The sequence below is a fragment of the Eucalyptus grandis genome, chromosome 1 (assembly GCF_016545825.1).
Source record: "Eucalyptus grandis isolate ANBG69807.140 chromosome 1, ASM1654582v1, whole genome shotgun sequence".
Classification (NCBI taxonomy): Eukaryota; Viridiplantae; Streptophyta; class Magnoliopsida; order Myrtales; family Myrtaceae; genus Eucalyptus; species Eucalyptus grandis.
In genome coordinates this window covers 50,625,689-50,697,777 of record NC_052612.1, presented here as the reverse complement: position 1 = coordinate 50,697,777, position 72,089 = coordinate 50,625,689, and the positions used below count along the sequence as shown (strand labels likewise).

Sequence of the window (72,089 nt, the reverse complement as noted above, 5' to 3'; positions counted from 1 at the left end):
AATGGCAAGAACCGAAGAGAAGGAAGAAGAGGGGGAAAAAAGAAAGAAGAACAAAAGAAAAATTTGGGTAAAAAATTAAACTACCAAGAAATGGAGGATTTAATCGAACTCTTTCGGCACTATCTGTTGTGAAGAGGATTGGGACCTGTGTAGACACGTCTCTTTTCTTCTCCGAACGCTTGATCGCCACCATCTCTTTTCTGTGCATCTCCTCTCGAACTGCCGTGGAAGCGAGCTTTACTGTTCAGCCTGTTGGAGGATGATGACTCGCCTCTTACTCTGGAGAAGGACCTTCCGTGTCTGTCCGCATAGCATCGAGCCTCCAAGTGCAAAAGCATCAGCAAGAGAAGGGACAAGCAAGCGAGCTTCCTTTTCCCTCCGACCACTTGTAGCTTCCTGCCCACAAGCCAGTCCATCGCATCAGAACTTCTCTAAATCTTCCTCTCACTCGCTCTCTTTCTCTCTCCAACAAGAAGTAGAAGTTTTGAAGATGTCTTGGAGACAGTGGGATTCCTTTTCTTCTTTTATATAACGGGGGACTATTTGTCTTTCTGCGTGAGTGTGTTTTTTGGAAGCCTAGGAGTTTGAAGAAGAGAGCAGGGTTGGAGTTTAATGTAAGGGTTGGAAGTCAAAGTGCATTGGAGTTGGAGCTATCTTATTTTCCTTTGACAATAGAAAAACTAAAAAAGGAAAGAATAGATTATTCATTGGTAACCTAGTTTTCCGCTATTCATGCACACACAAACATAAACTTTTGAATGCTCTATGTTTGGAAGCCTTCCTGTCATTTGCTGCCGAAAGGACCTTTTTGTAAGTCCTCCGTAATTTCTTGGTTTACCTAATAATATAGGGTTTGGCATGGAAGACCCATTGCCGATAAGAAACGCAAGAAGGGTCCTGCCTAGCCTAACATCAAATCCTTGGTTATGCCTTTTCAACCTATTCCCTGCTAATTGCCTTTAAAATTTCCAACTAGGTGCATCTGCGGAGGTCGAGCCCTACAATCCATCAAAACACTATGTAGTTCCATGGATTTTTCTTTGTCACCTTTCCGATTACAAGCACCTATTGTTTCTATGGTGAGCAACTTCACTTTAGGTAGGTAGAACGCAAGCCAAAACTTGGCAAATGGCCAAACAATGAGATCATCTAACTTGAAAGTGCAGAGAACCAAACTTGTGCCATGACCTAATCCACACGTATGAGAGAGAGAGAGAGAGAGAGAGAGAGAGAGAGAGAGAGAGAGATTATTCGAAGTTCCTGAGTCAACAAAGCTAGCCGTCTCTGGGGGTTTTCATAGTCCTACTTGACCTCCTTTCAAGATCCAAGCACAAGATTTTCCTTGCTTTGGGAAATAAGTGCTCACTCAATCTACCGAGACTTAAAACTTTTACTTCCTAGTTGGTTGGCACATCCCTCCAGCCGTTATGGGACTTACTTTGTCTTGATGCTCCTACGTTTAAGAACGTTTTGATTCAATAACACTTCTTTGACACCCCCCACCCCAAAAAAAAAAAAAAAAAAATCTACCAAGAGCTTGGAGAACCTAACAGCCAAACATCTAACCTTTTCCCTCGCCTCCAGTAAATAGCATTTACCGGATGACTCTTGAGACCAAAGCACCTAATTATACTTCATTACAAACATATTGTGGATAATCGTATAGTGAGAACTCTCTTTAGATAATAGTTGACATAAACCAATAAACTGAAAAGGTACCCAATTAACAAAATATGTTTCAACGTGGTGCTGGGGTCAAATATTTTGATTTCATACTCGAAGTGAAATTACAGTTCTTAGTCAGAATACCATTCAACCGATCATGTAATCAACACTAAAGGAAAATTACAAGGTGAATCTTGAAATCGCACTTTTAATCCTCCGTCATAGCTTAAGATGAACTTTCATATTCGGACATGAACTATTATTAACACATTCTATAAAGGTCAATATTTGTAATAAGGTGATGTTGTACCTTGTTTCTATTGGTCGTACACTAGCAGTCCATCATACCAATCAAATCCAAATTTGGCTAAATTTTTGGGGTCCAATTTTTGTTTTCCATCGGCGTTGGGACATCAACAAATGCTATTGGAAGACAATAAATTAACATATTGTAACTTATAAGCTTTATTATTACACGATGTTGATGCCATGGCTCTCAAATAAAAATAAGAAACTTAGCTTGTCGATAGTTCAATTTAGTCTCGTTCACGAGAGGAATAGACACACACCACTCTTCATGGATACACATTTCGTTGAAAAATGGAGCAAAAAGAAGGAAATAAACCGGACAAAGAGGTGGGCCAACAAGATTATAGTGTGAATGAAGTGGTCGCTTTCTAACACGAAATGATGGTGTTTTTTACCTTTTCTTTATTTTTTTGCCAACTACTTTGCATTTTGTGAAAGTCAGAGACATATTGATGAATTTTGTGCTCCCTGACAAAACATAAAAGTAGCTAAAGTAATTTCTGACCTCATTCATCAATTTAGTGTTCTTTTTTGTCAGCCTCAAATAAATTACTTATTAGCAACCCCTCGAGCCAATGTGGAATCATTGTTCAATTTACACTATACAAGACCTATTTTGAGCCGATGGGTCTAGCTGCTGCCACGTTTCGTATTAGCTTCAAAAGTGTAATCAAGATATATAATTGTTGTAGTAACGTGTTGACTGTGACTCGACTTCATTTTTAAGCTGGAGCCTAATTTATAGTTTGATTTGTGAAACTTTCTAGAATGGCTATAATTGAGAATTCTTGCAATTGAAGTGAAAGGTATGGTCTGACATTTTCTAATGAAAAATCGTAGAGAAATTCAGTAACCCATTTTTCGTATATTGTAATCTGTAAGATGTGAATTTATCGAGGGGTTAGGGTATTAAACAAAGCTCTTAATTGCACAATTAAGGGAGAATGGTCAAAGCAATGGCGTAGGTGAACAAGAAAAAAAAGGATCGATCGAATCCTTGTCATGGGAGATATCGCCATGATTGCTTTGAATGAATTATTGGTACAAAGAAAACATTGCCTTGCAAGCTACTAGGGCTGCAACCCTCATCATTTTTCCTTCTCCCTCACCTTTATTTCTTCCCACGCCCACACACACGGTCAAACTCCTGCCTCTTTCATCATTGGAATATAGATGTCCACATGACATACTTGTAGGACTTCGTAGCTAATTGCTACATTATATTGGGGACTGCTAATCTGATGAGTTAATTATGTCATCAATTCCGATTATATATTACGCACTAGAATGAGCTACTTAAAATAGGAGTTTTGTCGAGATTAGAGTGGAAGATACAGAGAAAATTGTATGGTGGTGGGATGGCTTGGCAAAGATAATAAGATTAATTAATGCAATAATACAAGGTTGAAAAAGGTTGATTTGAGGTATGCCCCCAGATGATGTGATAGGAATTTTATTGGTCAACCGTTGTGGGGGAGTCGAAATTATTTGGTTCATGAGGGCGGTCTAATCAGCACTTTGTCCAGGCAAAGCTGTCTCTCGATAATTTGGATGTTGCTTGTCAACTATAGTGTTCTCGATAAAGAAATGAGAACTGCATAAAAAAGAAGAGGGGCATACAATCGTGGTCCGGCGGTGTGCTTATTTAAAGGAAAGAGATTGATGGGATGAAAGATGATAAATAGTAGAAAGATGTTGCAATTGCTCAATCATAGAGGAAATTGTTGAAAAAATCCCTGGCTTATTGTATGTCAGTTAATTCAATTATAAAATTTTCAATTGAGCCGATTTAGTATTAAACTTTTGATAATTTGTTAATTTAGTCATTCTATTTTTGATCGGGAATTGTTGACATGGTGATTTAGTTAGTTTTGTATGTCATATGTGATATTACCGACATTGATGTGAATAATTTTTGTAATTTTTGGTTTTTTCTTCTTTTTCCTTTTCTTTCCTTTTCTTTTTCCTTCTACTAGCCATCGGCAGGGCTCGTTGACCTCAACCAAGGGGCCTCGCTAGAGGTCGGTGAGAGCTACCCTCACCGGTGGTTGGCGACTTAAATACGGCCATCATTAAGGCCCAACGATGGCTAGGGGAGGACAAAAAGAAAAAAGAAAAAGAAAAGAAAGGACAAAAGAGGAAAAAACTCAAAATGCTAAAAAAGAAATACTAAAATTTTTTTTACGTCGGCGCCACTTCTGTCATGTAAGGTAATCGCATTAATTCAATCATTACATCAATAGTTTCTGGTTAAAATTAATTGAAATGGCTAAATTAACAAATCATCAAAAATTTAAGGAAAAATTGACATAATCCAAAAATTTAAGGTTGGATTAGTCACTGTATGATAGATTTATGAATTTTTGAATAACTTTAACATAATTCAAGCGTTTCTCCCGGTAAAGCTCTCTCGACTGTTCTTCCCTTAATTTCCCACGATTTAGGCTTAAAGTAAAACCTAGTAAATCGAGCCTTCCTAGTCTGCAGTCCGTGCCTCGGATCAGGAAACCGGGTTTCCTAGGATTGTAGAAGCTCCGTTGTTACCCAAAAAAAAAAAAAAAAAAAAATCCCTTGGCCAAACTCGAAGTGGTGTTGCGTTCTAGTTTACAGCATAGATTTAGATTGAGCTAAGAAGCCTGGAAACGGTTCTAATTTACTGCCAATACTTTTTAAAACTCTTAATATAATTGACTCTAACGGGCTTTTATTATCAAAATAACATTACATGGAGTTTTTCTTGTAGTCGAGCCGCTTAAATGACTTTATTTTTCAGGCAAAAAGATGTGACACCTGAATGATTGTTTGAATAGTTTGGATACCAACACTGTCCTTTTCTCGAATTTTTCGGATCAAGTTTATATGGCTACAGTTGAAGGCGGTTTCTGTATTCATAGACTCTGCAAATGAATATGGTTTGTGTTGAGACGCATCTCCTACACTATCAGTGAAAACACCATTTTGTGTCATCTTGCTGCAGTTTTCATCCACTGCCCACTTTCCTCCGCACATGAAATAACCCTCCACTTTTCTTTTTGAGGACTCTCAATAATTATTATTTTTAAGTCGATTACTTATGTACGATTCTCATGAAGTAGTGTAGCTCTCATTTATATCCTTTCTAATTTTATTTTATTATAACAATATAAGATATTAGAACTTTTCGATTTGACTAATCTCCGGAAATACATACAAAGTGTCTCATCCACTTACATCAGGATACACATCACCCATCCATGGGGCCGCCACTAGTATGATAAACAAGAATGATGTGCTATGAACACGGAATTCGTCATTAACCGGTCCACCGACCTTAAGAGAGTCACTCCAATCTAATTTCTGGTGTTATCTCTTGTAGGCACTGGGATAGGGGAGCAAGTCAAGTTTAATGGTCTTCAATAAATGTAAAAGTGATATGCCCAAGTCAACTTTTGGCCATTCTGCAATGCCCAAGTCATAAAATCACTTCTTGACCTTAGTTGAATGTTTCACATTGGCAGAGGACATTAAGAAAAAACACAATCCGCAATTTTAATATTATTAAGAGTATTAAGTGTTGACAATGTCATGCAATTTGACAAATTTCCCACAAATCTTTCAATGTGCCCACATGTCTTGGTCATGTTTGGCACAGAGGGGAGACCTTTCACCAAGCACAGGTTGCTGTCAAAGGTACCGGAGCGGGTAGAGAGCATCATTGACCAAGACCTGATAATGCCATGAAGTAAACTTAAAAGAACTGCCGAGCGCATGAAGCAAATAGTGGAGTACAGTGAACAATGAAGGCAAGAACCAATCGTTTTCAGCCACGACCATGGTTTGATCTGCATAAGTGCAAACAGTACTTCCATTGTCTGGATTGGGGGATGAATCGAAAGGTCGCTTGTTCGCTGCGATAACAGGCTAAACGTGTCACAATCTCACTGCGCAGCAAGAGTATCGGTTGTGAATTCTTCAACTCAAAGATGCGGAGCTTCTGGTTATCCGGTTCGTACGTTTGGTGCGAAGCTGGGTCGAGCGAGTGAAGCGCGGTCATCGTGTCTTCTGCAGGAAGATGGTTGCCATTCTGCTATCAATCTACCAAAGTGCGCCAAGAAAATTCTCTGGCATGGGGCGAAAATTTATCAGCACGTGTTTTATTTGTTAGTTAATTGCCTTCCGCCAGTTGTGTTTGCCTGTCCAGTTTGGTTCTCAATTTGGGATCTTTCGGTGTGATTTGAGTATGGCCTTTAGACCCTCGATCCGCCAAGGGATTCAAGCTGTCCTTCCCTCTATGTACAGCAATCAACCGAACTAATGAGATTAGGGATCGTGAGATTTGACATCAGGAGGACTTTGTAAATGTTTCACCAGTCAGTTTACTCCTACTGATTTTGATGGGTGGTGGGTGATCGAGTGGGACTAAAGACTTTACGGTGTTGGCTCCCTCATGACCTTCATATCCCTGATCATTCTTCGGATTCGGTTGTACATCATTGGACATATCCTCGTCGCCAACAACTTGGTCTTCAGCGGCGCCTTCATCGGGGATGCGCCATCCCTCGAATCTCGTGGGGTAGCGAACATGTTGATCGACACCCTGATGATTCGTCGAGCATCATCCTTCATTTGGCGATGTTGCATTCTTCAATTCGACCGGTTGCTGAGTGTCATTTTTCGTTTGGTGAATACCTTCCTTCAGATCGACCAAGAGTGCCCCGAATTTCACTTTTGACTTCACTGATGATTTCCTTATTCATTAACTCAACTTGAGAACTGATTGCTTTCTACAAAATCAGAACTAAATCAATAGGCAACGCCCAATTTACACATAACATACATAGCGTTTGACAAAGTATAGACATACCGATAATGATGTGTTGTCGTCCTCCATGGTAAAACGGGCGCGGAATCGCTTTCTTGGGGCCTCATTAATGAACCACATAGAAGATGAAAAGCATTGTTACGAGATAATGTTCTAATTCTTCGTTTCTGTATTATACAATTTTAAGTAGTTCTTATCTCTTGATAATCAAACTATACCACTGTGACATATTTACATTGAACTATTTTTTTTATACTAAAAACCCCAAATTATGTCCGTTGTAACACATTTACCCTAAACCTTTTTGTTTTGTGACATCAAAACCCCTAAATTTATACCCATGTGACATATTTACTCTTCACTATGTTTCTGTAAAAAATCACTATTAAAAGTCTTATGTGATTGCTAACTATGTTTTTGTAAAAAATCACTATCAAAAGTCTTATGTGATTGCTAACTTGGATGATGGACTTCATACAGCGTTGACATGGCACCGACGTGGACTAAGTTAAGGAAAACAATGCTATTTTTTATTTGACATAACTGAAATATTAGAGAACATCTTTCGCTTGGGTTCCGTCTATCTTTCCCCCTTAATCCACATTCTAAACTCTCCATACTCGAGTTCTCCCTACTTGAGCTCCATGCTCTGTCTCTCTCACTTGGTCCACGATCAAAGCTTCGTTGCTCCATGCTCAAATGCTTTATTTAAAGCTCCATTTGTCCACACAAACAAAAATGTTTTCGTCTCTCACAATTATTCGATTGAACTCGATTTGGGGCTTTAAGGTAAGTGTTTCTCTCTCTCAAGGAAGCTTGATTTGTTCAAAGTTTGTTTACTAGTCTAATGAGCTCAACCCCTGACTGAAGCGTGAGAGCTTTGCGTCTCTCTCTTGATTGCTCCTCAAGAACTCCACAGGAATGTGAAAATACTTATAACATAATTGACACAATTAAAAAAATAAATAAATGAATTGGTAAAAAGGTAATAGATTTAGAATTTTTTTGACAATTTTTTCCTTATTTTTTTTCCTATTTATTAAGTGAAATTTCAGAATTTTAAAGTGAATAATAAATTATTAGATTGAAAAGACTACCGGTTGCACTTAAATGGTTACGATTACTTGTACTTCAATCCGATGGTCCAAATTTTGTGTAATGTGGAAATTGTAAGAGTTTTATTATTTATGAAAGTCGACTCGGGAAATGGTTGTGACATGTGAATGTTGCCTTTGGTAGTCTATTTGTCGGAAATGAGGTTGTGTGCCTTTTTTTTTTTTTTTTTTTATATCAGTATGTCTTGTATTCTTTTTTGGGTATTCAGCCCAAATTGAGTTTTGTTATGGAATTGAAATATGCGGTAACCTAACTTGAGAAAAAAAAATGGAGATTTGATGTTGGTGGTGGAAGGCTTGGGCAATTAGGTATCGACGATTTCAACGGGTTTGATCTTAGTTATTTCATGAAATGAATAAATTTTTTTAAATGAAAATTTAGTTTTCAACGCACATTAACAAAAGGGAACCTTACCAAAAAAAAAATTAATATTTCCTTACCAAAAAAAAAAAAAGAAATGAAATAAAAAAGAAATTAAATTATCACTCTAATTTTTTTTATCGTAATGATGTAGGATATCGAACCTTTTTATTTGACTAATCTCCACAGATAAATACAAACTATCTTATCAACATTTATTAGACAACACGCCACCCATAGAGTGATCAACGTGGCCACTGCTAGCACGTTAAATGCGAATGATGTGCTCTGAGAATTTGTCTTATCTAAACCAGACAATTAGCCAGTCAATAGATCTTTTAGGGGTTCACTCTAATCTAATTTCTAAGGTTACCCCTTATGGGCACTGGGATAAGGGAGCAAGCCAAATCTAATGGTCTTCAATAAATGTAAAAGTGATATGCCCAAGTCAACTTTTTGCCATTCTGCAATTCCCAAGTCATACAATCACTTCTTGACCTTGATTGAATGTTTCACATTGGAAGAGGACATTTAAAAAAAAAACACAATCTGCAATTATTAAGAGTACTTAGTCATAACAATGCTATGCAATTTGACAAATTTCCCACAAATCTTTCAGTGTGCCCACATGTCTTAGTCATGTTTGGCGCAAAGGGGAGACCTTGCTGTCAAAGATACCAGAACGGGTAGAAAGCATCGTTGACCAAAGACCTGATAATGCCATGAGGTAAACCTAAAGAACTGCAAAGTGCATGAAGCAAATAGTGCAGAGAATAGTGAAGGCAAGAACCAATCGTGTCCAGCCACGACCATTGTTCGATCTTCATAAGTGCAACAGTAGCGCCATTGTCCTGGTTGGGGATGCACGGAAAGGTCGCTTGTTCGCTGCGATAACAGGCTAAACGTGTCGCCATCTCACTGCATAGCAAGAGTATCGCTGGTGAATTTTTTCAACTCAAAGATGCTGAGCTTCAGCTTATCTGGTTCGTAAGTTTGGTGCGTAGCTGGGTCGAGCGAGTGAAATGCGGTCATCTCGTCTTCTGCAGAAAGACAGTTGCCATTCTGTCGTGGGGCAAAAATTTCTTAGCACATGTTTTACTTGTTAGTTCATTGCCTTGCAACGGTTCTGTTTGCCTGTCCAGTTTGGTTCTCAATTTGGGATCTTTCGGTGTGATTAGAGTATGGTACGATCAGCCGAAGGATCGAGCTGTCTATCCCTTCATGTAAAACAACCCAGTGATCTAATGAGATTAGGGGATCGTGAGATTTGACATCAGCAGGACTTTGTAGACGTTTCATCTGTCAGTTTGCTCCCCTTGACTACGATGGGTGGTGGGTGATCGAGTGGGACTAAAGACTCGTTGGATTGTGGCTTCTGATGACTTTCATATACCTGCTCATTCATCGGATTCGGTGGTACATCATCGGACATATCCTCGTTGCCAACAACTTGGTCATAGTCGGCGTCGGCCTCGTCATCTTCACCATCATTACTGCATCTTATGGGGGCGCGCCATCTCTCGAAACCTTGTACGGTAGCAAAAATGTTGATCGACTCCTTGATGATTCATCGAACATCATCCTTTATTTGGAAATGTTTCATTCTTCAGTTCGACCAGTTGCTGAATGTAATTTATCATTTGGTGAATATCTTCCTTCGGATCGACCAAGAGTGCCCGAATTTCACTTTTCACTTCACTGATAATTTTCTTATTCATAGATTTAACTTGAGAACTGATTGCTCTCTGAAATCCGAACTAAGGATCAGTTCATTTCACGAAAAATGAGCCATTTCCGAAAAATATTTTTCCGGAAGTCATTTTCTAGGAAAATAACAATATTTTCTTGTGTTCGGCTAAAATCTGAAAATGTTTCGGAAAATATTTTCTGGTGTTCGGTAAGGAAAATATTTTCAAAGATTTCACCACTTAGGCATGCATTACCTACCGACTTATAAATCTATCAAATATGAACTTATTTTTAAATCTTGACAAACTTAATCTTTGTTACCTCATTATCGTCAAATGTTCATCTACTCTAAAAAATATTCGTATGGATTTTCAAAAGAAGCAAAAAGAGGAAAGAAGCAAAGTATGTACAGCTCTCATGAGAATTTTTTAGTTGAGTGACTTGTTCTCCTCCTGCATCTTTTGTGTTCTAATAAAATAAAATAAAAAGCGAAGCATGTAGAGTAATTTGCTTAAGCAATGTACAATTGTAGAGTAGAATTAAAAAAAAAAGGATAAGCAAGAGTGCGGGCGCGACCTTGAGATCAACGGGCTCGGGTTCGCACTGGCAACGGCTAACAACTAGCCAAGAAAGAAGAAGATGGGAAACGAAGAAAATAAAAAGAAAAGAAAAAGAAAAGGAAATTAAAAATAATTCAAATTAAAAAGAAAAAGTAAATTAAAAAGTAATTCAAACAAAAAAGAAAAGAAGAAAAGAAAGGGGAGGAAGAAGCGAGGATTTGTAGAGGTGTGAGATAAAAGAGATCTAGTAAGGAAAATGTTTTCTACTTTTCAAAAGTGAAAAACATTTTTCCTTAATTTAGAATACTTTTTTCCTTTCATGGAAATATTTTTCCCAAGGAATTCATTTTTCGTGAAAAGAACGCCGAAAAATCCGAAAAATATTTTTCCGGAAATTATTTTATACGAAAAGAACGGAGCCTAAATTGATAGGCAACGCCCAATTAGTTACACATATGATACATAATATTTGAGAAAGTACAGGCAGACTGATTATGATGAATTGTCGCCCTCCATGGTAAAAAGGGTGCAGAATCACTATCTTGGTGCATCGTTAATGAACTATAGAAGACGAAAAGAATTATTATGAGATAATGGTCTAATTCTTTGTTTCTGTACTACACATTTTTAAGTAGTTCTCACCTCTTGATAATCAAATTAAGCCATTGTGAGATATTTACCTTGAATTATTTTTGTGACACTGAAAACCCTAAATTATACTTGTTGTAACACATTTAACCCAAACATTTTCATTTTAGGACACCAAAAACCCTAAAAACTTATACCCATATGACACATTTATTCTTCATTATGTTTCCATTAGAAATCACCGTTAAAAGTCTTACATGATTGCTAACTTGGACAACGGACTTCAAACAACGTTGACATGATGCTAACGTAAACTAAGTGAAGGAAATCAATGCTATTTTTATTTGACGTGGCTGAAATATTAGAGAACGCCATTCGCTTGGGTTCCGTCTATCTTTGCCCCTTTCTCTACGTTCCAAACTCTCCATACTTGAGTTCTCTCTTTGCTTAAGCTCCATGTTCTGTCTCTCTCACTTGGTCCACGATGAAAGGTTCATTGCTTCATAGTTCATGCTCAAATGCTTTATTTGAAGCTCCATTTGTCCACACGAACGACATTATTTTCATCTCTCACGATTATTCCAATGACCTCGATTTGGGGCTTCAGGGTTAGTATCCCACTTGACTCTCTCTCTCTCTCTCACATATTGAAGCTCAATTTGTTCAAAGCTTGTTTACTAGTTTTTCTTTTTTCTTTTTGGGGTGGGGGAGGGGGTGTTCAGAAGCTCATTACTAGTGTAAGGAGCTCAACTCATGACTGAAGTGCTACTGCTCTGTCTCTCCTCAGTGCTCTTCAAATACTCCATAAAAACGTGAAAATATTTAGAATTTAATTGACACAATTAAAAGTTACAATTGAATTGACAAAAATACAATAAATTTACAACTTTCTCAACAACTTTTCCCTTCTTTTTTCCCAATTTGTTCAGTGAAATTTCAGAATTTTAAAGTGAATAAAAATTATTAGATTGAAAGAAGGACTATCAATTGCACTTGAATGGTTACAATTAGGGTGATCATGGTCCAAATGGGCAGTTTCCATCTTGGAACTAGGAACCGCCAACTAAGGAGTGGTTCCAAAAAATTAGAACTACGAACCACCTGTTGTTCCATGGATCCATTCGCAGACCTGACCGCCGATCCAGTCCGATTCTCAGTTGTCCATGAAACCAATCCCTAGTCCCTACAAAATTGCATTCATTAATTAATATCATGATGAACCTAGCTTTTATGTAGAGCACTAAAACTTGTTCGGCCTTAAATTTGAGTTGAATTGCTAGCTATTAATTTTGATTAAGGATTGAAACTATAGGGCATAACTAGTCAACAATATTCATTAGCTTAATTTCTCCAAAGATCATAGTGTGGTCCTCTTTGGAAACATGTGGAGAATTAGACTCTACGCTAGAATTCCTAACCTCCACATAAGTCAAAACATTAATCATTAATCCATCTTTTCCAATGTCAACATAATTTAATCTAGGATGACTAAAAAGAGACCTAATTATGCTCTTAAAATAAATCATTGGCTTTTAATTTTGTATCATGATGACAAAGTGCTATAACATTTATGGACATCTCCAATTGATTTCCTGAATCCTCTTCATTTGTTTATTTTCTTTTGACTGAGAAAACAAGTAAATTGATTATTAGAATGAAAAAAAGAGAGTAAAGGAGTTAATCCTATTACACACCCGAAAGACAAAATTGGTCAATAATGTCCAATACTATAAATATATATGTACATATATTGGTTGAAAAACTACAAAATGATGAAGCAATTGAGTTTGAATTTTTCTTTTTAATTTATATATACACTTTGGTTTGAACCGGGTGGACAGTTCACTTTGGAATCGGAAACTAGACCGGTACTTTGGTTTTGGTGAATTGAAACTGAGAACCGCTAGTTTCAGGTCAATCCACTCCGATTCTGGGTGGTCTAGAATGTTCTCAGTTCCTTTGCACATCTCTAATTACGATTTCTTGTACTTCAATTCGATGGTCCAAACTTTGTGTAACGTGGAAATTGTAAGAGTTTGTCTATTTATGAATGTCGATTTGGGAGATGGTTGTGCTTTGTGAATGTCGCCTTGGTAGTCTATTTGTCGAAAATGAAATTATTGTGCACTTTTTTCTTTTTTTGAGTATGTCTGATATTCTGTTTTAAGTATTCAGCCCAAAATTGAGTTTTGATACCAATACCCAAAATAGAGTTCTGATATCCGAATTGAAATATGTGGTAACCTTACCTAAGAAAAAAAAATGGAGATTTGACGTTAGTAGCGGAAGGCTTGATTCATTAGGCATCAAGTGAGTTCGACAGTTTGATCTTTAGTTATCTCATGAAATGAATAAAAATTTTTAAGTGAAAATTTAGGTGTCAACACACGTTAACAAAAAAAAAAAAATGAAATAATAAAGAAATTAAATTATCACTTTAATTCTTTTATCATAACGATGTAGGATATCCAAGCTTTTCGGTTTGACTAATCTCTGCAAATAAATACAAATCGTCTCATCAACATATATTAGGCAACATTGCCACTTATAGAGTGATCCATGTGCCCTTTGCTAGCATGTTAAACGGGATGATGTCCTCTGAACACGGAATTCATCGTATCTAGACCAAACAATTAGCCGGTTAACCGATCTTATATGGGCACTGGGATGGGGAGCAAGCCAAGTCTAATGGTCTTCAACAAATGTAAAAGTGATATGCCCAAGTCAACTTTTGGCCATTCTGCATTGCCCAAGTCATATAATCAATTCTTGACCTTTGTTGAATTTTTCGCATTGGAAGTGGACATTAAGAAGAAAAACAATCTGCAATTATAAAATATTAAAAGTACTTAGTCATGACAAAATCGTGCAATTTGACAAATTTCCCACAAATCTTTCAGTGTGCCCACATATCCTAATCATGTTTGGCACAGTGGGGAGACCTTTCACCAAGCACAGGTTGCTGTCAAAGATACCAGAACGGGTAGAACGGGCAGAGAGCACCATCGACCAGGACCTGATAATGCCATGAGGTAAACTTAAAGAACTGCAAAGTGCACCAAGCAAAGAGTAGGGCAACAGTAGGGCCATTGTCCTGGTCGGGGATGCACGGAAAGGTTGCTTGTTCGCTGCGATAACAGGCTAAACGTGTCGCGATCTCACTGCACAGCATCGGTTGTGAATTCTTCAACTCAAAGATGCTGAACTTCTGCTTATTCGGTTTGTACATTTGGTACGAAGGTGAGTCCAGCGAATGTAGTGCGCTCGTCTAGTCTTCTGCAGAAAGATGTTTGCCATTCTGCTATCAATCTACCACAGTGCGCCGAGTGAATTTTGTGGCGTGGGGCGACGGCACAGATTTTACTAGTTAGTTCATTGACTTCCCAACAGTTCTGTTTGCCTGTCCAGTTCGATTCTCAATTTGGGATCTTTAGGTGTGATTTGGGGATGGCTTTTAAACCCTCGATCCGCCAATGGATTCGAGCTGTCTATCCCTTCATGTACAGCAACCAACCGATCTAATGAGATTAGAAGTTCGTGAGATTTGACATCAGGAGAACTTGTGAATCTTTCATCTGTCAATTTACTCCCATCGAATACGATGGGTGGTGGGTGATCGAGTGGGACTAAAGACTCTTCAGGTTTTGGCTCCCTGATGACCTTCATATCCCTGATCATTTTTCGGATCTGGTTGGACATCATCAGACATATCCTCATCGCCAAAAGCTTGGTCTTAGTCGGTATCTTATGGGGGTGTGCCACCTCTTGAACCTTGTACAATAGTAAACATGTCGATCGACACCCTGAGGATTCATCGAACATCAACCGTCATTTGCTGATGTTTCATTCTTCAGTTCAACCGGTTGCTGAATGTCATTATTCATTTGGTGAGTACCTTCCTTCAGATCGAGCAAGACTCACTTCACTGATGATTTCCTCCTTCGTGGATTCCAACTAACTCTAGAACTGATTACTCTCAACAAATTTACAACTAAATTGATAGCCAAAGCCCAATTAGCTACACATAAGGTACATAACATCTGAGAAAGTATAGGCATACCAATAATGATGTGTTGACATCCTTCACGGTAAAAGGAGTGCAAATCACTCCCTTGGCACCTCGTTAATGACCTATAGAAGATGAAAGAATTGTCCTGAGATAATATTCTAATTCTTGGTTTCAAATTTACTGTACTCTCACCTCACGATAATTGAACCATGCCAATTATGATACATTTATTTTAAACTTTTTTTGTGGTGCTAAAGACTTAGAATTTTGCCAATCATGACACATTTATCTCAGATTTTTTTTTTTTTTTTTTATGATACAAAAACCTTAAATTTATATTTTTAACACATTTAGGACCTGTTTGGTCACTATGGGCCTGTTTGTTTGCAACTTGTTTTTGTTCCTAGGAACAAAAATTTCGTTTTTTGTTCCTGGGAACAAAAAGGAATGCAAATACGTTTGTGTGCGTTTTGTTCCAAAACTATTTTTTTGTTCCTTAAAACACATCCGAACAGAAACAAAAAAAAAAAAGTTGTTTCTTGTTTTTGAAACAAAATTTTTAACACTTTTCTCTTTTTCTTTTTCTTTTCTTCTTCTTTTTCTTTGGTCAGTTCTTAGGCCTCGGCATGGCCTGCGGCCCGGCCGTCGAGGGCCAACGACCTCGGCTGGCCCCGGCGAGGCCGAGCTCGCCCAGATCTAGCGAGGCCGAGCCTCGCCGGGGGTCGGGCGACGCTTGGCCTCGCCGGATCTCGCGAGCCAAGCTCGCCCCGGCGTCGGCGAGGCTCGGCCTCGCCCAACCATGGCGAGGCCGAGCGTCGCCGGATCTGGCGAGCCTAAGCTCGCCCCGGCCAAGGCGAGGCTGTCGGCCCTCGTCGGGAGTCGCCGGAGGCCGAGACCGGCCAAAAGAAGAAAAAAAAAGAAAAAAAAAAGAAAGGAAAAAAGAAAATAAAAATAAAAATATTAAAAAATTAAAAAGAAACAAAAAAGAATTGTTTAAAACAAATTTACCAAACGCGTGTTTAAATCAAAAATTGTTCCCAGGAATAGAAACATTTTTTTTTTCTTTCGTTCCCTAAAACAATTTTGAACGAAGCGTTACCAAATGCGCCCTATATTATTTTTCTATTTTTTGTTCTTTTGTTCTCATAAAAAAGAATAAATCCATTTGATAATGTCAGCTAAAGAATAGAAATCAAAATAGTAGGCCAAAGAAAAAGAAAGAAAAAGAAGAAGAAGAAGAAGAAAAAAGAGAGAAGAAGAAAAGTGTTTAAAATTTGTTTGAAAACAAGAAACAAGTGTTTTCGTTACAGATGTGTTTCTGGGAAAAACATTTTGGACAAAAACGCACCCAAACGCGTTTATTTGCTACTTTTTTTTCCTTAACAAAAAAACGAAAAGTTGTTTAAAAAAAAAAAAAAAGAAACGAAAACAAACGCCCCTAATTTTACAACTCCTTAGAATAGAAAAGTGGTCAAAGAATGTATTTGAAACAGAAAAAAAAAAAAAAAAAAATCTACTTCTTCGTTTTTTGGAATAAAAATGAAAAAAGTTATTTTTAAATAGAAATTATTTTCAAAACTAAAAGTTATCAAACGCATCATAAACAACCTCAAAAGATATTTCCCAAATTAAGACTAATTATCGGAATTCATAACAATTTTAGGTTTAGATCACCTTATTAGGATCGATAGATGCTGTTACGATGATCTTCCCAAACAAGTATAGGCCTATCGCTGGCTACCTCTTTTGTCATGAAGGCCATCCGATCGCATCGGTGTGCCGTGCTCGAGCTAGCATGGCCATGGACAATTCATACTTTAACTTGGATTGAGGTGTTGGATGTTGATCCAGCTAATTTAAAACAATAAATCAATCAAATTAATCAAAATTAAAATCCAATGATGAAAATGAACATCGAAGTAAAGTTCCAGCACTAATGTTGTTTTTGTTTTTTTATAAATAATGTCCCCTCTAATCTTAACACTCGAGGTTTTTTTTTGAATCGGTAGTCTCTTCTGGATCTTCCAGTCTTCCCTCGCTCTCTTCTTCTTCTTCATTCAACAAGAGGATCGCCGGAGAGCGCGGCACACCCCGCCGTCCAGATCGCCGGCGACCCCGTAGGCCGACGAGCGATTCTCCGGTAGAAAACCCCCTGAATTCCCCCAATCGAATTCGACCCGCAGACGAATTCGTGAACGCGCAGGCTAACGAGCGATTCGCGTGGGCAGGTCTCCGGCGAGGACAAGGCGTCGATCGGCGGCGATGGACCAGGAAGCCGCCCGGACCGCCCGGGAGTCCCTGGATCTCGCGTTCCACATGTCGAACATCCTCGACACCGGCCTCGACCGCCACACCCTCTCCGTCCTCATCGCCCTCTGCGACCTGGGCGTGAACCCCGAGGCGCTCGCGGCGGTCGTCAGGGAGCTCCACCGGGAGCCTTCTGCCGCGGCCGTCCCGATGCCGGGCCCGTATGAGGTTCGTCGCCCGTCTCTTGGCCCAATTCCTCGGGCTGGTTCGGGCACTAGGTCTTAGTATGCAATGCCTCTCTTTCGAAGACTTTCTACTAGTTTGCTCAGTGTCGTGTCTGATGTTTTGTTCAGCTATTGGTCTGTCGAGACCTCTTTGTTCTGAGCTTTTTTCTTTGTTCGAGCACTGCGTCGATGACACATAGAAGATAAACCCACATCGCACCATTCCATATAAGGGGAAAACACTATAATTGCTGACATTGTTGTCCCTTGAGAACTCGCCTGCCATTTCCTGGCTTTTTATCCATCAATGTCCACCTGAAACTGTCATTTTCAATTCATTTAGGAGATATTTTCTAGAGGATTCTCTTGGACAGATTATTGGCGTATTATTGAATGTGTTGCCTGCAGTATTTAGAAATTTCTTTCCGGTTGTGACCGTAGAGTTTTCTGTAAGATGCTTTCCAGCTTTTGTTGTTGTGTGATCTAGCAAGATACAATGGTGATATTCTCAAATTACCTTAGCATGATTAATTATTCAGAAAAATGTGAATAGGTTGTCCTGAATTGCATTACTTCTATAGGTAGCATCTTTGGGTATGCTGAAATTTTAAACTTTAGGGTAGTTGACTCTTTTGAGCCTTTGAAGTTCAGTTTTTCCATACAATTTCTGCCCTGCGAGAAATGGCCAAGTAAATGGTTATCTGCAGGACAAAGTACAAAACACATTTGATGGTAAAATATTGTGGTCAGTGAATTAGTGGAAGGCGAGGTAGACTAAAGAACTGAGGAACTCTTTCACATTTCCTAGTAATTTGATCTGCCTGGTCATCCTAAAGTGACCTAAGTTATGCCTCTCCTTAAAGGGATTTTGACTTTTCATTTGCAAAGATATAATACTTGTAACTCAACAATCCGCTATTGCCCCAATGGTGCCATGATCCCTAGATCTGCATTCTTTTGCTAAAATACTAGGTACTTGACAGTTGATACATATGAAGCATGTTGTGAGCCTTACTTCACACATGCATGATTGGCTTAGACATTGATGTTACATCTCTTTTAGGTAGATTATTAAGTTCTTGTGATTATTTAGAGAGCTGTGGTGTGAGAAAAAGAAAAAGAAAATTTAGACTGGGCGCATCAATAAGATTCCATATTGTCCTTCAGATTTACAGTTTCTGAGCAATGGATACAGTTCTGGATGGATGTCAATTTCTCTTGTGTCCATGCTCTTGATCCCTTTCTAAGCTCCTTGTTGTGGGATGCTGATATTGTTGAACAACTATGTGCCAAATAATGACTTGCATTTTCACTGCTACTTTGCAGACTCAAAAGCAGTGACAAAATGCATGTCTTGCATTGCAGTGACAGTGCGACTGAAGGTTGGGTAAGCCAGTGCTCTTTCTTTCAAGGGCAAATTGGTTGTTCCTGGACAAATCCTAGCTTCCTATATGCAAATAAAGATTTCTGCTCCTCTGTTTCTCTGTTTGAAGAGATTGTCCATCTTGAAGATGTTGCTTAGTGGGTTGTTGGATGCGTGGCTGGTTTTCAATCTGCAGAAGTTTGTACTTGTCTACTTGGAATCTACAGCAAATTCAACGTGACTAGGAGTGAATATGCTTATGTCTACCTAAATTAGTGTAGCTGAACATGTTTGTAGAGATTTTAGATGTGGAATTTTAAGAGTTCTGTGTTAAATTGATGATGTTTGGGTTGTTTCTTCCACAGTGCTGTAAACACTGAATCTTGATAAGGTTAATTCTTTGTTGGAAAGGAAACAATATGAATTGAAATGACATTAGGCACATCAGCTGTTTGGCACTTGCCTCCCGTAATATAAATTGCAGGAGTAGTCACTGCTTTATGGCCTTTATTGCTCTGTTTGTGTTCTTCTGGAATGACTGTTTTGTTGTGATCCATTTCTGAAGATTGAAGTAGGCATGTGATTGCGGTCTGCCATAAACTTTCTTGCACATAGATCCTGCAGCTGACTCTGCTGGAAGTATGATTAGAATCAATTTTAGTGATCATCATATTGGTCAACTGCATCGCTGAAAAACTAGCCCTTTTTAACTCTTCCCTCCGTGGAAGCTTTCCTCTTTCCTTCATTTGGAGCTATTTTCAGGGACTTTTTAAATAGTTAGCGCACTTCATGTGAGCCATATCAGTCAATTTGCATGTAAAACATGTGTTATCATCTAATTTAGATTAGTTAGTATCGTGCTGATTTAAGTAGAGATTTGTTACTTGTGAAATATGATAAAATATTTCGTCATAATTGGTATCCATATCACTCTTTAAACATAAAGACCATTAATTACTTTGTTATACCCGATGAACTATTTCGTAATAATTGGTATCCATACAAAATTGAAGATCTTAAAAAATCATATTTTTTCTAAACATATATGTTCTCATCAATGGAAAACTGATGAGATTCTAAGGAGCATTTAGTTGTACCTGCCATTATGTATGTATATATCTGTAATGCATATTAAACCTATGAATAATATCTTATGTTTGATATCTTGTTAACTATCTATGTTACATTATTGTTGCTATAAATGCAATAAAATTTACAGATAATTTTACGGCTATATGCTCACGAAGTAGGGAAGTTTCTCCAGCAATAAGCAATCCTTTAAAGATGAGTACTGAAGGTTGGCCAATGTGCATAGGGAGTTGGATAGATGTGTAATTCTTGTGTTGTTCGATGATTAATTTGATAGAGAAACTAGACAACTCCCAGACCCAGGCGCCTCTGCTGATGGGCAATCCAAGCATTCTGAGATTCTTCTTACATTGCCATGGAGGGAGTTTGTATGTGTAGAAGTTCTATGGATGAGAAATACCGTCAAAGCATGCAAGCCACCCAGGTCTTCTGGCAATAGTAGAGCAGATGACAATATCACAATTCTAAGAAAACTCGAGTATTTGATGGGTCGATTTTCAGCCCATCGCTGACAGCCTTTAAAAATCAATCTCTCTAGTGATAGGCAACCGGTATAATCTTGTGAGGTTCAAACCTTTCAGTTTCTGTGCACTCTGCTACAGATATGTGATAGAAAGTAGCCGATGAGATGGCATGATAGGCATACTAGTTTGAACCAACTTAAGAAATATGTACTCCTTCATGTGTTTCCAACCTCGCCAGTTATCAGTAATTTGGCTCTGCATGGGGGATTTTTTTTTCTTATTCGGTAGTACAAGGCAATTTTATTTATTTTTGGTCGAAATAGTACAAAGGCAGTTAAAACATAAACAAAGGAGTCCAACAAAGCCGAGGAAAGCAAACTAGCAATCCATAGAGACCACAGTACCATAGGGATTAGAATACGCCACGGGATAGGCGTATTCCAGAATATTTTGGGCACCACATAATTTCTCAGATTATGCTCAGAATCTTTCTCTTCGCTGTAAAATTGAGAGCATACTATGTCCATATTCATTCCTCTATGAGCCGGTATCGATTTAACAGCAATGCTATTATTGATAACAAGCCCCATAAAATGCTTAATTCTAGGGGTGGTATCAGCCTTCTACGCCGGTGTCCAATTTTCATTCCCAACCTGAAAGAGATTCCTGCCTGCTGCAATTCCATGCGTAGAATTCAAACAAAAAGAGCCATTTTCGGAACATTCCGACAAACCTGAAGCTCTTGATTTTCCCTGCTGCAGTTAGGAACATCAGTACTAATTTTCTTCAGGTAATCAGGAATATCAAAGGAAATTCTTGCAAAGTCACAGCCATAATAACTCCTCCTCTTCCCTAGCAAGAGGGCCTTCAATAAGGCTGCGAAGCACATGGAGACCCCTCCAATTCTGATTGCACAGACTGATATTAGACTCTGGAGCCAATTAAAAATCCAATGCCTTCTTGGAAAACTGGATCCCCCAACAGCAGATGAAATATAAGGCGCCCGGCCCCGAAGGACTGCTTGCAAGATTCTCTGTGATAAGCCGGGTGATCATAGGAGACCCACGTTGTAAGCATGGTTCAGAGTTTCTGCAGTAGCAAGTTCATGTCGAGAGAAATGAATCGAGCCCAATTTGACCCTGGTCCCGAAGCTCTGCTTGTACTGAAGAACAAACACCATATCGATTGAGCAAAGCCACACGCCCAGTCTCCTCCATCGTCGCGAATAAGGCCGCCTGTACCTGCCATTCCTGGATTGCCTTTAGAGGCCACAGTTCGTGTTTAAGTTTAAATCATCTCAACAGGAGAGGATCCCCTAAAAGAGAGACGCAGTAGCATCAACAAAATCAACTTTTATGAAAATTCTTATGAGATCGTAAAACATCTCTTGCCGGTTTATTTAGAAAGGTAAATCTATTCGGAAATAAATTCTCGTTCTGCTACTGCCATTAGCAATCTATGGTAATGATTACAATTTTTGATTATGCAAGCATTCGTAATCTCTAAATTAAATTCGTTCGAACCCATATCGCAAGATTAAACCAAAAGAATTTTGGTTCCATTTCAGTCATGTTTAGGGGGTAAGATGATCGATCCAGCATTTTGCGCAATAAGTAATATATATTCGCTTTAAATCTCACCAGAGTTAGTTTAATTGGATTACGTTTTGATACATATGACATATCCAAGACCGTCTCTCATATAACCATTGAAATGATAGATTTAATAACAACAAGGCTATCTATTTTTCACGAGATTGTGAATTTGATTTATGTTGCGAGGGAAATTATCTTGTTTTAGGTTATCTAATTTTGATATTCTAGAGAGTCGACACGCCCGTTCCCCTGCATTCAAAACCATACATCTCAGCCGAAGCGAAACGGCGGCGCGAGCCAGCCGACCCGATCATCAACCGACACACACACACACACTCTCTCTCTCTCTCAAACCTTAAATTTTCAAAAAAAAAAAGGGAAGACCTTTAATCTCAAAGGAGGAGACACCTTCTTCATCTTCACCGCCTCTCTCACTCTCTCTCTCTCTAGCCATGGGGACCTTGCCCGCAACTTTCTGCAGCACCTTTACTGGCAGTTCTGCGAATCAGACGACGAGCCCCCCATCGCTTCTCAAGGCTCCCAGCCTTCTTCTTCCTCCTCCTCTCAAGCGTCCGCCTCCGAAACGTACCTCCTCGGCTTCATCATCGCCAACGTCGTCGGCCTCCGCCACTACTCCGGCACCATCAGCGGCCGCGAGATGGTGGGCCTCGTCCGCGAGCCCCTCAACCCCTACGACGAGAACGCCATCAAGGTCCTCAACACCAGGTCCGTCCAGGTCGGCCACATCGAGCGCGCCGTCGCCGCCGTCCTGGCCCCCTTGATCGACTCCCACGTGATCTCCGTCGAGGGCATCGTGCCCAAGACCAGCAGCGCCGGGAGCAAGTTCAGGATCGCCTGCCAAGTTCACATCTTTGCCAGGGTCGAGGCCTTCGACCTCGTGAAGTCGGCTGTTTCGCGAGGCGGGTTGGTGCTCATTTCGGACGCGGGCGCGTCGTTCGCCCTGTCGGAGGCGGTCGTGGTGAAGGAGAGGAAGGGTGGGAAGGAGGTGAGGAGTGTGGATGAGATTTTAAGCTGGCCGACGAGAATGTCGGGAAGAAGGCGAAGATGGAGGCCCTGGAGCCACCGGGAGAGGTGATTAAGTCTGTACTGTTCCAACATCAGAAGGAGGGTTTGGGTTGGTTGGTTCATAGAGAGAATTCTGGGGAGTTGCCTCCATTTTGGGAGGAGAGAGATGGCGAGTATGTGAACGTATTGACGAACTATCGCACAGATAAGCGGCCGGAACCTCTGCGAGGTGGCATTTTTGCAGATGATATGGGTTTGGGTAAGACTTTGACATTACTTTCTTTGATTGCTTTTGATAAATTTGGTAGTTTTATAGCTGGGGATCGTGTCAATAGTGCTGGTGAACAATGTGGGGATGATGAGGTTCGATCTGAGTCGGCTAAGACAAAGGGTAAGAGAGGTAGAACGAGTAAAGGGGTTTCTCAGTCGCAAAAGAAGCGTAAAACCCAAAAAACTGCTTCAACTAGTAATCGGAAGGCATCATCTTCAAGTCTAGATGAGACGCCTGATGTGCTGAGTACCAAATCGACTTTAGTTGTGTGCCCTCCATCTGTGTTTTCCACTTGGATTACACAGCTAAGCGAGCATACTATTCCTGGGAAGATGAAAGTATATATGTACTATGGAGACAGGACGAGAGATGCTGAGGAGCTTAAGAAATATGACATTGTGTTGACCACCTATACCATATTGGCTACTGAGGAACCTTGGGAAGAATCTCCTGTGAAAAAGATAGAGTGGTGGAGAGTCATTTTGGATGAAGCTCATCTGATTAAGAATGCGAATGCCCAACAAAGCCAAGCGGTCACTAAATTGAAGGCTAAGAGGAGGTGGGTGGTAACTGGAACGCCTATTCAGAATGGTTCATTTGACTTGTTCTCTTTGATGTCATTTTTGCGGTTTGAGCCTTTTTCTATAAAGAGCTATTGGCAAAGTTTGATCCAGCGTCCACTCAGCCAAGGGAATCAGACAGGGCTTTCCCGTCTGCAGGTAATTTTGGTGTCAATTATCTAACAATTTATACATTGAAGAGAAAGATATATGTCCGATTTTGAGGATTAATATTGCAGCATGTCCATTTAGGAGGTTATGTTAAAAATGAAATTTTATAGGCATAGTATTTTATTCAATAACGAGTCATCTGTGCTGCTTAGTTTTTATCTGATCTATTTAAGAAGTCTTAGAATGCTGCTTGAGATTATTAATACATGAGATACCGGTAGGAGCATTATAACAATCACTTTGACTTATAAAACCAGGATAAATGTTTTGATGATGAAATTGCCTCATCAGTTCATATACAGCTTTTATTCTCATGTGCCTAATAGTTGTGACTGTCGATTTCTGTTCTTGTGTGGGCCATGCTCTTTATGTGGTATTTTAATGTATTTTGCTTCAGGTTCTGATGGCCACCATTTCTCTACGAAGGACAAAGGACAAGGGTTTGATTGGATTACCCAAAAAACAATAGAGACTTGTTATGTCGAACTTTCTCGTGAAGAACGTGAACTGTATGACCAGATGGAAAGAAAGGCCAAGAGTGCTGTCCAGGAATGTATCAATGCTGGCAGTTTGATGCGTAATTACACTACTGTGCTTGGTATAATTCTGAGACTTAGACAGATATGCATTAGCATGGCCTTGTGCCCTCCAGATCTGAAGTCGCTTCTTCCATCTGACAATATTGAAGGTATTGTGAAGTCCTAATGGATACTATGTGTTCTTTTATACATGACTTGGTATATTATTTCACCATTGAGGAGAGAATTTTGCGAAGATTGTTTAAGTTAGTTTTGGTGGTTGAGCTGGTGTTGTGCAATTGTTGTCACGGTTGTTATTTGTGGTTTTACCTTTGTAAACATTTGTCATGCAAAACTAGGTTTCAGTTGTTTGAACATTTGTGATTCTTGAATTTCCTCTAGTTTCCCACTTAGCCAAAATTGGGAAGAAAGAAAGAGTTGCTGTCATAATGCTTCTTCTAGTTCACTGTACAATCTGTTCATGAATCAGCATGTGTACTTAAATGTTCTCATGATTTCACTCAAAAGGAAGTTTTGCCTCATTTGGGACATTAATTAGAGCAATGGCTATTATTGTTAGTAATTAAATTTTGAGTAAGACTCTTGGATGGCGAGGATGGGAGTTGGACATGTTTTACTCCTGACCTGTTTATAGCTTGCTTGTGAAGTAGTCAGCCTGATCTAAAACTCTGATCGGCTACATGCATACATGTGACTCAAATATGAAATCAGTTTAGCTCAACAGTATTAATTGGATATCTGCTACATGCCAGTCAACCCACAGAAGCATCGCATGATAATTTTCCTTTCATTTTGGGTTTATTTTATTATTATTATTATTTATTTTTTATTTTTTTATAATAACTTGGAGTTTTAATATGGCACATGTTATCAGCAATCTGCCTGCTACTCAGCTATCTAAATTTGCCTTGGGAGTTTTGACTAAATCTGAGGAAGTGTTTTCTTATGTTGAGTTTGAAGAACACACTTTGAAGACTTTATAGAACTTAAACTTTTGTTATCGATGGATATCTTTAAATTTGTAATTTTGGTTAATTATGCAACTGAATTTTATTTTTTTAAGTAAATAAGGCCGTGGACAGTGTCATGTATTAAGATTGCGTTTCCATTATCTGTCCTCAAAAGTTATGGAGGTCCTTTGTGCTTTTATCTGATGTGCAATGAACAATAGATAACTGTGATCTCAAATGTGGCAGATGTATCTAATAACCCAGAGTTGCTGAAGAAGTTGGTTGCAGTGCTGCAAGATGGTGAAGATTTTGATTGCCCTATATGCATTTCTCCATGTACTGATCTCATAATCACTTGTTGTGCTCACATCTATTGCCGAGCTTGTATTCTCAAGACTCTACAGAATTCGAAAAGGAACTGTCCCCTTTGTCGCCGTCCTTTGACCGAGTCTGACCTATTCTCTGCTCCAACGGAATCATCTGAAAATAGCAAAGTGGAAAATTGTTCTGAATCCATTTCTTCTGCCAAAGTTTCTGCTCTTTTGAAACTCCTCCTTGCAGCAAAGGACCAAAAATTGACTTCAAAATCAGTTGTGTATTCCCAATTTAGAAAAATGCTATTACTCTTGGAAGAGCCACTTAGAGCGGCTGGTTTTAAGATCTTGCGCCTGGACGGTTCAATGAATGCAAAAAGGAGATCACGAGTGATTGAAGAGTTTGGAGCGCATGAGCAATGTACAGCCACCGTGTTGCTTGCCAGCCTCAAGGCTTCTGGTGCTGGTATAAATCTGACAGCTGCATCGACGGTTTATCTGCTAGAACCGTGGTGGAATCCTGCAGTTGAGGAACAAGCCATGGATCGAGTTCACAGGATCGGGCAAAAGGAGGATGTGAAGATTGTAAGGTTGATAGCACGTAACAGTATCGAAGAGAGGATATTGGAGTTACAGGAGAGGAAGAAGAAATTGGCAAGGGAAGCATTTGGGAAGAGGGTTTCAAAAGATCGAAGTGAGATTGGGTTGGACGATTTTCGTGCGCTCATGTCCTTGTGAAGACATGGAGAAGTAGTTGTGCATACTTTTTGTAAGTTTCTCACAAGTAAACTTTTGTTTGCTTACTTTTGGCTATTTTCAATGTTGGTGGGCGAATTTCAGGTGGAATGCTGTAGCCAGCTTCGATTGTCCTGAAAATTTTTGTGTAAATTCTAGTCCAGCCATGTTTATGTACTTAAACTCAGTTTGCCAAAAGCATGAACTGTTTTTTACATGCTTGAGCACGAGATGTTGGAGGACTAATGGCACTTATCATTCCGGGTGCCCAGATGCAACTGCTCTTGTTGCAAATGTTGCCACCAAGTCTATTGTTTTGTTGGATATCGCCTCTGGACTTCAATCTTCTAATTTATATTGTAATTTTAGTTTCATCCGTGCAAAATCTGCGGAGTCATAATAGAAAGGTTTTGTTGGATATTACCTCTGGACTTCAAAGCGGAACTGTAACAAAAAGCTAGAATCTAGTTCAACTCTATTTGTGAAACTAGAGAGAGCTCTGAACTTGTGTTTGTATCTGGGTGAAATCAAATGAGGGGATCTCTATCTATACAAGGATCCTTGATCTCTAACCCAATCTAACGGTAGAGATAGACGATAGAGATCAATGAGAAGTCTCTGGAATACAAGTATATTTCTCATTTTATCCCTGAAAATTACTCTTGATTGCCTTTGTATACATTTCCCATATTGACGTCAAGAATGATCTAGAGTACTCAAGAAAGGTCCTTGGAAGCTTCAAGGTTCACCTGGTTAACTTGGAGAATTCCTTGCAACATTATGCCTCATTTAACGGCTTGAGAGTAGTTCTATTTTTTTGTGGATTAAGTGAAAATCTTTCTTTTCAGAATAGTTCAGTCTTCTAACCTGAGAACCATTACTTCACGAAATCGACTTGCCTTTTCCATTTCCTGGTTCTGTGAAGGGAACAATAAGTGAAGAAAAGTGGACAGAGTTTAAAATGCCGGTTTATCTTGTATCTCCTGAAGAAGTAAAAGGATCAGGTGAGGGAATGACGGAGCTGCCTATAAACTCCACAGAAGGAAATTTTGCAAAAGCCGAAGAGTTAACTTCCCACTGGAGAGCCGTTAGTGAGGGACTCCTGAAGGAGCCATTTCGGAACGAGATATTTGTGATCCTTTTCACTCGCCGACTCGAAAGTATGAAGAGTCATCCATTTTCGAGTTTGTTAAAGGCAGCATCATGTTGCGTTGCTCCAACGGACTGCTAGTTATCGAATTTTACAAGCGGATTGATTTAGGCAGTGAACTTTCTAACCCGATATTCAACAGAGTTCATAATGATTCAATGATTGGTCTATCCATTATTATTGAGAAAAATGTTGGATAATCTTCAAGATGAAAACTCCAAGAACATGGTACAATTTTAGCCGATATCAATCTCGAGGGATTGTAATGAAAGAAGGGCAAGTTGACTCGACAAGGAGAATCAAAACAGAAGACAACAAGTGCATTAAGTAAATTAGAGCAGCAAATAGTTATCTAGAATATCCAAGTTTCTCCCATTGCACTTTTGACATGATCAAAACCCTCCATTCAAGCGCTTCATATGCTGTAAGTTTAACAAGAATCAGGGTTTGAACTTTGGAGCTACATAATCTATTTCATTGCACCGACAAGATATAAGTCATAACGAATTCAATGACATCACGTGAGAACTGATTCAATCTTTTTACTTTTTTTTTTCTTTTTTTCGTTTGAGTACTATTTCAACCTTGGCATCACACCTGCACTTTTGATAGTGATCCATCTGCATAAAAAGAACTTACCAATCTCACGAAACCAAGTCGAAGCCATGCTTCAACGTTAGACTGTCAGAAGCGGGGGGGAGGTAGTGAATCTCGCATTCCCAAGGTAAAGCTCCTTGTTTAATGAACTCCTGATCCAGATTCAGATGTCATTGCCTAGAGGTCTATACACCTTTTAATTTAACCCATTCAACCACTGGAAGCTTACACAAGGAACGGCGATCCCAGGAATAATATTGAATTTACTTATAATCTCCCAAGAGAAAGCTGATTATAATTATGTTATTGCGCCATATCAGAAGGTTACAAGGATAAGAGAGGAAAACAGGGCAGCAAAACAAGAGAAACACGTTGCTCAATCTTAATGAAGGGTGTATTTTATGGCTTGTTCGGTGCTGAGGAACGCAGGTAGCTCAGGAGAGTAGTCGAATAGTTAACCAGCATATCTCTAGGTGGAACGCATTCTTTAATCAGCGGAATTTTGATGAAGTTTTGTGCCCATTCATGAAGGGATGGGAAACTCTCAGCATCAAGAATTTTAATGCCTCCAGTTTCTTCAATGACGCCAAGCCAATGCGGGATCCAACCAACTACAAGATCCAAATAGCCTATCTTGTCTCCCGAAGAACTTCTTCCCTTTGATCTGCTTCTCTAGATACCCAAACGACTCTAATGTACTCTCCACTGCTTTCTCCTTTTCCAACGTATCAGCATGACATGCTGCTCCCCAAGTTCCAAAGACACACTGTTCTCAGTGACATGGGAAAAAAAGAACAAGCAAGCTTGTCATCAAGAAGAATTATTTGATTCGATGGGCATTTATTCTGCTGTAGCCAAAAACATGCATAATATAAAGTCTGTGTTTCTGAAGGATGTGAATTATATATTTGGGTGCCAGAAGAAAATCTAACCGATAAGACATACGAGAAGAGTTACTAAGAGGATTTAATAACATTAACTCTTTGAGTACATGGGTAAGCATCCCTTGGCAAAGCCAGCACTATGGTTGATTTTCTACATCGATTTAATTTAAGGGCTCGTTCTTTTCAATGCAATTTTCTCAGTTGCAGACACGGCATCAGAAAACCTTCTCATGGAGAAAAATTTGTAATATTGCATTTTCCGTTGTCCAGCATATATAAGCAAGAAAACCGATTCCAAAGAGCTCCATCCATATTCCGTATCAATTCTGCCATAGTTTGCCATTCAGGAGCTGGCATTTAGCTTTGATATGTGCTGTGTATCCATAGATGGAATCTGGGGGGTTCAAGAAAAGCAAATATGGCACTCCAACGTCGTGCCTTTACCTTAATATGTTTCTCCTCCATATTCTTGTCTCAGAATATGGAGGAAATAAAGTCACCTTGCCAATTGCCATCAGCAAATTGCAAAAACAACACACGAAAAACAAAAACCAGGGAGAAAGTCAAAAGAGTCACCTTGTCGTCAGCAAACTGAGCCCAGAAACGAGCTTGAGCTCTCTCATAAGCGTCTTGAGGCAACAACGGATAAAGATCACCTCCCTTCCACTTCTCATCAATGTACTCCAGAATCACTTTCGACTCTGCAACCGCGACCCCATCGTCCAACAGCACCGGGACCTTCTTGTGCACCGGGTTCGACTTCAAAAGCAATTCGCTCTTCCCCTTGTCCCAGTCTTCAACAGTGAGCTCGTACTCGAGGCCCTTCAGTTTTAGAGCCCACTCGATTCTCGTGCAGAACAAGCTCGTCGCAGAGACTATGATCTTTAATTTAGCCATGATCGTGCTTTGTTGTTTTAAGCGGTGTGATCGAGTAGGGATCTCTCGTGTATAAATAAATATGAGACGTGTTCTTGAAAACGACAGCCCTATTTAGTCTTATGCTGCTGTAATATTTTAAGTTTGACCAAGTCAAAAAAGAAAAAGAAAAAAGAAAAGAACAATTGAAAAGTCAAAGAAAGGAAGTGGACGTTCAGCAATATAAGGTCGAGATGCACGCCAGAAAGGGGAAAAGAAAGAGAGGAGAGAAAAGAGATAGGGAAAGAAGAAGAAAGAGTAGAAAGAAGAGGGGTATTCACCTGCCTCGCCAAGCCGATTTGACTTCGATTCATGACACTCACGGCACTTGTTCTTCCAAGCGGAGTAGATTTGGAGGTTTAGGTCATAAATTCAGAATTATGTAAGATTTGAGCCATGAAGTTTGATTTTGAGTTGTTGAGCTATGCAATTTCATGAAAATGATGGTTTAAGGTCCTATGGCTGTTTGACATAAGTCGTTTTGGCGCAATGATTTGGTCAAAGTGAGAATTTTAAAATTTTGCATTCAAGTTATGCATTGCAAAATGTTTGAATTATCACTTTGGGTGAGCAGTTTATTAATGCGTAAGGGTCATTTTGTTAGCATTTATGCATACCTAAGCCGTTTCATAGTTGAGGTAGTGTTTTCCTTTATTTTAACATCGATTCTCATTTAATTGCTAGGATTATGAAAGTTGGCTCGTTTCACTTTGTGTTCTTTGGTTTTGGGCATTCTAGGTGAATGGTACTATTTTTTTCTTTGAGTTTGTACAACTCATATTCTTAAAATAATATAGATTATATATATATATATATATATATATATATATTATGAATTACGAAATGACATTGTTATTACGTAAAAAGTCAAATTGAGCATTTACTACTGGACCTTGTGAAAGGTTTGAGAATAGTTTTAAGAAAAATATTGTAGAATGATACAATTTGTGAACTGAGTTCTTTTATTATTTTAAGAAACCTTTATGAAAGGCGTTTCAAAATGTCAATGGTTTATGAAATAGATTTCAAAATGATGTAAAAAATTTCTTGTGAAGTGTATTTTATTTGATAAACTAAGTTGCGAAAGGTTATATGATTTGGTTTATAAAATTGACTTGCGATAAATATTCTAGATTGACTTTGTGAATATTGGTTTATTCAATATTGCTGTGAGTCAATTGAGGGGCTTGTGGGAATGCATATTGGTTTATGATATCATTATGGGCTAAGCGATCAATTTTGTAAATGGAGACCTTGTCAAGGGGAATCTCGATCGCGTTATCACTAAGCCTTGTATCGTAACGATTGTAGGATAGAGCAGTAGATTGGTCAATAATATGTGAATTGATGAGATTAATTTATAGAATAAGCCATAATTAATAGAATAGGCCATTGATAGGTGAGTTGTTGAGATTGATCAATGGACTGGACCATTGATATTATTGTTATAGTATTACTGAGTAAAAAAGTATTTTCGACCTATACAAAGTTTTGTTAGAATGAAACAACTTGTAGTACATATTTTATACCTTGAGTTGGATTATAAGATCTACTACTCACTGAATCATGGTTGCTTGTCCCTCTCTTTTCCAATCTTTTCAAGTTCTTCCATTAGTGGCAATAGTATGAAAGTGCTAATAACGGGGACTTTTGATTATGGTTTGAGACTGTGTCCTTCAAATGAAGAATGGCCATGTTTCTCTCCCATCTCCGCTAGGATTTGGAGTATGACAGCTGCCAAGTTGAAATCTTGGAGCACGTAAAAGGTGCCCGCCATTGACAAGGAACAGTGAAAGGCAAAGCGAAAAGAAGAAACAAAATAGATTTGATTGTTTAACATACACAATTAGACTTCATTAACATAAGTTCATCATAAAATAATAACAAAGTTGACGCATTTCTGCTGAAGTATATGCAGATCCAAGCTACATTGCTTAGTATACAGGTCTATAAGCCTGTTCAGTAACTTTTTTTACTCAGTATTAACCAGTACAAACTTGCACACACAAATGAGGCATCCGTCCACAGATCAAATCAAATTTAAGTCGCATATGCAGCAACCAACAGGAATCTCACTAAGCATAGAAGCAGAATAGACTTATTATGCACCACATCATGAGGTTACAAGTAAAAACATCTCGGAGTCCCTCGTCTTTGCCGTGGTCCTTAATCGAAAAGAAGGATACACTTGGGGTTTCTTAGCTCCCAAGGGAACGCATGGTTTCTTGAAAATGATCTTCAACTTTAGTTTGATAGCTGCCAAGTTTGAATGAAGGGGGGTCGCAGAGAGGCTCTTGGAAGTTGCCGTCATTGACAAGTATAAGGGGAAGGGACAAAAATGTAGTCCATTCAAAGAGATATGGAGACATTTCATTTAGGTGACCGAGACTAATAATATACCAATGCATGGAATAATTTATCAAGAAAAAAGTTACCTTATTGCTACAAATATGATTTTTTTTTTTGACATGCTATGCGATCAACAAAGGTATATTTTTACTTAGACACAATTTATCTCAACTGATCGGATATATATGACAAAGTGATGTTATGCTAGTTTTTATTTGAAAAATATTTTGATCAGAAAACAGGAATGTTTTCTCGATGTATGCATTTCATATAAAAAAATCACATCGAGCAATTAGCGACTAAGAGGAGCGGTGGGCCCTCATCAGCCCGCTTGTTTCAGTAATGCTTACATGTAATACGATCGCACGAATGTATCTTTTTGGCCATATGCGTTCGATTTTTACAAGCGGATTGATTTAAGCAGGTGAACTTTCTAATCCGATATTAAACAGAGTTCATTATGCTCCCGTGATTGGTCTATCCATCATCGTTGAGATAAAGGATGGATAATCTTCAGGATGAAAACTCCAAGAACATGGTACAATTTTAGCCGATGTGGGATTGTAATGAAAGGAGGGAAAGTTGGCTTGACAAGGAGAATCAAAACAAAAGACGACAAGTGCATTCACTTAATTAGAGGAGCAAATAGTTATCTAGAATATCTAAGTATCTCCCTGTTGCACTTTGACGTGATCAAAACCCTCAATTCAAGTGCTTTATATGCTGCAAGTTTAACAATCATCTGGGTTTGATCGTTGGAGCTACATATTCTATGTCATCGCATCAACAATCTGTAATTCATAGCACCATTGTTGATGTATCAAGACTGCACGTGCTGTTTTTCTCTTTTTTGTTTTGTTTAGTCAGTTTGTTAGTGTCCTGTTTTTTAGGAGTTGGTTAGTCAATCTTATCTCCTAGGAGCAGTTAGCTGCACGTATCTTAGATATTCTGATCTGTTGCTGATTTTGTGAATCAAGCAAGCCGTTAGTTGGCAACGTGGGTTTGTGGTTACGTTCTAGTATGTATTTTGAACATGTTTTTCAGTTTTTTTTCCTGAACACGACGCTCTGCTTCTGCTGTAAACTTGTTCTCTGCTTCTGCTGTAAAAGTCCTTTTCTGTTTTTGCTGTCTACGTGTTCTCTGTTCTTTTCAAGAAAAGAAAACAACAATGGTATCAGAGCCTTCTTGATCTTAAGGGGCTGTGAGTGACTTGTGAGATTGATTGAGAGGTGTGTCTGCATCCATAGAAGTTAAAAGCAAGATGGAGGCAGGATCGAGTGGTTTTTCAGCAATGGCTCCACCAGCGTTTGATGGAAAAAATTATCAAGCCTGGGCAGTGAGAATGCGAGCCTATCTAGAGGGTTGTGATTTTTGGGAAGCTGTGGAACAAGATTATGAAATTGCTCCCCTTCCTGACAATCCAACCATCAATCAAATCAAGTTTCACAAGGAGAGGACGACAAGGAAAGCAAAGGCAAAGTCTTGTTTATATGCTGCTGTCTCACCTACCATTTTCAGCAGAATTATGGCTTGTGAATCAGCCAAAGCTATTTGGGACTTCTTCAAAGCTGAGTATCAAGGAGATGAGAGGATCGAAGCATGAAGGGGCTAAATCGATCACGAGAATTCGAGAGACTGCAGATGAAGGAGTCTCGAGACAATTAAGGAGTATTACAGTAAGTTGATAAGCATTGCAAATCAAGCAAGAGTTCTAGGCACCGACCTCTCGATAATAGGCTAGTGCAGAAGATTCTTGTCTCCTTGCCCGAAAGGTTTGAGGCAACCATTGCCTCTTTGGAGAATACCAAGGATTTGTCTCGATCAAGTTGGCAGAATTGCTAAGTGCTTTGCAAGCACAAGAGCGAGAGGAGGTTAATGAGGGTGGAAGGAAGTGTAGAAGGAGCTTTGCCGGCCAAAGAACAGCAGAATGTAGGAGGAAAAGTTAACAAGTGGAAAGGGAAGAAAGGAAATGGCGTAGTGGTTCGGAAGCATTGCAAGAGAGAATAGTGCGAGTAACTCCAAGAACAATTGGGGAAGATATTCCTCATGTCAGCACTGTGGAAAAAAGAATCATCCACACTTTAGGTGCTGGAAGAGGCCAGATGTTAGGTGCAGAAAGTGTCATAAGCTTGGACACATTGAGAAGTTCTGCAAAGAGAAGAGAGATCAGCAGCAGGGTGAGGCACATGCTGCGCAGTTCAGAAGAGGTAGATCAACTGTTTGTTGCCTCTTGTTTCTCCTCTAGTATTCCATGTGATAGTTGGCTTGTTGATAATGGTTGCACAAACCATATGACAAGTGATGAAACGCTGTTTATAAACCTTGACAAGTTGTTGAAGTCAAGAGTGAGGATTGGGAATGGGGAGTACTTAGAAGTGAAAGGTAAAGGGACTGTAGCAATGGAGAGTTGTGCTGGAACTAAGCTGATTTCTGATGTGATGTATGTGCCTAAAATTGATCAGAATTTGCTGAGTGTGGGGCAGTTGGTAGAAAAGGGATTTAAGGTGATATTTGAAGAAGAGAAGTGTTTGATCTTTGACTCCAATGGTCGGGAGTTGTTCAAGATAAAAATGCAACAGAAAAGTTTTTCTTTGAATCCTCTTGAGAAGGAGCAGATGGCATTCAAGTGTCGGGCTAATGATTTAGAATTATGGCACAAGAGGTTGGGGCACTTTCATCATAAAGGCGTGCTGTTCATGCGAGGAATGAAATGGCAACCGGGTTACCAAACCTGGAGGAGTAGATCACAAGGTGCAAAGCTTGTTTGCTAGGCAAGCAGACAAGACTTCCCTTCAAGAAATCCACTTGGAGAGCGACAGAGAAACTGCAGCTGATTCATACGGATCTATGTGGTCCACAAGTGATTCCTTCACTAAATGGCAGTAGGTATTTCATTATTTTCATTGATGATTATACTAGAATGTGCTGGATTTACTTTATGAAGCAAAAGTCGAAGTTGCTGAGGTATTTCTGAAGTTTAAGAAATGGGTTGAGAACCAAAGTGGCTGCAAGATTCAGGTCATTAGATCGATAATGGAAAATAGAATACACTTCACAGAGGTTTGATTCTTTCTATGAAGGGCTGGAATTGAACATCAGCTTCTTGCTCCTTACTTTCCACAACAAAATGGAGTTAGTGAGAGGAAGAATAGAACCATTATGGAGATGACTAGATGTCTGCTGTATGAGAAGAATCTACCAAAAGAGTTTTGGGCGGCGGCAAGCACAACGGTTTTCTACTTTTGAATAGATTACCTACGAGGGTATTGGAGATGAAGACACCCTTTGAAGCCTGGTTTGATGTCAAGCCAATTCTAAGAAATTTGAAGGTGTTTGGCTGTTTGTGTTTTTCTCATATTCCACATGTCAAGAGAGACAAGTTGGGAGAGAAAGCTGAACTGGGATCTTGGTTGGCTACGGTTTAGTATCAAAGCTTACGGGATCTATCAACCACGGACAGGGAAGGTTATCACTAGCAGGGATGTTCAGTTCCTAGAAGATGAGAAATGGGATTGGACAAATGAGCCACAAGGCAAGCACAAAGAGGTCTCATTGGAACCTGACGAACTGGTGGATGATGTTCCAGTTAGAGGTACCGGATCTTTGACTGATATATATCAAAGGTGTAGTGTGGCTGTTTTGGAACCTGCAGGTTATGAGGAAGCTAAAAGCGATCAGAGGTGGATGAATGCAATGAAGGAAGAGTTGGCTATGATAGAAAAGAACCATACATGAGAGATAGTGGAGAGGCCTCAAGATAGGAAGGTGATTGGAGTAAAATGGATTTTCAAGACCAAATTTAATCCCGATGGCTCAGTGAATAAGCATAAGGCCAGGTTGGTGGTGAAGGGATATGCACAGATTTGGGGAGTTGATTTCTCAAAAACCTTTGCTCCTGTGGCAAGACTTGATACAATTAGAATGATTCTTGCTTTGGTAGCTCAACAAGGATGGAAGGTATATAAGTTAGATGTGAAATCTGCATTTTTGAATGGAGTGTTGCAGGAGGAGATTTATGTTGAGCAGCCAGAAGGCTTTGTCACACCAGGCCAGGAGGAGAAAGTTTATTTGCTGAGAAAAGCTCTTTATGGCTTGAGGCAAGCTCCTAGAGCATGGTACAGTAAGATGGATGAGCACTTGTTGGGTCTAGGTTTCAAGAAAAGCCTCAGTGAATCCACTCTATATGTCAAGAAGTTAGTATCTGACTTAGTGGTGGTGTCTCTTTATGTGGATGATATGCTAGTGACAGGGAGTAATAGTGCTCAGATTACGCATTTAAGCAAGAGATGATGAAGATGTTCGAAATGACTGATCTTGGTGAGATGTCATATTTTCTAGGAATGGAAGTTAAGCGGACTCGAATGAAGTTTTTATCTGTCAAAAGAAGTATTTGAAGGAGATCCTAAGGAGATTCAACATGGAGGAGTGCAAGAGTGTGAGTACTCCAATGGGTCATAAGGAAAAGCTTCAAAAGGAGGATGGATCAGCACCTGCAGATGAAAGAGTTTATAGAAGTTTGATTGGTTGTCTTATGTATCTCACTGCAACTAGGCCAGACATCATGTTTCCTGTAAGTGTCTTATCTAGATTTCTCAATTGTGCAAGTGAGTTGCATATGGTAGCTGCAAAGAGGGTATTGAGGTGCTTGAGAGGTACTCTTTCATATGGGATTAAGTTTTATAGAGTTCGGGAGTTTAAGTTGCGGGGGGTATTCGATAGTGATTGGGCGGGATCAATGGATGATATGAGGAGCACTTCAGGTTATTGCTTTACATTTGGGTCGGCATGTTTTTCTTGGTGTTCAAAGAAGCAGGAAATAGTGGCTCAATCAACTGCAGAAGCTGAGTTCATTGCAGCTACTGCAGCTGTGAATCGGGCATTATGGTTGAAGAAGCTAATGGATGATCTGCATATGCAGCAAGAAGAAGATATAGAAGTGTTTGTGGATAATCAAGCTACTTTGGCCATTTCACAAAATCCGGTATTTCATGGAAGAACAAAGCATTTTAAGGTCAAGTTTTACTTCTTGAGAGAAGTGCAAAAGGCTGAAGAGGTGAAACTGGTGTACTGCAATTCAGAAAACCAGATTGCAGATATATTCACGAAGTCATTTCATGTTGGTCGATTTGAACTTCTCAAGGCAAAGCTAGGAGTGTGCAGTACTTGATCCAGGAGGAGAGTGTTGATGTATCAAGACTACACGTGCTGTTTTTCTCTTTTTTGTTTTGTTTAGTCAGTTTGTTAGTGTCCTGTTTTTTTAGGAGTTGGTTAGTCAATCTTATCTCCTAGGAGCAGTTAGCTGCACGTATCTTAGATATTCTGATCTGTTGCTGATTTTGTGAATCAAGCAAGCCGTTAGTTGGCAATGTGGGTTTGTGGTTACGTTCTAGTATGTATTTTGAACATGTTTTTCAGTTTTTTTTCCTGAACACGACGCTCTGCTTCTGCTGTAAACTTGTTCTCTGCTTCTGCTGTAAAAGTCCTTTTCTGTTTTTGCTGTCTACGTGTTTTTTGTTCTTTTCAAGAAAAGAAAACAACAACCATGCGAGAACTGATTCAATCTATTTTTTAAATTCGAATACTATTTCAACCTCGGCATCACACCTGCATTTTTTTATAGTGATACATCTGCACAAAAGGAACTTCCCAATCTCACGAAACCAAGTCGAAGCCATGGCTTCAACTTTAGACTGTCAGAAGCAGGGAGAGGTAGTGAATCTCGCATTCCCAAGGTAATGTCCCTTGCTTAACGAACTCCTGATCCAGATTTAGATGTCATTGCCTAGAGGTCTATACACCTTTTAATTCAAACCCATTCAACCACCGCAAGCTTACACAAGGAACGGTGATCCTAGGAATAATATCGAATTTACTTGTAATCTTCCCAGAGAAAGATGATTGTAAGTATATTATTGCACCATATCAGAAGATTACTAGTACAAGAGAGGAAACCAGGGGAGAAAAACACGAGCAACGCATTCCTCAATCTAAATGAAGGGTTTATTTCAGGGCTTGTTCGGTTCCAAGGAACGCAGGTAGCTCAGGAGACCAATCCAATAGTTAACCAGCATATCTCTAGGTGGAACACATTCCTTAATCAGCGGAATTTCGATGAAGTGTTGGGTATGTGTGAAATATGGGTGGATATGAGTAGACTGTTATGGCAAGGGAATATGGGAAAAGCTTTTTATTATGATAGTTGGTATTACAAAGGAAGGAACATTTCTAGTGTTCTGCTACCTACAATAAACATCCACTAACTCCTATTTATAGGCGTGAATCACCGCCTTTCTCTAACGACTTTGAGTACAAAAACTAATATAAAATTTCAGCTTGCTCCTGCTTGTTGTGGCTAGTCAAAGTCCAAGTTAGACTTTGCTTTCCTTTTCTTCTTTCTTCCGGATCTTCTCGATACTTCTCCTTTATTCTCTATTTTCCTATACTCTGCGGCTCCCCACAACTTTTGTTGACTTTTGTTTACTTTTCTTTTGCCTGAAGTAAATTGTTGTTGCCGACTTGTTCCTTCTCCATTAAACATGAATAGTCTAGTGTGTTCTAGTACTTTCCAAAAATGGATCACATTTTAACATGAAGTTTTGTGCCCACTCATGAAGGGATGGGAACCTTTCAGCATCAAATATCTTCATGCCCCCAGTTTCTTCCATGGCAGTTGGCACCGAGTCAAATATCCTATCTTATCGCCCGCAAAAAATTTCTACCTTCGATCAGTTTCTCAAGATAAGCGAAAGACTCTAATGCAGTCTCCACTGCTTTCTCCTTTTCCAGGGCATCTTCGGCCCAATAAGCTCCAAAAGCGAAAAGGACACACTGTTCACAGTGACATGCATAAGCAAGCATCTCATCAAGAAGAATTATTTGAATCGGATGAGAAATTTTTTCTGCTGTAGCCACAAACGTTCTGATATAAAGTCCTGTATTTCTGAAGGCTGTGAATTATATAGGGTTGCCAGAAGAAAATCTGACCTATAAGACGGACAAGAAGAGTTATTAAGAGGATTTAGTAACATTAACCCTTTCGTTACATGAGTAGGCATCCCTTGGCAAAGCTAGCTCTAAGGTTGATTTTCTACATCGATTGAATTTAAGGTTCGTTCTTTTCAACAGAATTTTCTCAGTTGCGGACACAGTTTCATCAGAAAACCTTTTCATGGAGAAAAATTAGCAAGATAGCATTTTTGGTTGTCCAGCATATATAAGCAAGAAATCCCCATTCGAGAGAGAATCATCCATATTCAATGGAATCGATTCTGCCATTAGTTTTCCATCCATGGGCTGCCATTTAGCTTGGTATTTGTTGTGTATCCATAGATGGAATCTGGGATTCAAGGGAAGCAAACATGCCATTCCAACATCACGCTTTTTACATAATATGGTTCTCCTTCGTATTCTTGTCTCAGAGTCTCTCTCTCTCTCTCTCTCTCTCTCTCTCTCTGATGCATCCAGCGAGCATGAAAACGCACCTCTTCACCCAAAGGATCTTTTCGCATGGTTTTTGTGCTTTTCTAGTAAACATCAAATTGAAGTATCTAACAGAAAGTTGAGCCAATTCAGCAACAAGCTTGAACTAGACTCGAATCATTGGCACGGCAGTTCATTTTCAGCTTACCAATAATCAACTTTGGGGGCAAAAACGTGAACATCCTGCCTCCGATTGCACAATATACTTCGAATTTTCCCTAAAAGCATCTAGTAGAATAATTGCTCCATCAGAACTCGTACTCCTCATAACGTGAACAAAACAACAGAAACAGACGAAAAGACAATAACCGGGGGAAAAGGTCAAAAGAGTCATCTTGTCATCAGCAAACTGAGCCCAGAAACGAGCTTGAGCTCTCTCATAAGGGTATTGAGGCAACAACGGATAAAGATCACCTCCCTTCCACTTCTCATCAATGTACTCCAGAATCACTTTCGACTCTGCAATCACGACTCCATTGTCCAAAAGCACCGGGACCTTCTTGTGCACCGGGTTTGACTTCAAAAGCAATTCGCTCTTCCCCTTGTCCCAGTCTTCCACAGTGAGCTCGTACTCAAGGCCCTTCAGTTTTAGAGCCCACTCGATTCTCGTGCAGAACAAGCTCGTTGCAGAGACTATGATCTTTAACTTAGCCATGATCGTGCTTTGCTGTTTTGAGCAGTGTAATCGAGTTGGGATCTCTGGTACATAAATAAATTTGAGACGTGTTCTTGAAAACAACTGCCATGTTTAGTCTAATGCTGCCAAGTTGGAATCTTGGAGCACATCAATGGCGCGGCCATTGACGAGGAACAGTGAAACGCAAGGCCAAGAAGGAGAAACAAAATAGATTTGATTGTTTAATATACACAATTAGACTTCATTAACATAAATTCATCATGAAACTATAACAAAGTGGACGCATTTCTGCTGAAGTGTACGTAGATCCGAACTACATTGCTTGATATACACGTCTAAAAGCCTGTTCAGTGGCTTTTTTATTTAGTATTAACTAGTAAAAATTTGTAGGAAAAATATGGCTTCAAATTAGATTGAACAATCAAGTTAGAATTTGAGGCGTAATATCAATTTCTTTAAAGATTTACTTACTCCTACAATGTTGCTAATAATTATTGACAAATATCATCCTGGATACAACAAAGTCTTGAGTGAGAATACTAATAACAATTCTAGTATTTCTCTAGGGTCTCTTTAAGAAACAATTGAAATAATGCTATAATTTTAGAAATAAGACTCGAAAAGACTTATTTTACATTCATGCCAAGAACGACATACATATCTCGGTTTTAATTAATATAGGCAACCATTCAGAAAAGATTGCAAAGTAAATAAAAGTATCCTTTTGGGAAAATTTGCAAAGTGAGCAAAGGTATTTTTTTTTTTTTCACAAAAAGTTGCAAACCGAACAAGTATATTTTCAAATGTTATATGGAAAAAATGCATAAAATTCGAAATAATAAAATAATATAAAATAAAATTCCGAATTTCATAGTATCTTATTGAATGAATAAATATAACATTTGGACTAATAAATTTTAACAAGATAACCGTACAAAATAAAATAAAAATTAAATAATAAATAGGGGATTAGTGCCAATTAAATCACGACCATGCAAGCGTGCTAAGTACACCTAATAATCGCACACCTACACACGAATATTGTGGGATCTAGCCCACATCCCAATCTTTTCTTTGAACAAATTAGAAAAGGCTCACGGTTATAAGATGGCTCATCTCCTTCCAACTTTCCTATGTGGAATAAGGAAAAGCACATTTTGTTTTTTTTTTGGTAAAGGGTAAAAATATAATAGATCAAGAACTGGTGAGCTACACACCTATAAAGCAACAGACCCTGGCACCAAGGCTTGCACTCAAAAGACAATCAGCCAAGCGAGTGGAAGGGTGCCGGGGAAGGGGGGAGGAGCTGCATAGAGAGGAACGAAAGAAACAACAGCTAGACGAAGGCTAAACAACAGCCAAAAAGGAAGAGAAGGGGAAAGACGAAGGCACCCGCACAGGGGAAAGGAATACAACCAGGAAATTGAAAGATAGCAAAGAAGGGACACCATGGATGCATCCAAAGCTGAAGAGACTCGGACGCCTCATTACTCAAAATGAAACGCCTCGATCAAATATCGAAGGATGGATTCCCCAACGGAGTTGTAGTCTTACATTACGAGTCGTATCAGGACCTTCTCAAAAGATAAAGGCTCTATCCTTGATAGCCATGCGAAGATGTTCCTTTAAAGCCGGGAGGGATAAGGTTTGGTTGCGGAAGATGATGTTATTCCTCTCCTTCCAAATAAGGTAGCATAAGGCGGCAAAGCCAAAGCGAGCCACCGATTGATAGAAACTAGAGTAAGAGAGATGCTTGATAACCCAATCTAAGTTATCCTTCCACGTAGAATTCCGCCATGGGAGGTTACACTTATTCGCCCAGAAAGTACCCAGACTAGCCGTAACCGGGCATCCGAAGAACAAGTGATCAACAGAGTCAGGTCTAGAGGAACAGAACACACATGAGGAAACTGGAATTCTCCCATGAGCAAACAGAATTACCTGGGTCGGTAATCGGTTGCGAGTGATCAACCATAAGTGGGTTTGATACCGGGGGAAGAGAAGAACTTCAAATGAATCTCGACCAAGGCACAAGCTGGCCCCTAGCCCTTAGAAGTGTCAAGCATAAGCCGTTGTAAACATCCACAAGAATGGCCCAGCCATAGGAGCTGTCATCATTGTTGTTGAGGTTTGGGAGAGGATCATCCCAACCCATAATGGCGCGAGACTGCGAGAGGGAGGGAAAGGGCGATGTACCAGCAGCAACAGAAGCAAGCCGAGGGATGCCATAACAGTATATGTTCCGATCTGTGAAAAGCTTATAGAGCGGCCCCCGGTGATGCCAATGATCGAACCAAAATGATGTAGATAATCCATTGCCTATTCGCCACATAAATTGATGCTGAATTAAGTCTCGAAGGCCTAGCAGCTTTTTCCAAGACCAAGAGCATATGGTAGGTCTAGGGATGACCCAAAAATTCTTATGTTTGATGAAGTTGGAATGGATCCATTTGCACCAAAGCGATTCTTTATCAATAAAGAGGAGCCACAAGTGCTTAATCATTGAAGCTATATTGCTAACCCGGATGGGTCGGATACCCAAGCCACCTTCCTCCTTGGGTAGGCAGACTTCATCCCATTTGACCTTCGCCCCTCCTGATCCAAGGGTCGGTCCTTTCCAAAGGAATTGGCGAAATATTTTCTCTATTTGTCTTATGACCGAAGAGGGGAGGATGAACACACTAGACCAATAAACCTAAATCGAGTGCAAGACCGATCTGATTAGCTGCAATCTACCGGCCAGGGAGAGGAACCGGTTCGTCCAGGATTGGACTCTCGAGGTTATAGCATTCACCAAAGATATGCAATCCACTTTGCCTAGTCTAGATGACACAATAGAAAAAAAAGCACATTTTGTTTGTTTACAAACAACCAACAAAACTCGTACACACAAATGATGCGTCGCTTCACAGATCGAATCCAATTCAAGTCGCATATATAGCTACCAACAGGAATCTCGCTAAGCATAGAAGCAGAATAGACTTATTATGCACCGTATCATGAGGTTACAAGCGAAAAAATATCGTGAGTCTCTCATCTTCTTCGCAGTCCTTGATCGAAAAGAAGGATACACTCGAGGTTTCTTAGCTCCTAAGAAAACGCATGTTTTCTTAAAAATTATATTCAAGTTTGATATCTGCCAAGTTCGAATGATCGCGGGTCAGGGAGAGGTTCTTGGAAGTTGCGGTCATTCACTAGTAAAAGGGAAGGAAGGAAAAAGAATGCAAAAGATAAGACATTTCACATAGGCGACTGAGAATTATAATATACCAATGCTTGGATTATTATATCAAGAAAAAACAAAAGTACATTATTGTTGCAATTTTTTTTTTTTTTTTTTTGTTGGGTTTGCGATGCTATACCGTCAACATAGGTATATTTCTACTTAGACACAATTTATCTCAATTCATCATAACTGTGATGGATTGATTTTATGCTAATTTTTACTTGAAAATTTTTTTGATCTCGAAAGATGTATGTTTGATCGATGTATGCATTTAATATGAAAATCAAATCGAGCACTTAGCGACTAAGAGGAGCGGTGGGCCCTCATCAGCCCACTTGTTGCAGTAGATTTTATATGAAATACGAATGCATACGTTTATCTTTTTAGCTGTATGCATTTGATTCTCATTGCTAGTTCTGCAGATTGAATAATTTAGTTGTTGTAAATAATTTCCCTACAAATCGTATCACATTTGAACATCCTTTTGTTTTCTCCAATTCCTTTTGAAGTACATTTATCAAAAATCGCAAACTATTCTCAAAACCCAATTTATTACAGGTAAAATACAAGGCAAGAACCTAGTTCAAGTCTGTGTGTGAGACCTTTTCTCATGTAAAACTATCCAATAAGTTGCTTGATTTAACGAAACAACCTCAAGTTAAATGAGCTCTTCCACTGGAATATAATGGTCTAGGTCTCACATTATAAGTTGCTCGATTTGACAAAACAGAAAATGGTCCACGTCTCACATTATAATGGAGGGTGCAGAGACTTGGAAAATGCATTCATCATAACCGGCAACCAAAATAACCATATCTACCCGAGCATCGGCTTCTATTGCCACTACTAGGCGGCTATTCTTATCATTGTATATAGAGGCAAGGCTAGAATAGAGATGGATATGTGGGCCTCCAAAACTCAACCCATGTCTCTTATACAACAAGCCCAAGCCCAACCCTTTTCTTTATTTCATCTTGGCGCAAGAAGACCCCAACGAAAGAGAGAGAGAGAGAGCACTGGTGGGAAGAGAGAAAAAAGAGGAAAAGGAAAAAGTTCTCACACGTGATTGAACCCAAATTAACACCGTTTTGCAATTCAGTTTTAGGTTAATTCTAAATTGTTGCATTCAATTGAAGAGTTTTCAAGCGGGGTATATATAGAAATGATAGTTTACCATGTTGTAAAGTTATAACATTTTACGGATCTCAATTTGAGCCGACAATTTGCTTAGAATGAAATTTGCAAGTTACCAACGCGTTTTGGATAGAATGCAAACAATAACCTTGGGTTGAATTGCAACTATTTCCAGCTAGGTTTAGGGGTAGCCAAGTTGGGGTTCTTGTAATATATCGAAACGACTTGAGTTCTATAGAGAAATTTATGGCATAAACAAGTTTGACGTGTGAGTTGTGCATAGGGGACAACGATATGAATTAGTTATGTTATGAGTGAAGAAATAACATATGTTGCATAACTGTCTTTTTTTTTTTTTTTTTGGTGAACTTGCATAACTATCTTTTTGTTTGTTTGAAATGAAAAAGTTACCTTTGACTTTAGTTTGAATTTATTGCCTGCAAATGGTTTGTAAAACCTTTTATGAAATAATCAAGAAAAGTTCATAGTATAGCAATGTGATTTTTAAAAAGGTACTTTGATATATATATCGAATGGTGAAAAGTTGTGATTTTGTTATTAAACTTGAGTTGTGAGATGGTTCTAGTTTTGGTTGTGGAATTAATGAAGTTTGAGATTGATGGAAAATGTTTAGTATCTTTGTGAACCTATTGAGGCATTTGTGGATATGTGCTTACCAGTTTGAGATATCCTTATAGGCCGAGCCACCGACTAATGATCGATAGGATCTAATTAAGGAAGAATTTTGGTCACCTTGTTATGAACGTTATGCGTGTCCATAACTAGATAATTGAGCATGAGTTTGGTCAATGGAATTAATCATTGATGTGTGTTTTGATGAGATTGATCAATAAACTAGAGCATTGATGTTTGCTTTGTTATTACCTTGAATATTCACGCTATGAAAAATTTATGTTAAAGTAAAAAATATTGCATTTTGGTATTGAAGATTTGTTAAATTCCGGATTTGGCAAAAGTGAGTTATGTTTGTATTTTAAATGTGCATAGTGATTGTTCATTTTGGTCATGGTAGCTCATTCCTTCCATCTTACTTGTTATTAAGGTTCTTTAGTGAACCGCAAGTAGTGCAAGAGCATTTTCATGGGGACTATTGGGAGTTGATTGTTGAGTTTGATTTGAGGTTGCATCTTTTGGGAGTTGATCCTTGAGTTTGATTTGAGGTTGCATCCTTTGGGAGGAAGGATGGCCGTGTCATTCCCCCAAATCTGGTGGGAATTAGGGTGTGACAAGAGATTTGTCATCAATGAAACTAGAGAGAAGCTCTGAATTTGTGTTTGTATTTCTGAGTGAATCCAGATGAAGGGATCTCTATTTATAATTTTATACAAGAAAAGATCCTTAGAAACTTCAAGATTCACCCGGTTAACTTGGAGAACTCATTGCAACATTTTGCCGTGAAAACTGGATCGTTACACATAAACATACCTCATTGGTTGGCTTCAGAATTGTTCTATGTTTTTGTGGGCAGGGGAAATCTTTCTTTCCGGAATAGTCCGGTCGTCTAACCTGAGAACCATTACTGCACGAAACTGACTTGCCTTTTGCATTTCCTGGTCCTGTGAAGGGAACAAAAAGTGATGAAGAGTGGACGGAGTTTAACATGCCGGTGTATTTTGCACCTCCTGCGGAAGTAGAAGGATCAGGGAGGGGAATGGTTCCTTTTGTGTGGAGAAAATGGTGAAGCTGCCTATAGACACCACAGAAGGAAATCCTGCAAGAGCCCAAGAGTTAACTTCGCATTGGAGAGCCGCTAGTGAGGACTACTGAAAGAACAATTCAGGAACGAGATATTATGATCTTTTGTTACTCGCTGACTCAAAAGCACGAAGAGTCATCCATTTTCGAGCTTGTGAAAGGCAGCATCAAGTTTGTGTAGCTCCAACGGACGGTTAGTTACTGAATTTTGCAAGCAGATTGATTTAAGCAGGTGAACATTCTAACCCAATAGTCAACAGAGTTCATAAAGATTCGATGATTGGTCTATCCATTATCGTTGAGATAAAGGTTGGATAATCTTCAAGATGAAAACTCCAAGAACATGGTACAGTTTTAGCTAATTTCAATATCAACGGATTGTAACGAAAGGAGGGCAAGTTGGCTTGACACGGAGAATCAAAACAAAAGACGAGAAGTGCTTCACTTAGAGCGGCAAATAGTTATCTAGGATATCTAAGTATCTCCCCATTGCACTTTGACATGATCAAAAACCCTCTATTCAAGTGCTTTATATGCTGTAAGTTTGGCAAGCATCTGAGTTTGAACTTTGGAGCCACATAATCTATTTCATCGCATCGACAATCTTTAAGTCATAGCAAATTCAATGACACCACATGAGAATTAATTCAATCTTTTTTTTTTTTTGTTCAAGTACTAATTCAACCTTCGCATCACATTAGGACTTTTGATAGTGATACATCTGCACACAATGAACTTACCAATCTTACGAAACCAAGTCGAAGCCATGGCTTCAATGTTAGACCATCAGAAGCAGGGAGAGGTAGTGCATTTCCAAGGTAAAGCTTCTTGCTCGATGAACTCCTGATCCAGAGTTAGATGTCATAGCCTAGAGGTCTATACACCTTTTAATTCAAACCCATTCAATCACTGGAAGCTTACACAAGGAACGGTGATCCTAGGAATAATATTGAATTTACTTATAATCTCCCAAGAGAAAGATGATCGTAAGTATATTATTGCACCATATCAGAAGGTTACAAATATAACAGAGGAAACCAGGGGAGAAAAACACAAGCAACGCATTCCTCAATCTAAACGAAGGGTTTATTCTATGGCTTGTTCAGTTTTAAGGAACGCACGGAGCTCAGGCGACGAATATAATGGTTAACCAGCACATCTCTAGGTGGAAGACATTCCCTAATCAGCGGAATTTCGATGAAGTTTTGTGCCCACTCATGAAGGGATGGGAACCTCTCGGCATCAAATATCTTGATGCCCCCTGTTTCTTCCATGACGCTGAGCCAATGCGGGATCCAACCAGCCACAAGATCCAAATAGCCCATCTTGTCTCCCGCAAAACACTTCTTGCCTTCAATCTGCTTCTCAAGATAAGTGAAAGACTCTAATGTAGTCTCCACCGCTTTCTCCTTTTCCTCCCCATCTTCGGCCAGACAAGCTTGAAAAGCACCGGAGAGACACTGTTCACAGTGACATGCATAAGCAAGTTTGTCATCAGGAGGAATTATTTGACTCGAATGGGAAACTTATTCTGCTGTAGCCACAAACATGCTGATACAAAGTCCTGCGTTTCTGAAGAATGTGAATTATATATATGGGTGCCAGAAGAAAATCCGACCTATAAGACAGACAAGAAGATCTCCAACTGTCGAGAGGATTTAGTAACATTGACTCTTTTGGTATATGGGTGGGCATCCCCTTGGCAAAGCCACCTCTATGGTCAACTTTCTACATCGATTGAATTTAAGGTTTCGTTCTTTTCAATGGAATTTTCTCAATTGCAGACACAGTTTCATCAGAAAACCTTGTAAGATAGCATTTTGGTTGTCCCAGCATATATAAACAAGAAATCCCAATTACAAAGAGCTTCGTCCATATTCAATGGTATCGATTCTGCCATTAGATTGCCATTCAGGAGCTGGCATTTAGCTTGATATATGTTGTGTATCCATAGATGGAATCTGGGGATTCAAGGGAAGCTAACATGCCACTCCAACATCACGCCGTTACGTAAATATGGCTCTACTTCATATTGTTCTCTCCCGCTCTCCCTCTGATGCATCCAGCAAGTGTGAATACGCAAGATAAGCATCCACAGAATAAACTCACAGGGCAATTGGAACTTTGCTTAAACAGAAGAACATGCACTTCTTGACTTGAAGAATCTTTTCGCACGGATTTTGTGCTTTTCTAGTGAACAATCAATTGAAGTATCTAACGGAAAGTCGGAGCCAATTCAGCACCGAGCTTGAACTAGATTCCAATCATTGGCACGGCAATTCATTTTCAGCCTGCTAATAATCAACTTTGGGGGCAAAGAAGTGAACATCATTCAACAGAAAACTCATACTCCTCGTAACGTGAACAAAACAACAGACAGACGAGAAGCCAAATTTGGGGGAAAAAGTCAAGAGTCACCTTGTCATCAGCAAACTGAGCCCAGAAACGAGCTTGAGCTCTCTCATAAGGGTCTTGAGGCAACAACGGATAAAAATCACCTCCCTTCCACTTCTCATCGATGTACTCCAGAATCACTTTGGACTCTGCAATCACGACCCCATCGTCCAACAGCACCGGGACCTTCTTGTGCACCGGGTTCGACTTCAAAAGCAATTCGGTCTTCCCCTTGAACCAGTCTTCAACAGTGAGCTCGTACTCGAGGCCCTTCAGTTTTAGAGCCCACTCGATTCTTGTGCAGAAGAAGCTCGTCGCAGAGACAATGATCTTTAACTTAGCCATGATCTCGCTTTGGTGTTTTGAGCAGTGTACTCGAGTTGGGATCTCTCGTATATAAATCAAAATGAGATGCGTTCTTGAAAACGACTGCCGTGTTCAATCTAACGCCGCCAAGAGGAATCTTCGCCCCACCATTGACGAGGAACAGTGAAAGGCAAGGCCAAGAAGGAGAAACAAAATAAATTTGATTTTTTGATATACTCAATTAGACTTCATTGTTTGCCACAAGTTCACCTTGGACCAACAACAAAGTGGACGCATCTCTGCTGTACTACATGTAGATCCCAACCCAACTACACTGCTTAGTATACAGGTCTACAAGCCTGTTCAGTGGCTTCCTTTACTTAGTATTAACCAGTCGAAACTTGCACACACAAATGAAGCATCGGTCCACGGATCAAATCGAATTCAAGTCGCATATACAGCTACCAACAGGAATTTCGCTAAGCATCGAAGCATAATAGATTTATGCACCATATCATGAGGTCACAATTAAAAACATCTCGGAGTCCCTCGTCTTCACCGCAGTCCTTGATGAAAAAGAAAGATACAAAGGGAACGCATGGTTTCTTGAAAATGATCTTATACTTTAGTTTGCCAGCCGCCAAGTTTGAAAATCGTGGGTCGCAGAGAGGTTCTTGGAAGTTCCGGTCATCGACATGTACAAGGGAAAGGGACAAGGATGTAGTCCAGTAGAAGAGACGTGAGGCATTTGATTTAGGCGACAGAGGATTACAATATATCAAAGCATGGAATATCATATCAAGGGGAAAAAAAGGGGGGACATCGTTGCTACCAATATTATTTTCTTTTTTTTGCCGTACTATGCAATCGACAAAGGCATATTTTTACTTGGACGCAATTTATCTCAACTCATCATATTTGTGATAGACTGAAGTTATGTTAGTTTTTAGACAATTTTTTTTTTTAATCTGGAAACAGGTTGGTTTTATCGATGTACGCATTTCATATAAAAATCACATCAAGCACATAGTGACTAAGGGGAGCAGTGGGCCCTCATCAGCCTGCATGTTGCGCTAATATTCAAATGAAACTCGAACGCATGTATGTATCTTTTTCGCCGTAACCGTTTGATTTTTATCGCTAGTTCTGCAGAATGAAGAATTTAGTTTTATAGTGAATAATTCGTTCATAAATCGTATCGTACGCAAAGAATCTTGTGTTTTCTATTCAATACCTTTTCATGTACATTCATCTTCCCGACCAAAAAAAAAGTAATAATAAGAAGAAAAGGTTTTCAAGTTCATTGACAAGCCAATTTCGTGAAAGATTTTCTGTCACGAAAAGGCCATTTCGCGAAGCGACTGTACTCTTACAAGGCGAACGGCGGCAGGGGTAATAATGTGAATGATACGGAGAGCATAAACTACAGTCATGGAGAAGCTGAAGCATTCAGCGATGATATCGAACAGACCTCTCGAGCTGTTGGTATGGCGGTCTGATTTCACGCTGCGTGAACCGTTGAGAAGACTCCGGTCGATAATTATCACTGTGGATATATTGAAGGTTCTGTGAGTTCCGGCGCTGTCGATGCGCGGTACTGTTGGGAACCCTCGGAGGTCAGAGGAGCAAAGCCAACCATAAAGAAGTGCAGGCGAGGGAAGGTAATCAGGTCAACAGCAAGTTTCCTCAGGAGCCAGTTCAGTTGACCAGGGAATCGGCGGCAACAGGTGTGATCCACTCATGGTTGCAGAGACTGAGTGGTTCAGATCGCCTACCACAGAAGCGCCAAAAACCAAGCCAAAGCTCCAGACAATCATCAATTGACAAAAATGTAGTACACGACAGAAAGAACAACAAAAGGATGAGAGGGTAGCATAAAGAAAAATGCCCAATACAAGACTATTCCACAGCCCAAGAAGATAGACATGGATGACGTAGCTATGGCCTAAGCAGCACAACACCAACACAAAATATGTAACATAACACTAAGACATCGACATATCATTTTTCAAAAGAACAAAAATTCCGACACGTTATATATACATGATAAATTATTTCAATCAAATTAATTTGATTAAAATTCATAAATAAATAAAAAAAAAAGAGATTGGAATGAATTTACGCTAAGAATCGTGAGTCCCATGAAATGAGACGAAGAGAAAAGACTAAGTTTTTTCCATGTGTTTGGTAGGTGAATTCAGTGTTGAGAAGATCTTTTTACATCATGTCTACAGAACCAGAAATTCTCGAAGCACCAGTTTCTCTTGCTGCATCTTCATCATCTTCAACCCTTTCAGATTTTCGTGTTTCCAATGCTTCTAAGATAGATTATCTCTATGAAGTCTCTCTTAGCGATGAAACCAAGATTTCTGAAATCCAACTTCCTCTCATGAACCCTTACTCCGCTTTTGCCAAACCCCACTCGTCATTTTCCCCCATCCGTTCTATCCGCCAACCGATCCGCCAAACCACCGAAGGAAGTAAAGGAATATGTACAGTCCTCTAAGTTCGATCAACATCCTATTCCTGCCACTAAAAAGGAATATTTTGTTACTCTCCAGATCCTTTTAGAGTTTCCTAGACAATGGGCTCAACAAGGATATTCTCATGTCCATTATGGAGTTGTTCGTCTAGCTCTTACTTTTCATGATCGTAAAGGTTTGCCAGTTGTGGCACGAATCACGTTGTTGGATACTAGGTTTTTACAGTACCAGCATGCTTGCATTGGTACTGTTCAAACTACTCTAAATGCTAGAACGGTCTTTGTGACTTTATATCCAAACTTCAACATCGCTCTTTCAAACCCCCAATTACTCTCTTTTTTTAAAGTCCAAGTCCAGCTCACTGGAGCCCCTCAAACTGTTGACTCTGTAGCTGCAACACTACATTACCAGATGGTTTATCGAGTGCAGAACTATGCTCTTGATCTAAACTTCAACAATGGTAACGAAGATGCTTTGTTTATCTCCATGTAGAATGATCAGGCGTCCTGCATCCATGTTCCTAAACAAATCCCGAAGGACACGTTGGCCAAGCTCCTCCCAGAGACTTGGATTACCAACTACGAAAAGCTACACCAACATAACAAGCCTTTCCAGTCTACGGACTGCGAGTTCGTCCGAAAGAAAGATGAAACTGTTTCTATCAAATTTGGCAAAGAAAATGAAGAAAGTCCATCTATCTTCCAAACCCTCTTCATGATTGAATCGTGTGTTCCTGAATCAATCTCCGAGCCAGATCCAAAAAAGCTTGTTCGACATTTCAATAGTAATGGACATCTTGTCCATTACTACAAGAACCAGTATGGTTATTATTTTTGGGATCCTTTTTGTCAATATTCCTATTGCACAAACTCCCCTGATGAGGTAGATCTTTTTACAAAACCTCAACCTCGACGGAAAAAGTCAAAGGATAAGATGTACCAAAGGTACTTAAACGGAGACTCTTCCGTTGATACTCTTGGTGAGTGTGATAAATACCAGTTCATGGTTTCTTATGCACCACCTCCACCTCCTCCACCAGAATTCATCACTACATCCCAAGCTTCATCGGATCCACCAAAATCACCCCACCATCTCCTCCTAAAAAAAAACAAGCTCTCTCCCCATTCTATAAGCCAATCCTAAAAGCCAAGAAGCATTCCTACCCACTTGAAGCTCCAACAGAAACACCACCAACCTCTTCCATCGCCATGTTCCATGAAACTGATTTTCCCCCTTTTGTCAGAGAAAGTTCTAAACTCTCGTTTCCTTCTCCAAAAGAATTTATTGATCCACAAGGCAGATACCGTCATACTCCTAAGATACCTACTCCCACTAACATGGATGAACATGGGAGACAGAGAAGAACTCCTGCTGCTGAAGCTGTTCTAAATTGGCAATCGGAGACTCTTTAGCACAAAACAATGCGTTCAAAGCAATTGATTCCAAGATTGGAAATGTGCAATAAGATCTTTGAAAGTATGATGAAACCACCAAAAAGATGCTTTTTGGTTCCAAAAGAGGCTTCATGCCTTAGAATCAGGACAACATCTGGGCTATCATCATCTTGAGAGCCCCAAACCGGAGATAGAAAAGCTCAAAAGACAAATCCAACTCCTTGAAGAAGGAAGGTTTGATCATTTCAATCCATTTCCAACCGCTGTAAGAACAGGGTATCTACCTCCACCACCTCAGACGTCAATCTTTGCTGCCATTCCAGAAGACCCCTTTAGGAAGAAGGAAACAAGCGTGACAGAAATGCGAAATTGCCTTAAAGAACTAGATCGAGTACGAATGGAAAGAGGTAAAGAACAAGAACTTCCAGAACCTTCAATTATAAGGGAAAAACCAAATCAGATGATGTTGTCAAATCCATTAGAATCCTTTTTAAAGGATTTGGGCAACCAGGAACAACAGTCTGACCCAGCCATTCCAAATGATCAGGCTCTATTCCCAAAATGAACAAATTTACCAAACATTTATGAGACTGAGTCAGATTCAGTATCTCTTTCATCATCTTCATCCTTCTCGATCCCAACTCCTGATTCCTTTCCAATAGTACCAAAAACTTTATCTATATTCATGGCTGATCTGCCAGATCAGGATATGGAATCAAACCCTTCAGAACCATAACTTGTCCAAATAAATAATCCCGGACATATTGTGTCCACATCATCAAAGTAGTTTTTCACCCTTGATGATATTCCTTATCACAAGTGGCCCGAAAGACTCGAAAAATTTCATACTTGGTTAAACACTCAGGCTATTACCAACCATGATATGAATGATATTCTTTTCAACTTTGTCACAAGATTCACAGGCAGCCTCAAACTTTAGTGGAAATCCGTGTCAGAACATGACCAAATTCATTTCATGTGTTCACCTAACTTTAGTCATGCCATCACCCTTTTATATCACTTCTTTGTTGGAAGACCCGCTGATCTTCAAGAACTGAAAAGGAGAGAATTTTTCGAAAGAAAACGCTGCTCTCTCTAGAAAAAATATCTTGATAAGCATTATCGAGAAATGCTTAAGCTCTTTTATAATATTGGAGCTGATTCAAACTTGAAGCATGTCTTTTTGACTTCCATCCCCAAAGAATTATCCTAAATGGTTGAGAGAGCCTTTCTCAACAGGCAAAGAAGAATACAAGATGTTCCATTGGGAGAAATCCAACAAGAAATCCATTTGTGCCTTGAAGAATTATGTCTAAAGCGCCAAATGGTCCGGACTTACATCACAGATGACAGAGAACTTGAGACAGCTTGTTCTCGCCAGAAGCTAAAGATCAAATGCTCCAAGCGAGACTGTGATGGTACTTGTGGAAAAGCTTCCCCAAAAAAGAAGCACTTCAAGAAGTTCTGGATAGAGAAATCCAAACTTGGTCACAAGAACTTTTAAAGAAAGAAGAGATGGCGATACCTACGCAAAAGGAAAGATCGCACAGGCCACAAAAAATCAAATCGATGCTTCATCTGCAACTAGAAATGACATTTTGCCAAAAACTGTCCCCAAGCAAGAAAATGTCAGAATCATCTAATCCATCATATTGAGAATGAGACTGGTATTTCTCTTGAAAATGATGATATCGAATCCTATCCTCTACGATGAAGAACCAACCGAACAAACCCTTTGTGTCATCCATTGTTACCAAACTTCCAAAGTGAAACTAAATCAGATTTAGAGTCCGAAGATATTTTTCACATATCACCTACATCTTCGAACCAAGTCTTGACATATTCTCAAGCCAAACTTATTGTCCCCATTTTCCTGTAAAAATCTTCACCTCAAAGTTCGCCAAACCTATCACTGTTATTGCTCTAATTGATACTGGAGCAAGTTGTTCAATTTTGGATACTAAGGGTGCGTTTGGCTGCACCCTATTTCTATTCCCAGGAACAAAAATTTCTGTTTTTTTGTTCCTGGGAACAAAAAAAGAACAGAAACGCGTTTGGGTGCGTTTACGTTCCTTTTGTTCTTTTGTTCCCAGGAACAAAAAGAAACGAAACAAGAAACACAAAATTTGTGTTTCTTGTTTCAAACACAATTGAGGAACAAAAAAGGAACAAAATTATGTTCTCCTGTTGCGACCCTCTCCTCCTGCAAGCGTCTCCACCATCGTCTTCTCCGGCGCCTCCCACTCTCCGGCGCCGACAGCCGCCTCTGTCTCGAGACCATCCGGCTTCTCCACCGTCGTCCTCTCCGGCACCGACAGCCGCTGCAAGCGTCTCCACCTGTGAGCGGGTGACGTAGCTAGGTCGCGGGTCGCTGGGCGGCGGCTGCGGTGCGGGGCTCGGCCGTGGGGTCTCAAGCGGCGGACGTCTACGAGCGGCGGCGAGGACGGCCGGTCGAGTCGTGGGCCGGCGCGGGGTCGACGATCGAGCGGATCTCGAAGTCGTGGGTCACGGCGCGGTGAGATCTGATGCGGCGGTGGCGAACGAAGGCTCGAGACCTGCAGATGCGTCGATCGGGCGTGAGGCGGAGGGGCGGTCGCCGATGCGGTGGCGGCGAGGAGGCGTCAAGCGCGGTCGCCGATGCGGTGGAGGGAGACGACGGTGTGGCTCGGGTCACCGCTCGGCACGGCGCGGCGAGCCGACCTCGCGCTGGGCCGGGCGAGCTCGATCTCGCCCGGATCACGGCGAGGCCGAGCTCGCCCGGCCGGCGACCCAAGGCCAAAAGAAGGAAAAAGGAAAAGAAAAAAGAAAAAGAAAAAGAAAAAAAAAAAAAAGAAAAATAAATAAGAAAAATAAGAAAGAAAATAAAAATAAAAATAAAAATTTTAAAAAATAAAATAAATAAAAAAAAATTATACAAACTTACCAAACGTGTTTCTATTCTTTTTATATTTCTTAAACGGATTTACCAAACGCGTTTTTGTTCAAAATTGTTCCCGGAATGAAACACTTTTATTTATTTTCCCTTAAACAATTTTTAAACGAAACGTTACCAAACGCACCCTAAAGTTCTCCCTCGAAGAATATTGGACTCCTTATATCCGATATTTCAACTCTGCCTCAGGAGACACTTTCTCGATAAATGTCAGAACCACTCCCGTAACTGTTCAGTTCTTCCCCCAGTTTTCCTTAATCACAAAAATCTTTGGATCTAGTCTTCCCAACCAAGATTTAATCATTAATTTGGACATTATGACTCAGATTTCACAGCTTCACATCATTCCTAGAAAATGTCTCAAGTATAAAGACCAGTTCTCTGAATTTGTCAATATTCAGAGACTTTTTTCCATCCAAATGAGTTAGTTAGATCCGATCATGCAGAAATTATTGGAATCTTGCTCAAAATCTCATTTTGAATTTGCCCAAAAGTGTTCTCATCCTTTATGGGAAAATCCAAAGTTCTTTGTCCGTCTTCCATTAAAAAAAAATGAAGACATCAATCCTACAAAGGCGAGTCATATCGAAATGAAGCCAGAACACTTGGCTTTAGCTCAAAAGGAATGCTTAAAACTATTACAACAAGGCCTTATTGAAATCTCCAATTTTCAATGGGCTTGTGAAGCCTTCTATGTTAATAAGCATGCTGAGCAGAATAGAGCAAAAATGAGACTGGTAATCAATTACCAACCCCTTAACCTTTTCATTCAAGATGATAAATTCCCTTTACCATCCATAAATTCCCTTTTTACTAGACTATCCAAGGCCCACATCTACTCCAAATTCGACCTCAAAGCCGGATTTTGGCAATTGGGTATTCATCCTAAAGACATACCCAAAACATAGTTCTGTATTCCAAACCAGCACTTCCAATGGAAAGTTCTTCCTTTTGGCCTAAAAGTAGCATCATCCATTTTCCAAAAGGCCATGTGTCGAATTTTCCAACCAATCTTGTCAAGTGCAGCTATATATATTGACGATATCCTGCTCTACAGCCCTGATGAGCAGTTGCATTGCCAACTTCTTGAGCAGTTTGCAGAAATCGTGAAGAAGCATGGCATCATGCTTTCTCAAAGAAAGATGAATATTGCCCAAATAGAAATTAAATTCTTTGGTATGCACCTTAACAAAGTTACATACTATCTAGGGCCACAAATTGCTCAAGAATTATTGAAGTTTCCTGAAGATAACTTCACCACAAAATAAGTTCAGCAATTTCTTGGGATAATCAATTATCTCAGGGATTTTGTTTCAAACATTGCAAAACTCATGATTCCTTTGCAATCTATGCTAAAGAAGAATTCCCCACCTTGGGGAAAATCTTAGACTAAAGCAGTAACCGAGCTTAAAGAGATTATGAAAAATCTCCCACCATTGCAAATACCATCAACAGGAAAAAGAATTCTTCAAACTGACGCCAGTGATGAATACTGGGCAGCCATCCTGCTTGAAGAAATTGATGGTAAGAGACACTTCTGTGCTTATAAAAGTGGAAAGTTTTCTCAAGCTGAAATGCATTACCATTCCACTTTTAAAGAAATCTTGGCGATGAAAAATGGAATAAAAAAGTTTGAATTTCATCTCATCGGCCATCACTTCCTGGTAGAATTAGATATGGCATCTTTCCCTCAGATGACCAAGTTTAAACAGAAGCAGATTCCAAATTCTCAACTGCTTCGATGGGCTGAATGGTTTTCAAAATACTCTTTTAAAACCAAACATATTCCTAGAAAGAAGAATGTGCTTGCTGACTTCTTGTCAAGACCAAAAGCACCAGCCGAAATCAACATGTACATCAAGAGGTTCTTTTCATATACTCAATCATGGAGTAAAATAAAAGATTGAGAAGATCAAATATTTATCAAGCTGGAAATATCCCTAGGAGATTGTAGAACAAATTCAGAATGGCAGCCTCATTGAAAACCTGGAAAACCTCATGTGGCGGTGCCACACAGATCTATTCAGATTTAATGGAGGTTCGATTTTTTATCCTTTTGGATTAAATGCAGATTACCAGTCCATTCGCCCTCTAATCTGGAAGGAAGATGATTTCCCTAATCAACTCATATGGTTATTATGGAACTTAACCAATAAGTACTTAATAGCTATCGAAATTCTAACCATAAGATTCATTGCCAACCTCACTAGAATATTCTTACTCGGCAGAGGAAATATTGAAAAGGAAAGTGACAAGAATCTCTTAGACTTCTTCAATTGGTTTTATCCTCCTACTCATTGGAAATATCTTTTGGAAAAAGAATTAAGAACCATGCAACTAAACCCTGAAGTCCACACCATTCTGTTCTTCCGACGGCCATGGCATTTTTTCATAAATAATGGTAATGTAATTAATGCCCCACAGATTATAGGAACCACATCCTATAAACCACACTTGGACAGCAGAGAAGATCGGATTCACAAATCTTATTCAGGACCTGTTGAATGTTGTGAACACCAATACTGAGAACTCCAGAGAATTTTGTGCCAGGAGAACAAGACCATTCTTGAAGATGTATAGAATTATAATGTACCCACTACATAGGATCATTATGACTTAGCATTAGAAGCCAAGAAAGCACTCGAAGAATTCAAACAAGCTGCATTATCACAGGAACATGAAATGACAGGTGCATATGATATTGTCCAATCCACTTAGGACCCCTATGAAAGTGCTAATATGAACACCTAGAGGGGGGTGAATAGGTGTGAAAACAGATTATGCAAAATGCAGTAAAAACCTTTACTTTTAACCTGAGTCTGAATAACAATAGACTTTTAAAACTAAGTCTGAGGAGTAGCAGATTTTGAGCCAGATCAGACTATTAGTTAAATAGAACTACGAACAAAATAAAGAGATTAAGGGAAGAGAATAAGAACACAAGGTTTATAGTGGTTCGGCTTAATCCAAGCCTACGTCCACTCTCCCACGCTAACAGCTTTCTTGGCTGGATTCCACTATGCAATCAACAAGAGATTACAACTTTGAGTGCAAACACTTAGTAGTAGATCACACTATCTCACTAAGTCACTCTTTTGGTATTTCTCTTACGATCACAAATGTTTAAGCTCACAAGAGACAAGTGTATAATCGAAAGTCACTCAAACTTTGGAATTATAAATTCTATGCTCCGTGTCTTACTTGCTCATCGGTCCTTCATCTCCTTAAATACTCCTCCACTTCCAAACTAACCGTTGGACAGTATCTTGAGGATCGTCTTCCAATCTACCCATTGGACAGCTCTGTATCTAGAATATTTGGTAGCCGTTGAGTGATAAAAGTAGAATCCCAAATTGATTCTGATCGCCTATACAAACAAAATCTTGGTTTCCATAAGTAAAGCTCATTTGTATAGAAAGTTCTTGTCTTCAAAATCCAATTGTCAATCAATTAAATTGAGTCAATCAAATCAATCTTGATGTAGAATCCAAATCAGATCACTAGCCGTTATATGATTGGGCTTGTATTACGTTCTGTCAAATATGAATGTAAAGTCTGAGTGCAATAGACTTTACAATCTGAGTCTGAGTGCAATAGACTTTATAATATAGGTCTAAACAAATTATGCTTCTGAACAGATTTAGCTTTAAGATCTGAACACAGTCTGAATAAGTTCAGCTTCAGTATAGAATCCGTCTTCTGGTTCTTCATTCACGTTCAGTCTGGAATATGTCAGAATGAGCAGACTTCTGATGTAGAACGGATTTTGACACTAAAGTCTGACAGTCTTCAAATTTTGACAGAGAAGTCTGGAAATCTTCAGAATATACTTTGGACATAAGTTTCATTAAGTCTTATGGTTTTTCCAAGTATAGTCTTTGATAATATCATTTACATATTTTATCATCTGCATAGTTTGTTACTAAATCATTAAACACGTTAGTAGTTTTTGATTTATTTTGTCATCTTCAAAACATCATAATGGATTTCCCTAACACTCTATGCACATTGAGGAGGTTCTCTTTCCCAAGATCCCTATGATCAAGGACCTCCGTCCTTATCTCAAAGCATGGACACATCCTTCTATGCACAGCCATCCAATTAGCCCCAGCCAAGCATTCCTACCGACACTGCAGAAGATTACAATACAGATTGGGCCCAGGAAGAAGCATCCCATTGGGCTCACAAAGAAGCATCCACATCACATCAGCTGAACCAGATCCTCTCACCAGAAGACCTTGAAGCCCTTGAACAAAAATATGGAGAACATCTTCTAGCAACAACACACATCTTAGATAACTCAGACTATAACTACAATGCTCGTGACGGACGAGACCCTGAACAAATCCACTGTCAGTACAAGTTCACTGTAACAAGTCACTGTTCAGTTTTACTGTAGTACTAGGCTAGGGAAAGTATTGTTTACAGTCACTGTTCATAGTGTGCAAATAATTCCCTCTCGGAAGTTTCTGCTGTTTGTATCTGGACCCATGTGCTTGGTCCTTGTTTGTTTGTGACCTCTATTTGTCTATATAAGGCAAGGAGGATATAATGTGTTGGGCAGGGTCCCTTGAGTAAAGTGAGTGCTTTGTGAAATTCTCTCGTGGCTTTCTAAACTCCCTCTTCTTCTCCAGCTTGGTAGGATCCTCTAAGAAATGCAGCTCGTATAGTTAGAAATGTTACCATCTTAGTTCTATCTAGATGTCTCTAGGCTTTGAACTAAAGGGCAGAGTGATTCTCTGCTAAAAGGCTGTCCCTGAATGGCTATTTTCTGCTAAAAGGCTGTCCCTGAAGGGCTTGAATTAGGTTGTTCGCCCACTATGGGAAGGCATATCTGCAGATAACTGACCATGTCCTCACTGGTTCTAAGTCTAGGTCCATTCGTGAATCGACCTCATGCGTGTTAGAATTGCGTGTTGAAATTATGGACTATTGTGTCAAGAGAATTGATCATTTATCGAATTTTCTGACACCTATTGACCACGTGTCAAACACATGTTGGAATGTCAAACACGATAAAAAAATTCTTGAAGAGTGTCAGTACTTCCGAGATTATGGTATAATTATACTTATCACTACAACGATCTGCGAACATGTCGACTCCTACACCCATGAAATGCATGGATATGGCTGAAATTTGTGTGTATGTCATGACTGGATGCCTGTTCTGGTGATCTTTAAGGAATAACTGGGACTGCCCGTATCCTTTTGTAAACCAGCTGAACACTGACTAGCTTGACTTTGTCCCCGAGAACACCCATAATGGATTGTTGTTGTACTTGCATAAGGATGCTATGCCGAGTTTCATTTGAATTCTCCAGCTTACGCTCATTGATTTTCATAGAAGTGAGGCCTCGGTCAACTTCCTTTTTTTTTTTTTGGTAAAGTAAAAAAAAAAAATACATCTTCTAGTTTTATTTCTTTTTCTTCGGTAAATGTAGACAAATTACTCATTTATGTTCTGCTATCTAGCACGCACGACGACTTGTGCATCATTGTGGACTTTCTCTACAAAAGAAGTGATGACTCGGGAGCCCAATCGATTCTGTGTAAATATAAGATAATTTGTCATTTGATGAGATGATAAATATTGGCTGGTACATTGATGTGAGATCACTCATTCAAATTAAATGTTTTTATTTTCAGATAATTTAATTTATTGTCATTTGGTGGAGTGACCAACGATTTCGTGCCTTTTCAAAAAATAAAATAAAATAACGGGACTTAAAAGTCAACATAACTTTGGGAGCTCGAACTAAAAGCAATTCTTTTGTGTTTCACTTTACTAACCGGGTAGGACCACTCTTGTTATAAAGATACTGCTTGTAATAAAGAAATCTCAATTTCTCAACGACATAATTTTTAATCTGAACACAAATTGTCAATCAGAACCTCAAATAGTTGAATCATGAATTGGAATCAAACAAATTGCTAGAACATTAAGTGAAACATTTAAAAATTTAAGTAAAGTACCTTTTATTGTGAATGTTTTAGTAAGATCCATAACTTACAGAAAAGATGTCTCGGTTTTGAGTACATGTCATGAATGTTATACATAAGTCGATATATGTCACTCCCAGCTTTAAATCAAAAGATTACATTTGAAGATAATCACAAATTCTTACACGTTATTATTTATGATGGTTTGTAGAGCACAAAATCTAGTTTGAATTATTATTTAACTATCATAATATATTATTCATCATGGAATACCAAAAAAAAAAAAAGTCACGTTACATTATCAGATCAAAATATCTTGAGATTTTTTTCTTGCGATTTACTCTAGATATATAATCGAGAATCAACTTATTCACAACGGAAGGCAGTCCTATTCTCATCATTTTATCCCATTAATATCTTTCAACAGACAAAAATAATTACCGAAAGAGAGGAGATAAAAGCCCAAAGTAAGAAGCATAAATGAAGGGTAAAGGATACCATAAATAGTTTCTAAATCTTTCACCACAAGAAAATATCATTAATTTGAGGTTGATAAATGGGGATATGCCTGGTCGGTTCCAAATAAATTCTAATCCCATAAAAAAAATTTAAAAATATTTTCACTAGATAAAAATAAAAATAAGATCATTAAAATATATTTAAAATTTGATGAGAGTTAGCAACTAGAAAAATTAGGAGAAAGGGAGATCTTATGTCGGGTCCAAATAAATTGTGACCATTTATACAAAATAATCATCTGAATAATCATCTTTCCCATTTATTTTTCTCATGCCGATGTCAAATGTTTTGCGGTACAACCTTATCTTGCTGCCTTTTTAGTGAATTCTTAAGGTTAAAATTAGGCTACCACAAATTAGTTAGTGCCTTCTAAACATAGTTACGTATTCCGTGTATAATAAAGTAAATTTCCATTTTTCTAATATTAGATAGAAATTATCTCTATTGCAAAAGTAACTTTTGTTATGTCAATGACTCGAAATTTTGTCATGTTCTAACAACTCATCTAGTTTTGAAGTATTATAAAACTATCAACAATTTGCTTATAACTTTTACATATGACTTCCCGTAACTTGTAGACGGTTACAACTACATTGGAAAAATGAGAACAAGCAAGTTGATTACTAATAAGTTTTCCCAGATCAAAAATTTTAATTTTTCAAAAAAATCAGATTCGATCAACTTTTCATTTAATTTAAACCTCATTGACAGTAATTACAGCAATCCATGGTCCATACCCTCTTTCTTGAATTCGTTAAATGGGTTAGCAAAAAGTGGTGGGATGGATTGCGGTTGCATCTCATTGGATAGCAGAAGAAGAGACAAGGTTCTGATCTCAGACGACCGGAATTATAATCTTTGAAATCCAACGGTGGGAGTGGGTATGGCTTCGGTTGGGACCTTTAATGCCTTAATAAAGGAGGTCGCATTTGGCCTCAAGTTATGTTACATCGACTTAAAAATCAGTTTCTGGTACGAAAGATACTCCGTTCCAACATCTCTCCATGTTAGTAACTATTTTCTTACTGATTCCGATGATACTTCCGCTGATTCAAAACGGTTATTTCATTATGATCGATTCAATTGATAGCAGTTTCTTGACGTTCCTTGCGCTGTAAGCGACTTCCTCTTCAGTCGTTTCTGTGATGGGGGAGTCGCTCGATGACTGGAGAGAATTCTTCAGGACGACGGTGACCGACGTCTTTGAGTTCATCAACAAGGCCATCACGATCGCCACGCTTGATCGCCCCCAAGATTTTCTGTCTCAGAGAGGCCATATCGTGGAGCAGCTGTTCTCATGTGGGACAGCTCGAGATGGAGGTGACTGTGCAGCTGAGAGTAAAGAAAGCAAGGCGAACGGCGACACAGGTAATGCTGCGAGCAGTGTGGGCAGCATAAAGTACGGTCAGGGAGAAGCCGAGGCATTCGGCAACAATATCGAAGAGACCTCTCTAGTTGTCTGTGAAGTTCTAAGGATCAAGCAGGTTTTGGACAACTGCCGACATGAGGTCAATGTCCTAACTCTGAATCTGGTCCATGCATGGCTTATTTCTGTTTCTCGTCCATTCTTTACCCATTGTTTTCGGATGTCAATGGTTCTTGGAGATAAGTTTGTGGATATAACGTCAAAAATGGCTTCTCGAGATCTTCTGAAGACCATGCAATCTAACTTAGTATCCTTTCTTGGTATAACAGTCTGAGTCCGCGCTGCTTGAGTCGTTGAGAAGACTCCGGTCTATGACTATTGCTATAAATACATTGAAGGTTCGATTGAAATTCTATAGGGAGTGGTACAGGCTTTCTGCATCAACACTTGGTAATCTAATTTGTCTGATTTCTCACAGAAAACTAAGATCGGGATAAGTGTCAACAGTCTCCGAAGGAACTGCGGATCAAAGCTGATTGCTCAGCTTGCCCACGACATTACTATGTACGGAGTGAAACGCCTGTTTTTTTGCATAGTTTCTGGTTTATAGCATAGGCTAAGGTCATTTCCATAGAATTTGCCTGTCGAACTTGGTCCTGCAAGAGCACGATGGTTTCATACTAACTGCTTGATTCTTTTCTTCGCAGGAGATGGAAGGCTATGGTCGAAGAGATATGCCGCAGCACAGAGGATGTTGCTGGTATTAATTTACTGCAGAAACATCCTTGCTCTTTGAGCCCCCACGCGCCGAGTATTTTTTAACCTTGTGCTTGAATTCTTTTATAGATCCATGCAACGTCGGAGACAGAACGACATCTTCCATCAAGAACCAGAAGAACATCAGGAAACCAGGACAAGAACAGTACGACGTCAGCCAGGCAGGTTCATTAGCTAACAGGAACCGGAGGCTGAATGTGAACCAGCACCGAGGCACTGTGAAGCCCAATATGTCCTCAAACGCTGACCTGAGAACAATCCACAAGCGAGATTGCGTCGCGGAAGTTTGAGAAGGAGAGAATGCTTCGGTCGCAAAAGTCAAATGAATCTGTCACGGGGCAAAAGACCACTTGCCAGTCAACAGAATGTAAGTAGAATAACAATTTTGACTTCCAAGTATCCTTTCAACCGAATGAACTGACTTGTTCATTTGGTTCATTCGAAAGACCAAATGCTCCAATAAAGTCGTAGCAGAGGTGGGGTTTGAATCTGTGAAAGCTAGTATGAGCACCTAGAGGAGGTTGAATAGGTGTAAAAACAATTTTACGATATAAGTGTGCAGTACTAATCAACAACATATTATGAAAAGGAAATTTGTCTCTTGTAAACAAAACGAGTTACAATCAAAGTAAAAGAGCGTAGAGAAGAAAACATGAACATAGAGATTATAGTGGTTCGGCTTAATCCAAGCCTACGTCCACTCTTCCACAATGATAACCCACCGGCTAGTTTTCACTATGAACAAAAGAGTTGTTACAGTAAAGCTCTTGCTTGATTCCACAGTGTAGAGACTCTACTACACTTCCACAAGGTCTCTCAAAGATATAGACTCTTTTTTGCGTACAAGATTTCGCTCAACAGTTTAATTGACTAAGAATAAGGAGTTTCAGACTTTGGAATTCTTCTATCGCGCACCCACTTAAACAACTGGAACGTCTTACTTATATACTCATTTATGCCATCATACCCGTTGGCACTTACCAAAGGAATTCTTCCAATCTACCCGTTGGACAAAATCAATTAGGAAGATCTTCGAGCAATTTAAGGAACATAACGATAGCCCACCAATCATGCTCGCCCATACAATCAGAATCTAGGTTTCCATAAGTAAAACTTTCCAAGTATACTTCGCCAATCAACGGATCCATAATCCCTGAATCAATCTTGATTTGAATAATGGATTCCGGCATGCTATATCCAACCAGGAGATCTTCTCAAGTCGATAAAGTTAAATCCTTAACGAAACATCCGGTTCTGGATAAGCCTTCTTCGACGGTTTAAAAACTATCAATGAAGATAGACTTTGAGTCTTGAGTCTAGTAGTCCGGAGTCTTCAGACTTTGATGGAAGAGTCTGCAAGTCTTCAAATTAGACTGATGAAAACGTTTTGTCAGCTTCAAAACACTCAAGGAAGTTTTCTCCAACAGAATCCAGCGAAAGGAAGACGCAATAACTTCATCGAAAAGCAGAAACAGGTTATTTGATTGATTTCATACTATATAGTCAGCTGTTTCTTGGACCGATTACACAGCAAGCACTAATTCCGTCATTTCTTTTCAACAAACAAAAGGCGTCGGACGGTGCGGGTATTGGATCTATGTGATCTCCCAAAGATGGCAACGAGTCTTAAGGCTCCGTGTGCAACAACTAGGAAAGCTCATTGGCGAGGGTGCTTTCGCGAGCACAGTATCATCCTTCTGAAGACCAAAAGTACAGAGCCAACAATTTTGCACGAGAGAGACCAAAGTTCTGGACTGGTAATCAAGCGGGAGTTCTATAGTTTATAGTTTTCTTCTTAGTTGAAGCCAATTAAAAGCACTGGGAGCTAATCATTAGAGTCCCATTCTAGGAGGTAATGGTGATGTGTTTGCCGGAAATTGTATCTAGCAGCCTGTAATCAAGACTTTAATATCTCAGCTATAAGAACCTAGTTTGCTTTTACAGCTTGGCTGTCTCACGTTCTCCTACTACGAATTGCTTCTGTGGCCATAAGAAATGGATGACTAATGAATCGGATGTGCTTTGTGTCTCCAGAATTTAGCTCGTTAAATTCAATTATAACATGGGAGACGACCGCTTTCTCTGAATGAAGTTAAAATTAGTTTGGCATGTAAGTTACAAGTGGTTTTATCATCGAAGGAGACATGTAGCAAGCAACTGAAATTAACAAAAGAAAAGAAGTTTCTTCTGAGAGAGGGGAAAAACAACGAGTAACATCACAAAGACGAGCATAAAACGTTGTTGCAGATGAACATAAGAGACGTTGACATGAAATGTTGTTGTCGCAGCATAAAAGAAACGGACAACACGTGGACACACATTAAGGTAAAAGATATCGCCAACATCACCCGAAGTTGGACCTTCCGAATCTCACCTAGCAACAGATATTAGCAAGTTCTATTCCCAAGTTGAGATTAGGATCAACCGTTCCAATCATCCCCCGATGCTACGGCGACGCGTATAACGCAATAACAAACACTCATGCATCGGTGACGAGCCGGTTCCTCCACCGAGAGAGAGGCATACTTGGAAACCTTGAAAGACCGGACAGAGTTGTGGCATTTCATGAGAAAATATTAGGTGGTCCCGGCGCACCAAGTGAGCATGGTCCCGGACAAGAGGTACAACTTACTTCTGAAGTTATTCCTATAACTTGAAGTGCCCTATCTGCATCAGTCATGCACCAACTAAAAGAGAGGAAATCAACCCACTAAACGCCGTGGAGGACTGTAAAATGAAACTATTCCCAAGAAAAAAAGGTGCATGCAAATGTAAAATTAAGTGAACCATAAGGAGGAGCTATGGTGTCTCTTAAAGGTTTATCAGCTACGAAGTAATTTTATCAACTCGTGGTTCTTGGAGGCTACCAACCTAGAACAAATAATCAAGTACAACGCAATCGATCTTTACGTTGAAGACAGTCGCAGACTTCAATCTCCTTTCTCATTGTTGGTAGTTTCTTTGTAAAACAAACTAAGAGGTGTCTGTTAGAGAAATCTTCGTGAAGTGTTTTGAAGTTGACAAAACGTTTCCATCAGTCTAGTCTGAAGGTCTGCAGACTCTATTAGTTTAAGTCTGAAGACTTCCGGACAGCCAGACTCAAGACTCAAAGTCTATCCTCATTGACAGTCTCTAATCCGTTGAAGAAAGGTTATCCAGAACTAGATGTTTTGTTCAGGATTTAACCTTATCATCTGGAGAAGATCTCGTGGTTGGAGAAGACGTATCAGAATCCTTTGATTGATCAAAGATTGATTCAATGACTGAAGATTCGATGATTGTCTAAATATTATTGGAATGTTCTACTTATGGAAACCGAGATCCTGATTGTATGGGCGAACAGGATTGATGGGCTATCAACACGTTCCTTTAATAGCTCGAACAATCTTCCTAATTGATTCCGTCCAATGGGTAGATTGGAGGAATTCCTTTGGTAAGTGCCAACGGTTATGATGGCATAAAGGAGTATATAAGGAAGACGTTCTTAGTTGTTCGAGGTGTGTGCGATAGAAGAATTCCAAAGTCTGAAGCTCCTATTTGTTTAGATAAATCCTTTGAGCGAATACTTGTATACAAAATAGAGTCTATATTTGTGAGAGACCTTGAGGAGGTGTGGTAAAACATCTACACTATGGAATCAAGGCAAAGCTGTGCTGTAACTTCTCTTTGATCATAGTGAAATCCGGTCGGTGGGGCATCGGTGCGGAAGAGTGGACGTAGGCTTGGAATAAGCCGAACCACTATAAATCCTGTGTTCAATTTTCTCTTCCTCACTCTCTCTACCTCAATCGTATTTCATTTTGTTAATTAAGAGAGAATTTACTTTCTATCATATGTTAAGAATCGCTTCCGTATATCGATAAATTGTTTAGGCACCTATTCACCCCCCTCTATTTACTCATACTAGCAATATCAATTGGTATCAGAGCCTGTGTACTTACTTTATTTGAAGTGTTTTACTTCATAGTAAAAGATCCATGGCTAGTATGCTAGCACCGGGGCTGATGGAAGGGCAAAGCAATACCAGACCACCCTACTTTGATGGAAAGGATTACAACATCGGAAGAACAAGATGAAAGCTTTCCTACGATCAAAGGATCCTCTGGAATGGGACGTTGTAGAAAAGGAATTACTCCTACCACCCTTTGCATCGAGTCTCGAAAGAGGAAAAAGAAACTGAAGAAACCAGCGGAATGTCTCGGAAGAAATAATCAAGAGACAAACACTCGATGCAAAAGCAATTTACTCCTTATATTGTGCTTTATCACCAACTGAATATAATAGAATATCTTCTTGTGGTACAGCAAAAAGAAGTTTGGGACAGTGCATATCACCTATGAAGGAACAGTCGTGAAGGAAACAAGAATCAACATTCTTCTCGGTCAATACGAAGCCTTGAGAATGAAACCAGGAGAATCAATATCGACATGTTTAGTCGTTTTACGATATTGTAAATGGTCTTGAAAATCAAGGTCAACCAACTTCTGATCCCATGAAGGTAAACAAGCTACTTTTGCGTGGACTCTCGAGGATTGGAATCATATAAAGACTTCGATAAGAGAGACGTAGAGAATCATGCCACTATCTGTCGACGAGCTGATTGGAACTCTTCAGTCCTATGAAGTGGAAATGATCAATGAAGATGAAGATCCAAAAGGTAAGAAATCCATTGCATTAAAATCAAATGATGATTTTGATGATACTGGTCTGAAGATGATATGGACGATGAGGAGCTTGCTCTCATGATAAGAAGATTCAAAACTAAATAGAAAAGGAAGAAGGTTCAACTCAAAGAAACAAAGCTTTCAAAGACAGCGAGACCAAGTCTCGCATTGATGATGAGAATCAAATAAAGATGTAGTCGCTTTGAATGCAAGAAAAAGGGACACATCGGACCCAACTGTCCTCTTCGAAGAAGAAGAGAGGAAAAGCTGAAAAATTTCAAAAAGCTCTCAAAGCCGAAACACTGGAGTGATGCGAGTGTGAAGAAAGTGATAATGAATATGCCAATCTATGTCGATGGCACAATCGGACTCGGACTGGATCGGACTCGGGATCGGACTCGAGACAGTGAATTTGAGGCAAGTGATTTTAAAATTCCTGTCAAAGTTTCTAAATATTGATGAACTATGCTTTAGTCTTAAGGCTTCTCTCAAAAGAATTTCCGAATCGAAAAAAAGAAAACTCAGCTCTAAAACAAAAGGAAAATGTTTTAGCGAAAAGAGTTAAAAGTCTAGACTTGTCTGTTTCCAATCTTAAAGAAAATGAAGATAATCTTTTAAAAGAAAATGTTTTTTTAAAAACAGACTTATCAAATATATCAAAGAAATTTTCTATAGGTCTGAAAAACTTGAGAAAATTCTTTCAACACAAAGACCTTACTTCAATAAGTCTGGTCTAGGTATGACAAGAAACAATTCACTTGATTGATTTTCCTAAAGTAAAAGAAAGAATTAAGAAAAGACTCTCGAGTGAGGTTTACAAAAATCACTTCAAGAAAGTTTTTGTAAAACTCGTAGGTAGAAATGCTCTCGGATGTTCTAAGTGCAACAGTCCGGATCACTTTGAAAAAGAGTGTCCTATGGTATGGAAACCTGTTAAGAAAGTATGGGCTATCTTGTTTATCTTACTAACACCAAAGGACCCAAGAAAATTTGGGTACCAAAGAAAGCTTGAGACTTTATTTTAAATGCGGGTCTCCGTCAAGAAACGAGGTAAAGTGGTATCTTGACAAATAATGCTCAAGACACATGACGAGACTCAAATTGCTTTATAAAGATTGCTTAAGTAAATGGTGGAAAAGTTTCATTTGGAGGAAACAGCAAAGGAAGTATTGTGGGATTTGGAACCGTGAAAATTGGAACTCTCACAATAAGTAATGTTTCCTTAGTGGAAGGACTCAATTACAATCTTCTCAGCATTAGTCAATTGTGTGATACTGGTTTCAAGATCTTCTTTCAAGAATGAACATGTTACGGAATCGGTAAAGACTCTACTCGATCTTTCATGGGTCGAAGACATGGAAATATCTATCTTACGGATGTGAAACCAAATGAATCGCAATGCCTTATCTCAATTCAAGACGAAGCAAGCTTATGGCACAAAAAGCTTGGTCATGTCAACATGAAGCAATTAGCCGAAATCTCTTCAAACAGCTTGTTCGAGGACTACCCAGTTGCCATACCAAAAGACTGATTCATGCACTCCATGTATTCAGGAAAGCGAGATGAAGGTATCTTCCTTGGATATTCTACATCAAGCAAAGCTTACGAGTCTATAACAAGAAGAGTCATCTGTGGAGGAGTCAATGAATGTCAAATTTCAAGACTCAACGCAAGATTAATCAAGTCGAGACTCATCAAGAAGAGTCGGAACCTGCCCTGCACCCTCCAAAGTCTACAACTTAAGAAGCATCTCAGACTCTGGAAAACCAGCATCAGGTTGTTAGTGAAGATCCAAATAAAGAAAGAGATCATCATCCAGACAAATCAACAAGTAACTGGAAACATAAGTCCATTCATCCTAAAGATCTTATAATTGGCGAAATTAATGAAGGAATTCGCACAAGATCCAAAAGGCGAGAAGAGTCTAGTGCTGTGGCACTCGTTTATGAAATTGAACCAAAGAGCATAGAAGAAGCTTTATCTGATGAAAGCTGGATTGAAGCTATGCAAGAAGAGCTTAGACAATTCATCATAAATGATGTATGGGAATTGACATCCAAACCAAAAGGTAAAACTGTTATTGGAGCTAAATGGGTGTTCAGAAACAAGATGAACGAGAAAGGAAAAGTCGTACTAAATAAAGCAAGACTCGTGGCCAAGGGATATACGCAAGAAGAAGGAATAGACTATGATGAGACTTACGCTCCAGCGGCAAGGTTAGAAGCTATTCGACTATTACTTGCGTTTGCTTGTTATAAGAATTTCAGTTATTCCAAATGGACGTCAAAAGCGCCTTCCTAAATGGATTTATCCATGAGGAAGTTTATGTGGAACAACCACCAGGGTTTGAAGACCCAAAGAAGCCGGACTCGGTCTTCGACTCGAAAAGGCTTTGTATGGTTTAAAGCAAGCACCTCGGGCTTGTACGACAGATTAAGTAAGTTCCTAATACAAAATGGTTTTGTCAAAGGTAAAGTAGATACGACTTTATTTATCAAGAAGGAAAACAAAAGTTTCTTACTTGTTCAAATATATGTGGATGATATTATTTTTGGGTCCTCTAATGAAAGTCTGTGCAAGAA

The 72,089-nt window shown here is 39.3% G+C and overlaps 2 protein-coding genes and 3 pseudogenes across 5 annotated transcripts; 2 read left to right on the top strand and 3 right to left on the bottom strand.

Annotated features, from left to right (window-relative positions):
* Positions 1 to 17,073: 17,073 nt before the first annotated feature.
* On the top strand, positions 17,074 to 19,389 carry LOC104425382 (mitotic-spindle organizing protein 1B). Of its 4 annotated transcripts, XM_039303434.1 has the most exons (4): positions 17,074 to 17,237; positions 17,326 to 17,572; positions 18,895 to 18,955; positions 19,062 to 19,389. In XM_039303434.1, exons 2-3 carry the CDS (start codon positions 17,360 to 17,362, stop codon positions 18,907 to 18,909), a joined length of 228 nt encoding a protein of 75 aa, XP_039159368.1. In that variant the 5' UTR covers positions 17,074 to 17,237; positions 17,326 to 17,359; the 3' UTR covers positions 18,910 to 18,955; positions 19,062 to 19,389. The 4 variants fall into 4 exon arrangements, with proteins under 4 accessions (XP_039159368.1, XP_010036372.1, XP_039159302.1 ...); XM_010038070.3 differs by having other exon boundaries at positions 18,895 to 19,389; XM_039303368.1 differs by having other exon boundaries at positions 17,326 to 17,628; positions 18,934 to 19,389.
* A 2,082-nt stretch (positions 19,390 to 21,471) lies between these two features.
* On the top strand, positions 21,472 to 26,969 carry LOC120287540 (annotated as a pseudogene).
* Positions 26,970 to 28,713: 1,744 nt separating this feature from the next.
* LOC120288164 lies at positions 28,714 to 30,185 on the bottom strand (annotated as a pseudogene).
* An 8,360-nt stretch (positions 30,186 to 38,545) lies between these two features.
* Positions 38,546 to 40,674, bottom strand: LOC120292155 (annotated as a pseudogene).
* A 6,982-nt stretch (positions 40,675 to 47,656) lies between these two features.
* LOC120287840 (glutathione transferase GST 23-like) lies at positions 47,657 to 49,526 on the bottom strand. Its single transcript, XM_039301251.1, has 2 exons — positions 49,151 to 49,526; positions 47,657 to 48,192 (listed from the first exon to the last, which is right to left on the bottom strand). Exons 1-2 carry the CDS (start codon positions 49,469 to 49,471, stop codon positions 47,824 to 47,826), a joined length of 690 nt encoding a protein of 229 aa, XP_039157185.1. The 5' UTR covers positions 49,472 to 49,526; the 3' UTR covers positions 47,657 to 47,823.
* Positions 49,527 to 72,089: the final 22,563 nt, after the last annotated feature.

Bases quoted from the DNA above. Each gene is read 5' to 3' on its own strand.
- LOC104425382 (XM_039303368.1), top strand. From the start codon at position 17,360: ATGGACCAGGAAGCCGCCCGGACCGCCCGGGAGTCCCTGGATCTCGCG. The intron at 17,629-18,933 runs GTATGCAATGCC...CTTGCATTGCAG, and splicing joins GGTTCGGGCACTAGGTCTTA to TGACAGTGCGACTGAAGGTT.
- LOC120287840 (XM_039301251.1), bottom strand. From the start codon at position 49,471: ATGGCTAAGTTAAAGATCATTGTCTCTGCGACGAGCTTCTTCTGCACA. The intron at 48,193-49,150 runs GTGACTCTTGAC...CACTGTGAACAG, and splicing joins CTCAGTTTGCTGATGACAAG to TGTCTCTCCGGTGCTTTTCA.